The sequence below is a fragment of the Vicugna pacos genome, chromosome 31 (assembly GCF_048564905.1).
Source record: "Vicugna pacos chromosome 31, VicPac4, whole genome shotgun sequence".
Taxonomy (NCBI): domain Eukaryota; kingdom Metazoa; phylum Chordata; class Mammalia; order Artiodactyla; family Camelidae; genus Vicugna; species Vicugna pacos.
Genome location: NC_133017.1, coordinates 20,325,463 through 20,391,009, shown reverse-complemented (window position 1 = coordinate 20,391,009; position 65,547 = coordinate 20,325,463). Strand labels below are relative to the sequence as shown.

At 49.1% G+C, this 65,547-nt stretch overlaps 1 protein-coding gene across 6 annotated transcripts; it reads left to right on the top strand.

Annotated features, from left to right (window-relative positions):
• Nucleotides 1–10,412: 10,412 nt before the first annotated feature.
• Nucleotides 10,413–44,716, top strand: SLC25A37 (solute carrier family 25 member 37). 6 transcript variants are annotated; one of them, XM_072952760.1, is made up of 6 exons: nucleotides 18,594–18,687; nucleotides 20,618–20,749; nucleotides 25,134–25,249; nucleotides 39,620–39,848; nucleotides 41,827–41,883; nucleotides 43,759–44,294. In XM_072952760.1, exons 4-6 carry the CDS (start codon nucleotides 39,626–39,628, stop codon nucleotides 44,277–44,279), a joined length of 801 nt encoding a protein of 266 aa, XP_072808861.1. In that variant the 5' UTR covers nucleotides 18,594–18,687; nucleotides 20,618–20,749; nucleotides 25,134–25,249; nucleotides 39,620–39,625; the 3' UTR covers nucleotides 44,280–44,294. The 6 variants fall into 6 exon arrangements, with proteins under 6 accessions (XP_015093782.1, XP_006203285.1, XP_072808862.1 ...); XM_072952761.1 differs by lacking the exons at nucleotides 18,594–18,687; nucleotides 20,618–20,749 and adding an exon at nucleotides 10,654–10,787; XM_015238296.3 differs by lacking the exons at nucleotides 18,594–18,687; nucleotides 20,618–20,749; nucleotides 25,134–25,249 and adding an exon at nucleotides 10,413–10,787 and having other exon boundaries at nucleotides 43,899–44,716.
• Nucleotides 44,717–65,547: the final 20,831 nt, after the last annotated feature.

Sequence of the window (65,547 nt, the reverse complement as noted above, 5' to 3'; positions counted from 1 at the left end):
CCAAGAAGCAACTCCTCCTAGTATTGTGTCTTCTCAGAGGTTGATAAGTGTGCATTCCATGACTTTTTCCAGTTGTTGATTTAAAAAAAAATAGTTGACTTGAACCCGGTCAAGGACAGAGTACTGTGTCACGCCTCCCTCTTTGCTGATATTAGCTTCATTAATCAATCTCCTTGGGCAGTGCAGCTATAAATCAATCCAACCATAAGATAATACTACGTACTCCATCTTCCTCTATAATAACAGCCCTAAGGATCAAATGAAGTAAGATACGTGAACATGCTTGGAAGTTCTCCAGAGTTACCCAGGTTGCCATTTCTTAGTAAGATTTGGCCACCGAACTTCTGGGATTGGAAAGACACAGGGACTATGTGAGCAACGCTGCTGCTGTCATAGAGCAGCTGAGTAAAGCTCAGGGCAGCCTCTCTGTATTTCTACCTGTAAACATGTGCTACATTGTAATAACCCGGTGCCTGGGTGAGTGCATAGCCTTTTGAAAGCAACGTGCTGTCTGTGCACCAAGCTGATCAGTTTTGAGAGACTGCTCTTATTCTTGAAGTGACTCTCGTAGATGTGAAGCAAATGGTGAAAATTTGAATTGGTCTTTTTTACTATAATTTTGAAATGAAGTCCATGAAACATAACAAGTCGTGTTCATGCCCTGATTTTATATACTTGCATTTATCAAAAACATTTTGATAAAAATTTTATAGATGCGTTTTTGGGAAAAAAAAGAAAGAACATTTAAAAAGCAGAATTGGCTGCTGATTAAGAGACAGAAAATCTCTAGTGAACATCAGCATGCAATGAAAGATGTCCGTGACTACGGTAAGAGCTGTTACACAATTGTCAAACACTAATCGGAACGATATTTCTGAATATTTATATATGCACATACATACATACAGTGCTTTATATAACTTCTTTTTTAATCTTGTAATATAGGAATTAATGTGCGCATTTTATAGTTGAAAAACTAGTGTCAGAGATGCTAAGTACTTTTTCCAAGGACATGCAACTAGGTGTAAGTGGTAAGTCAGGACTTCGGACTTCAAAGTTCACCTTTTCTACTATGCTCTGCTTCCTCCATCGAGTGAACACATGCTTGTGTGCATGAATCTGTGCTAGGTTCTGGGCATATAAAAGAACGTAAAACTGAGATTCTGCTCTCCAGGACTTAAGATCTAGAAGGGGGATTAAGACACGTGCTGAAACAAACCACAGTACAAGGAAGTAAATGGTAAATGTCATGTAGGTGAGGCAGCACACGAATCCTAAAGAAGTTCAGTGGAGAGAGATGTGTATGGGCTATCAGGGTCAGGGAAGGCTTCCTGGAGGAGGTGACATTTTCTCATTCGTTTGCGTTTATTTAGTGGTAGCCTACTCTGTGCCAGGCGTGGCTCTAGGTATGGGGGGACACAGCTGTGAAGATGTGACACCCAGTGTCTGTTTTCTTGAAACTTACTGTGTGTGTGTTGCTGAGTGGAGGGGGTGGGTAGAGAATGCAAGAGAGGGAATAAACAAACAAACAAGATAATTTAAGAAAGTAATGGGTGCTATATATTTTTTAGAAAAGTGACTGTGGGACTGGTTTGACTTGTTCTCCCTGAGGAAGTGACATTAGGGCTGGTAACTGAAGGACCAGAATCTGTTCACGGGAAGAGCCGACACTGGATATTCCAGGCAGGGAACGAGTCCCGAGTCTCGAGGAGGGAGCAAGACAGAACATTTGCAGGAACCTCGGGGAGCCAGGTAGATACGCAGAAGTCCGACCATGCAGAGCCTTGGGGAGTGTGGCGTTGGTGTCTCGGGCACTGGGAACCCAGCGGGGCTGCGTGCTCCTGGGAGAATGTGCCGCTTGGGGATGCAGGGAGGAGCAGAGGTGCGAGATATGTGTTGGGGATGTGAGGCTGCCTCTGTTCTTAACTCAGAGACAACAATGGAAAGATAGGGGCAGCGGTCACCCTAGATTCAGTTCTAAAGTGTTAGGGGACGGGGAGTTCTTCAGTGAATTCTCCATAGCACCGGTTCCCCATGTACCTCATCCTTGTCTGCAAGGAGAAAAGAAAAAAAGAGGATAAGTAAGACTTTTTAGTTCTAGATCTATCCTCCACAAGTCTCATCAGTGTATCAAGACATATTATATGTTGCCTCCAAAATATACAAATATTTCTGTATTCATAGTTATGTATTGATTTATACACGTGAAAAAGTGTAGAAATCAGAGGGGCCCAGCTCAATACATTTCCACCAAATGAACACGCTCCTGTAACTAGTACCCAAGTGAAGAAACGGAGCACAACCAGAATCTCCCGTCTCCCTGCTGTCGCCGGCGAAGCACTGTGCTGATTTCCAACACCATTGATTAGTTCTGTCCGTTTTTGAATCTCACATAACAAGAATTTAATTTTGTCTATGATTCTGCTTCTGGCTTCTTTTGCTCAATTCCCTGTATGTGAGATTCATCCATGCGGTTGCCTCAAATTGGGTACCATTCATTCTTGTTGTTACATGACCTTCCATGGCGTGAACATACCATCATTTGTTTATCCATTCTGCCATTGATGGACATTTGGGTTGTTTCCACTTGTGGACTATTGTGAATTATGTTGCTGTGAGTGTTTATATACATGGTACACAAAGTATGAGCCTCTGCTGGGTATATATTCAGAGTAGAATTGTGGGGTCCAAGGTTATGTGTATGTTCAATGACAGTAGACATTGTCACACAGTTTTCCAAACTGGACTATAGTGCTGGTTAGTTTTAAAAACCAGTTAAAAATACTCCTTCTGAGTATGTTGACCAAATAACCCTGGTTTTTGATAACCTGTCTTGGGTAGGCAGATTTCCGGGGAAAAACTACATAGCATACTATTACACAAACAAACTTCATGAATCACCACAATTTGGTTAAATTGAGGTTGTATTTCTTATGTCAAGAGGGACTCTGGTAATTAGCAAAGCAGAATTAAGGACTTTACAGTTTGTGTGAGGTGAGATTTTCCCATAGCCCAGAGCTTTAATTTTGGGAAAAGGTACCTTCTAGGCCAGTCTAGCATAGCCGAGCTGGGAGCCTTGGATACTGGTTCTCCATCTCCCAACATGGCAGCCAAGGGATTCCATCCGGCTGTTCTCTGAGGCCACTCACAGGGTGTTGTCCCCCTACCCTCTGCTTCTGAACTGTGGAGAAGGATAGTGCAGTGGTTATCCTGCTTCACTCTCCCTCATCTGAGAGATCCCCAGCCGCTGCTTTGTTCAGTGGTGGCCATGGGCATGGTTCTGTGTCTTTTACCTGTAAATTCACAATTGCTGCGCCATATTCTTCCAAACAGCACTTGAAACTGGGGTCCGCGCTTGTGATTTAAGTTCAGGAGAGACATGCCATGCGTAGCAAGGATGCTCAGGGCAGAGAAAACAAATATGGAACCCAAATGGAAAACCCCAATGATTGGTGTTCCAATAGCAGTCAAGGAAGGGCAACTCCTGGAAGCAGTATGTCTTTATCTAATTCTGGTCTGTCTCCAAAGCATAGGCTTTTTATTTTTATGCTATATCATCTCCACTCTCCTAAAAAGCGCCTCTTCTATGCCCAGCAGTCTATTGAGACATTGGAAATATGGCAACTATGCTGCCTGGAGGATCGTGATCTATGAAATCTGCTTGATGGTGGTGGGGTGAAATCCATCTGTGGAATCTGGCAAATGAGAGCATGTGCTAATGCGCTGTGTCAGGTGAACCTGGCCAGAGTGGAGCACGGATAACTATTGATTTTCACAGGGCAGGCATCTGAGATAAGACCGATGACAGCCATAAAGGAGTCTTATCAGCATCTGGGGTTATTTCAAAGGCAGGTGAATGAAAAGTACTGAATGAAACACTTGCATTTTTATCCAATTTCTGCCACTATTCACCTCGGTCTCTGTGGACAAGTGACTTTCCCTCTTGGATCTCTTTGGTCACTGTGAGACGGGACTTTGGGACTATATCATATTGTAGGTCTCTCCAGGTCCTGGGCTTTGCAACTCCATGTTTCTAAGAAAAGTAGCACCCTCATTTAGCATTTGTGACATGCACTTTGGAAGAAAAGAAAATGTCACTTTTTTTCTCTCCCATCTTCACCAACTGCCTGTGTTCTGAGCCTTGGGAGCTCCGGTACATCATGTTTTAATTTCCTGGAGGTGATGAAGATCTGCAACATTTTAATGTTATTATGTAGGAATATGGAGCCCCTTTGAAAGAAATGCTTACTCCTTTAATAAGGAGTCCACTCCATTTACATCCTCATGGAACTTAGTGTCAGGGAGAGGTAAGACATGATGACTAGAACTGTAATATAAAGTAGAAGGTTATGAGAGCCGAAGGAGGCATGAAAGAGCCATGGGGTCCAGCTGACTTCTTGAGGGTCAGAAAAAGCTTCCTGGGACGGGAGCCACCTGAGCTAAGAAGTGAGTACTTTTGACAGCTGGAGACCTGGACAGCACTCCCTTAGAAAGGGGAGCAAGGAGGGAACAGAGACATGGGTTTAGGGAGATTTTGGGATAGGAAGAAAAGCCATAAGGCCATAGGCAGGGTGACCATGTGCCCTAGTTTTCCTAGGACAGTCTCAGTTTATGCCCTCTGTCCTGGTATAATTCTCAACAGTGCCCCTTGCCATGCTCAAAAAGCATCCCAGTTTGGATGATAAATTACACAGTCACTGTAGCTATAAGTCCTGCTCTCTCAGAAGCCGAATCCCTCCCTGGCTATAGGATTTGAGAGAAGAGAGGAATCAGAAATGACTCTAAGCTTGCCAGCTGGTTGCCTGGTAAAACAGAGGTAAAATACAGAAGAAAAAAGCATGAAAAGGAGTCGCCGATTAGGAGGAGAGATTATGAATGCAGTTTTAGATCCGAAAGATAGAGCTGCAGAGGGATCAGCATACCATTGAGTCCAACTCCTCCTCTGGAAGATGAAAAGACTGGGGCAAAGGATACAGGTCAGGCCTGGAACCCAGGCCTCCTCCCGTCTAGTCTGCAGCTCCTGCCTCCCGACCTCACTGTCCCAAGCTCACTAGTGTCCCTCCGAACTTGGTGTCTGCTCAGAGCCTGCGAACATGGCCTTATTTAGAAATATTTTTGCAAATATAATCAAGTTAAGATGACGTCATCCTGGTGGAGTGCGGGCCCCTCATCCAACATGACCAGCATCCTTATAAGAAGGGGAAATCTGGACATGGAGACACAGAGGGATGTGACAACGGAGGCAGAGACCGGAGTGATGCAGCTGAAGCCAAGGAACGGTAGGATTCTCAGGAGCTGCCAGAAGCCAGCAGGAGGCAAGGAAGGTTCTTAGAGCCTTTGGAGGGAGCACAGCTCTGCCAACGCCGTGATCTTGGAACTTCTAGCCTCCAGAACCATGAGAAAGAACATTGTTGTTGTTTCAAGCTGACCGTATGTGGTGTTTGGGGACAGTGGCCTTAGGACTGTGACCTGCCGTCTGTTACTACAGCTGACACTCCGGCTCCAGGTCGGAGCTGTCTGGGAGGCACAAGAGTGCCAGGGCTGGACTGCAGAGGGATGCTCGGATTTAAAGCAGAGCCAGGGTGGGGAATGGGACCGTGGGAATGGAAGCGAGGGCCATAGGGAAGAGAATAAAGGAGCTCTGAAGACTGGCTGCGGGGAGGAAGGAGTGACCACGAGGGAGGCAGAGGGCGCTGTCGGAAGGGCAGGATGACAGCGGAAGTGAGGGAGGAATTCCAGAGGAGGTCGGGTCGCGAGGTTGGCGTGGGGAGAAGCGGGCTGACTTGGCAGTGAGGTCACTGGTGACCTTTACAAGAGCTCCTTTAGAAAAGCGCAGGGCTTAGAGACGGCGGTGCAAAGGCTTCTGGAGTGAGTGCCCTGAAAGGGGAGATGGCCAGCGTGGATCCTTTTAGGGACTTCAGGATGGAGGAGAGAGAGAGATGGGGCTGCAGCTTAAGTGTGGAGCTGGGAAGAGAGACTTTACCAGGTGATGGAGGACTGAGTGTGTTTGCGGAAAAAGGTGAGGAGAGGGAATGATTACGATGTAAGCAGTCTTGGTGGGTGGCTAGCGGGTGGGCCAAGGTCACCCACGCAGATGCACAGATGTGGCTCACCCTCCCCCCAATTCAGCCCATGTTTTGCCTCCACTCGGGCCTCAGCGCTCCTCTTCCACCCTCTCTGGCCTTGAGACATTGGCTCTGCGATGGGCTCTTGAGTGAGAGTGGGAAGGACCACAGTGTAGAGACCTTGCTGTGAGGAGGAGGCAGCTGGCATCCCTGGGTCTCATCGGTGGAAGTGCAGGGGCAGCTGCTGGGGAGGATGACACAGGCACCCACAGAACAGGAGTCCAGGGCTGTCTCACAGCAGGGCGGCCCAGCCCACTCACATGGGACTCAAGCCTGTAGTCAGGGGCAGCACGAGTGCAGCAAGCTCTTGGGACTTAGAGCAGATCAACCATCCTCTCTCGAGCCACTGATGAAACCGCCTGCTCTGTCCCTTGCGCGTCACCATCCTTTGTGAAAGGAAGCCTGGTAAACTGAGGCAGCTGTGCGTTCTCTGCACCTGGTGGCTCTGCCCCACCACTTCCTTATTTGATGGGGGACTCTGGAGGGAGGCTAGCTTCTCCCTCCATTTCTTCTTCTGTTTCCTAGGGACACTCATCACAGATAGAGCTTTTAGGGAACAAGGTGCTGTCCTTGGGAAAGCAAGGGATTCTGGGATTGCAGGGTCAGATGTGTATGTGAGGGAGGGAGCTGGCCTGTCTCGAGGCCCTCACAGCCCTCCCCGCAGATACACTTGACTTAAAAATATTGGAAATGTGGATCAGCCCCTGTTGTGAAAAAGACAAAATACACACCTCCACCCCAGGACCAATCCCCACGACGCTCTAGGGGACATCACACCAGCTGCGCTCCCTCCATGGCAGGGGCCTCCTCTCTGGTAGAGGAAACCTGGGGCCCCGGGGGGAGGCACAGCACTGGCTAAATTCTGGGTGGGGTGTTATTACATCTGTGTGTCACGTGGCTGTGCAGGTGGGTGCCAGGGCTCGAGTAATTATTGTAAAAAAATGAGAATGATTTTGGAGAAAACCTGGACCTCTTACATCTGTACCCTTAATTCCTTTCTGTCCTTTTTCCTCTCAATGACCCCAAATTATATATACTTCACCATGAGCTTTTATTCTATTTTCTTTCCTATATTTCATTGCCCATGTGTTGTGTCAACTCCCATGGTCAACAGGTAAGGAAGCCCGCCAACCCAAAGGGCCAGAGCCACATAGCTGGTAGATGGTGGAACCAGGGCTTGGATAGGTCCGTGACTCCAGGTCAAGTGCTCTGGACACTACGCCCTCTGTGGCTTCCTGTTTCTAAGTGGAACTTGACTCCCAGTTGGGCTAAGACAGCATGACGACATCTTCAGAACTTCAATGTTCAGGAACTTTACGTAAGACTTGGGTAGAACCAGCAACTCATTCTGAGTTTCCTGTTCCAACCCACGGGGCAGGATCACTGGGTCCCTCTGCTGCTCTCTCCTTGTTGGCCGTGTGGCCAAAGCCCTGGGTTATGGCACCCCCTTCCAAGGAGGACTTCCACCGAGGTCGAGGACCAGGGCGGGCTGCTGTATTCTGATACCAGGAATGCCTCCTTCATTTTGATGCCCATTTGCTACTATATACAATATTGTTGGATGGGAGGGAGGAGCTGAAACCCAGGTTGGATCCCCAGAGATGACTCTGAGACCCACACCCACAACCTGGCTTCCCAAGGGAACCTTCACCATGCTCTCAAAGGTGAGGAAGGCCACCTATTGAAGCTATGGTGCAGGGCTCAGGAGGCTGTCACCCGCACTGCCACAGCTGCCTCTCAACATTCATGAACGAGGTGTCCAGACACTACAGTGCTGTTGCAATGAGGAAGTGACTGCCCACCTCAACTGCCCCTAACCAAGAGTCTACGACTTTGCTAAGGCAGGAGACAACATCACAGCAGCAGGAAGGTGGTCTCTCTCTGCCTTCCATCTCCTAGATCTCCCTTGTTCATCTAAGTGGCAGAATTTAAATCGCATCTAGGCTCCCAGCTGCAAAGGAGTCTGGGAAATGTGGTTTAAAATGTTCTGGCCAGTACAGTGTAAGGAGAGGCTTAAGATGGATGCTGAGGGCCAAACCACCGTATCTACCATGTATGGTGAGAAAAATATTGAATATTTATAATAAATATTCCATAGATTTTCTAAATGGCTCTGGCTTAACATTTATTTAATGATAGGATATGAACATGAATATATGTATATTCATGTATGACTGAAGAATTGTGCTGTACACCAGAAATTGACACTACATTGTAAACTGACTATATCTCAATAAAAAATTTAAACAATCATTTATTTAATGAAATTAAAAGACCCCCACAAAATTTCTGTCTCTGAAGATGATGAGCATGTTGACAATTGCCAAGAGTCCTCTTAACCATCCAAAGGCTGACTTCTCTACACCAGTATCACCACTGCAGAGGTCAGTTTCTCATCCATTGGGAGATTATACCCCCAAGAGAATGATGCACTTTCATTCTTTTCATTTTTTAAGTTACAGAAATAATAGAAGCATTATTTGCCTGAAAAATGTAGTAAAAATACCAACAGTACTACATCACTCTCACAATAACCACTTCACTCTTCTCATGTGCATATTGACATCTTTGTGAATGTCATGTTCATAAAGTTGTTGGTTTTTTCAATTAACTTGGTGTCATAATCATTTCCCATGTTGTTGCATAATATAATCACAATTTTAATGGCCCCACAATATTCCACTAATACAGGCATCATAGTTTGGTCATTCCACCCTAGTTGAACATTTTGGTTGTTTCTGATTATTTATTACTATGAATAATGCTTTGAAGAGCGTCACGCATATCCAGACTCTTGTGTCACATGCCCAGAAGTGGGATAATGGGTTAACACTGAAGGGTTTCCATTTTTGCATAAGTATCCACAAGTTTTGATCAACGTTTCTTGAAAATCACCTGTGGCAAAAGCAGGGACATTTTTCTCCAGCAACCACTACATACAGAGCTTGTTTCTACCCAGCACATCCCTAGCACTCATCTGGGGAGTAACCACAGGCAGCTACCACAGATGGGGAAATGGTGCCCTCGGCCTTGACGCCTCTATTACAGGGCTCACATCACTGCATCTCAAGTCCCTGGGAGCTGCCTAGGTTGCTATGACCTGAGTCTTGGAACCAGGGTGAGGCCAAAGAGTGGGTGCAGCACCTTCAGGGTCTTCCCCACCCTTCCATATCTCAAGGCATAGCTTTCCTGACCAGAAGCCTTCTCTGGATAAGGAGTCTGGTGCAGTGAAAGCTGATCAGCTAGAGCCAAGTCTAAAGCCCCAGAACATGCACATGTGGGTGCAGATGGCACCCTTTCAGGGAGCCTTAGATAAACAGACAGGTGACTCCCCTACTTTTTGATCCCTCCTCCTTCCCTCAGAGCAAGACAATTATTATTTAGGTTAAAATAAAGCAGCCTGGGTTACATTTTATTTAAGAAGACAGCTTAGGATGAGTTTAAGAACTAGGAGACCAGAGTGTTCAAAGACAGGCAGATGCAATACTGAAAGACTCAACTCTCTTGGCCGCTTTGCATCCTATGGTCAGACCAGGCTTCTCAAGCCCTTCCAGCCCCAGGAAAACGTCCTGAAGCTGCCTGCTCAGAAGGGCTCCATCCTGGTGATTACTTACTGTCTTCAGTCCAGGGCAGGGTGGTGGATTTAGCCCCTTTGTGAGAATAAGAGGAGGAACAAGTTTTGCTCTCTATATGTTTTCAGTGAAAGAAAAAAATTCGAATAAATGGCTGTTCAACCCAACAAAGCAGCCTGGCGCAGGACCGTGAGTTTTGACTTTGTCCCCTCCATAGTACACGCCCTTCTGTTGCACAAAAGAAGGTGCGCCACTCATATCGCGCAGTGGGTCCTCGATTTTAGAACTCCACTCCATCCCCACGTGGCCTCCTCCTCCTCCTCCAGCCACCATAACTGCTCCGTCAATGACACTCTTAGTAACTTTCCCGCTCCAGGCCAGAGGAATGCCCAAGCTTGCTGAGCAGTACTGTTTGCAAAACCCCGGGCTCTGGGGGAAGACTGTCCGCTGTTTCTGATCTCCCTCCAGCCTTGAGCATTTCCCATCTGCGGCTCGGCTGACCCTCTCCAGTGACTGCCCTCTCCTCCCCCGGCCTGCCCACAGTGAGACACCACCACCCCACCAGGAGGTAAGACAACTTCCCGGGACACCCCAACGTCTCCTCTCGCCCCCGTCCGGTTGCTTGGAAATTTGCACTGGACAGTGACATCACACTGGGAGGCGGGTCCCCACTGTCCTGTACACCAATGGCGCGGCCGCGGCCGGCCTCTTCTTTTCCAGTGATTGGTGTCTAGGGCCCCTCCGCTCCACCCCGGCCCGCCATGGCGTCAGGCGCCGCAGCACCGGGGAGGTGGTTCCCACTTTAAAGAAGTGAAGTTTTTCGCCCCCTCCCCCTCCCCGCCCGCCTCCTGCAGCCTCCCGCGCCCCGCGGAGCCGGCGGATGGAGCTACGCTGCGGCGGCGTAGGGAGCCAGGCTGGGGGGCGCAGGATGGATGGGGACAGCCGAGATGGCGGCGGCGGCTGCAAGGACGCCGGGTCGGAGGACTACGAGAACCTGCCGACCAGCGCCTCCTTATCCACCCACATGACAGCCGGAGCGATGGCCGGGATCCTGGAGCACTCGGTCATGTACCCGGTAGACTCAGTGAAGGTGAGGCGCTAGGGGACTTTGGGGACAGAGCGAACCGAGAGGAGACCCCGCGCGTGTGCGTTTGCATCCCGCGCAGGAGCAGCCGCGGGGCAGCTCCCCGAAACCGCGCTCTCCCCGGGGCCGCGGCGTCCCGGATCTCCCGGGGCGCTGGCGCACACGCAGCCGGGAAGCCGGGGAGCGCGCTGCGCAGCTCCTTCCGCTGCGCGCCCGGGCCCTGGGGGCGGCCCCCGAGCCCACGAGGGTGCCCCAGCCGGTGCCCCGCTCCGCCGCTCCCGCCGCGTTCCCGGCCGGGGTTCCTGGCGGCGCTGCGGCAGGTCAGGAGAAGCGGCGAGCGCCGCTGGCCTCGGTGGCGGCGGCAAGGTTCCCGAGGGAGGCGGCCGGTGTGGCTTTGCACAGTCTGACCGCGTCTGGCCACGCGATCGGAGGGTTTGCGGTCCCGGGTCATCGCGGTTCCTGCTGGCGAGCCCGGTGTCCCAGCCGCGGCGAGAGACAGCCGCCGGTCGGTGCGGGGTGGCCGAGGCTGCTCACACGTGTTCTGTCCCCGAGGGACTTGCTGCCGGAGCGCTCACCGCGCTCGCGCCGAGAAACGTGGCCCCGGCCCGGCCGCGCGCCCTCCGGCAGCCGGCAGCCTAGCAGCTGAGAGGCGGCGGGTGACATTTGCCTTCCCTTTTTGTTGCAGGGAGGCGGGCAGGCAGGGAGAGCGTGTGCTAAACAGCCTTTCTTACGGGTTGTGTAATAGGCGTTCAGTTGGCCCGGCACTTGCCGGGTAGTTTTAAATGAGTTTCTGTAAGGAGGCAGCTTCGGCCAGGCGGATTTTGCCTGAGCGGCTCGCTGTCAGCCTGTTCAGGACACCGAGTGTTTAGGGGACAGAGTGCTGCAGGGAAGTAAGAGCAGTATTGTCACATTGCACTTTTGTAGGCATAACTCATCCGATTCATACAGATTAACAGATGAAGAAACCGAGGCGCAGGGAGGTGAACGGGTTAGTTTCCCAGATTCATGCTCCATCTGTATCCTCTGACTGCAGCCCCAGTGCGCTTTTGGAGATTTGGAGGGGGAGCCTCTCTAGGTGTCAGTTGCTTTCAAAGGTAGGATCCACAGAGCTTCCCAGCTTGCGTCTGTATCCTGTTGCTGATGCTGGCCCCACATGAGCAGTGTAAAGGCCAGAATGTCTAACACAGAGGGTTTCCCCTGCCCTGGGCAGCCCTCAGAGATAGCAGTCAGTGGCTGGACAGACACAGGTCCAGGGAGAAGGCATGGGTGCACTTAGGTGAGGCCCAAGTCTTATACTGTGCTGCTGGGTCTTGGGCCATCACCCCTTCTGCCCCTCCGGCATCCCAGTGGAGAATTAAAGGAATGGTCCTTGCCTGCCAGGGTTACGGAGGCCACGGGGAGATCTTGTCTCTTAGGTTTCCGAAGCAGCTCCAGGAAAAATCCTGGACAGATACCAGGTGGCATTTGCATAGGAAAGAATCCCTCACGTGTAATAAAATTCCCCACATTTGAAGCTGTTGTGTCAAGTGCCTTGGACAGAGTGTGGGAAAGTTAGGAGCTGGGAGGTGTTATCTGAGCAGGCACCGGACCCACTGAGTCACGGAGATGAATGTTCCATCAGGGAGCTATTCTGTTTCTGAGGCCCGTGGCCTCTTTGCTGTGAGTTTGGCTCAGGGCATCATTTTAGCTTATCTTTAGCATTAGGACTAGTCAGTCGGGCCTTTTGAGCTCCCTGCAACACTCCAAAGAGGCACTGGTCTCACGTGTTTAAACTGTGTGATCTGTGTTTAGTTTTCTCCCCGCCCCTCCTTCTCCCCTGTGGATGTTGGTATGTTTCGATCCAGGCGTCACTGTGTACTTAGTATTACCTTCTGCAGCAGTTTTCACCTGGGGACAGGTTAATATGGTGTGTGTAGCAGAAGGAGCTGGTCTGGCTGTCCTGGACAAGTCATTCTTTGGGGCCTGGCTGTAACGTGAAGGTTTGGGTTAGCGAATCAGTAAGGTCTTCTAGGTTCTGGGATTCTAATTCTGTCCCCAAATAATGACCCTTAGGGATTCTTCCGGTTTTTAGCGTGCAGGTTTGGCTTTAAAGCACCTCTTGTTTTTTGCTATAACTTTCTGGGATTGCCCTTTGCATTTTGCAGCCAAGACAAAGGGCACAGAGAAGAGTTAAGAGGTGTGAGCCCCGCTGCATGACCCCAGCAAGGCTGTAGCAGACTGCCAGGCTACGCCAAGCAGCACAGTTGTCTGTCCAGCACGAGATATCAGGGAGCGTGCTCTACTTGGAGAACCTGTGTTCTTAAATATTTGGGATGACAGAGACTGTGAGTAACTGAGTGAAGAGCACAGGGTTGGGGTTGAAGCCCTGCCCTTAACTTGCTTCATGCCTTAGGCACTGTTCTGTACCCTCATATTGTCACTCGTAAAACAGAGGCTGTGGACCAGGTCAGTATTTCCCATTTTTAACCTGTCCCCCTTTCTATGGACACAGAACACTCAATGTTCTCTTTTATGTTCCTTGAGATTTCAAGTAATTATTACACCTGAAGCCGAATCAATGTACATCGTATCTTGAAAAAGTTTACTTTGATTTTATAAGGTACACATTTTTAAGATTGATCTTTTGAAGGTCAGTGAGTGTGTTGGATGGGCCTGTTTTTTCTAATTTTTCTCTCCTAGATAGTGTGGACCATGGGGCTCAGGACTGGTCACTTTCAACCCGCTTTTAACGAGCTGCTAGACTGGTCATAAGTGCAGAAAGCCAGCCTTGCTGATGCTTCATATTGTAATATTAAATACACTTACCCATGAAGTCCCATTCCACCCCCACCATGTCACTTTAATGACCTGTGTTTTTCAAACTGTGGGTGGTGACCCATTAGTGGGAGCAACATTTTAAAAAAGCCAGATTGGTGAGAGTACAAAATACAAGCATGTATTTTGTGGTGTGAAGTAAGGAGCAGTATTGTTCCATGAAATTCTGCTTTTGTGTGTGTGTGTGCGTGTGTGTGTGTGCGTGTGGTGGTCCTCGAGTGGCTGTGTGAAATGCACTTCTGGCTGGGGGTTATGGCCAAAAAAGTATGAAAAACTCTAAACCTAGTAATCTCGAATGCCTCTGGGGCTCCAGCAGTCAACAGCCTGTGATTATTAAGTGGGTATTTGGAAGACTTCTGGCAACTTTTCTGCTCCTTCCTGTGTCTTCCTGTCTCACTTAGCCACACGGTGGTGGCTTGTGAGTGTTTACTAATCTATCAAGGGCCAGGCTGCTGGGACCTCTGATTTTCTCCTGTCAGTTCCGACCCCCCGCGGTGGTACCAAGGGAGGGGGCGAGGGGACTCCGTGGGCCTTTCACCAAAGGGTAACCACAGCTCGTCCCTTTCCGACTGGGCCTTTGCGGCAGGTCTGCCGGGAGCCTCTTCCTGGTGCTCCGGAGTGGCCAGTGGCGTGGGCGCCTAGACCAGCACTTGGGGTGGATGTGAGAACCCCTGGTCGGGAGTGCTTAGGACTGTGGGGAGAATGCCAGGTGGGTGGAGGAGGAAATTCCAACCAGATTAGGCACACCACTCGGAGACCAGGCTGAGTCCCGCGCTGGTGGTGAAAGCAGGGCCAGAAGGAAACAGGAAAGATTTGAAGCGAGGGAACTTCCGCCGACCCTTTCACAGCCCTTCTCTTGCTCTGCTTGTCAGGGAAACGCTGCCCGTGGCTCTGCGGGGGGGAAGCCCTCCTTCCCAGCCGGGGTGCAGGCTGATCGCAGGGCGCTGACAGCCGGCGGCCGAGGGTTAAGGCCCAGCCTTCTCTCGAGGAGCTGGTGGGTGCCGAGCCAGTTGGAAGGCCTGCTTGGCTTCGGGGGTTTCTGTCGCCAGCCCTGCCGAGCTCGGAGCAGCGGCCTTGAGCCGGGCAGGTGCCAGGGCGGCTGGGCATTCTTCCACTTCAGAGCTTGCTTGTCCTGGTCCCAGCAGTGCAGCCGACTGCTGGGGTCCTCGGGGGGCAAAGGCAGCTGCCAGAGTCCCCTCCCAGCCACTCCAGTGCTTTTGAAACCACATACAGTCCAGTAGATGCCATTCCGCTTCCAAAGGGCGTGAAGTCCCTGATTGCTCTAGCTCTTGTAACAAAATTAGTGTTTTTTCTGTCTCCTTCAGATCCCACCCCTCCTTTTTTTCCCTGTCCTCCTTCAGTGGGAGGTTCTTTTCTAAAAGGTGGATTGCGGAGTGGCATGGGGTCCGAAAAGGAGGCCTCTTGGACTTCTGGCCTGTTGTCTGTTTCATGAACACCCAGGCCACATGCTGATGTCCAGGGCCTGGGTCTGCGCTGCTGGAGGAGTGGGGGTGGGGATCGCACGGGTCCCGGAGTCAGCAGTTGGTCCCCACGTGACCACTTTCCTGCCTGCCACTGGCCCCCTCTGCCCAGAATGGGGGAGGGGGAGGCTGGGCCAGAGGAGTTGGAGGGGAGCCCCTAGGATTACAGTGGGCATGGATGGTGGCCTTAGCTCTCAGTAGGGAGCGGCACTGGGATCTTATGGGGGATATCGATTACATTATTTAACCCGTGCAGGGGTGTGCACGGGGTGGGGTGTGTCCCGTGGAAGAGAGTTGCTGCTCTGTGGAGTAGGCCTCCCATATGTTTCCTGGTTTCCACCGGGCACGTCTTAGCCGCCTGGGGACCTCTCATTGATGAGGGTTTTGTCCCATTGTTCTTTGGGGTGGTGACCAATCTCAGGACTTTAGTCCCGCTTTCCTTCTTTCACAGGCTTGGGCTCTGGACCCCTTCCATCTTCAGGAGGGTTCCCTTTCCCTGACCCAGTGGAGGAACTGGCTGCTGTGTTCACGGAAGCCTTTGGCGGTCCCTCTTAGAGCCCAGAACTTTCTTTCTCTTTTCATATCTCCCCTGGTGTGCAACCTTTCCTTTTCAGAGACTTTTCCTTTTGTTTTTAATCTCGATTGTGAGTTCTGCTTCGCTCAAAGCCTGCCCTCCCCTCCCAGCCTCCACCTGGAATGTTCACTGCCACCATTTTTCCTGGGAGGCAGGTCTCCAATCACTTTCTCTTTCACTGCAAACCTGCTCCGTCTGAGCTGCGATTTCTCCCGCTCAGAGAACCATCTTGGAGCGATTCAGATCCTGGCCTTGGGTTTACCGGTCGGGTGGGACACTTTGCTTTTCAGAGTTCTAGTTTCCTTATCTGTCATGAATTTTCTTCCTGCTTTCTCTCTCCTGAGCCACCTTTCCTCCTGTCCTTATTTTCCTGTCATCCCTCGTGGAAGTTCCTTGTAACACACTCCCTCACCTCTTCCCCGAGTGTTCCTTCCTCCTCCTCTGCTGGTAGAAATCCAGCTCTTCTCCTGAGGTCCCCACTTCCCTGAGCCTCTCAGGTAAGGGTGGTGCCCTCTTACTGTTCCTCGCCCAGCCTCTCCCTCTTTGAGGCCCCTGCCGTCCACTTCCACCAGCATCCGTCCCTCATGTCTCCCGATCACTACTCACCTCAGCCTCCACCGGGGCCGGGATGGGTGGGGACAGGGGCCTTGAAGCCTGTCTGCGTGGCCTGGGTCCCACTTCCCATTTGGTGTGACCTGGGGCAAGTTTCTTCCCCTCTCTGCCCAGTCTCCCCCCTTCTCTGCCCAGTTTCCCCATCTGTAAAAAAGAGGAAAGGTGGTCCTGGTGTTGGGGTGGCTGTGAGGGTGTAAGTCCTGAGAGCGCTTAACCGAGCCTCCTGTGTGGGAGGTGTCCTCTGGGCGTGAGCTCTCTGTTTCATCACCACTGTCGTCATCCACGTGGGGTCCAGTCACTCCCCCTCAGTCTCCGGCTGTTCCTCCACCACCAATCCCATCCTCATCCTGAGAACAGCCCCTGTTGGTCACCAGCCGTCGAACACCCAGTCCCCTCCATTCTTGACGCCCTCAGGTGGATGGCCTTTACCTCCGCTGGTCTCGTCCTAACCCAGGACCTTGCTTGCTCTGAAATCGTATGTAGCCTGGCCACCGCTGTCTCATGGTCCCCCTGTGCTACGTCTTCTGCCTCCTCTCTCAGCCCATCCCTACCTTCCTTATCTCACCTGGACCCTACGGTCCACCACTGCAGCCACTCTCGGGCCTGCGGTTTCTCTGCCTTTGGTGCTTCTAACACTGGCCTGCCCACCCCTGGTCCCCACCAGCCCAGTGGTCCGTTGGGCAGCGGAGCCCTTTAGGAGAAGCCTCCACTGGTACCCTGCATGCTAGGCCTCTGGGGCCCCCAGCCTGGCTTTCCATCTTCCTCTACAGCTGCTTCAGCCCATCCTGCTCCTCAGACCCCACCCCTCCACTTTTTTCAGCCTCAGTGTGGCATCTGGCTTCCTGTTCATAGAGGAACCAGGACCCTGGTCAAACTCTTAAGGGTGACGTGTAGGAACCACCCCATATACATGGATTTGAATCCTGGCCCTACACCTGGGCCACCTTACTTGACCTTTTGAAGCTCAGTTTCCTTGTCTGCAGAGTGGGGGTATTAATCCCAGGGCCTCCAGCGTTGTCAAAAGAATTAAGTGAGGTGACGTATGGAAAGCTCTCACTGCAGTGTCTGGCGCCTAAGTTCTCAATAAAGGTCATAGTAGTGGCTATTTTGGTCATCTGTCTCATGTGTAACCCAGTTCCAGTATCATTAGCCTTCCCTCCCATTGGTTCCTTCTTAGAAGCATTCATATGTCCACGCTTGTCCCATCTTAAATCCCCAGATGGCTCACCTTGATCCCACGTGCCCTGAGAGTTTTTTCTCCTTTAAATAACAAATGTTATGAAAGGATGGTTGACACTCACTGTCTACCTCCTCTCCTTGTCCCTTCCCAGGCCTCTGGCTTTTGTGCCCACCGCTCTGCTGAGCCCCCCCCCCCATGATGCTAGTTGTCTCCTGGCTCATAAATCCCACCGTGGTCTTCCTGGCCCCTCTGATGATGGGCAGCGTCCTGGTCTTCCTTAGAACTCTGCCCTCCACTCTCTTTTCTTCGACTCCAGTCCGTCCTGGGTCCTCAGAACTTCGTAGACTGCACATCTGTGACTCCAGTCCAGTCTCCGTGGGAGCTGGGTGTCCAGTTGCCTTGAAGACGTGTCCACTTGGCTGCCTCGGTGTCCAGTGTGGACATCCTGCCCTCCCCTCTGGCCTGCCCTTTGGCCGGGCGCCCCCCTCAGAAATCTGGTGATTGTCTACAGTGTTTCTCCTGCCTCTGCCCCTCTCTCCCTCACCCCACCCCATCCGCTACCAAAACCTGTCCGCTCCTGCATCTGTAATGTCTGTTAAATTGGTCCTGCTCTCCTCCCACTGTTAATACCTAGGTTCAGGGGACTCAGCTCCTTCTGCTTTACATTGACACCTTCCCTGATCACTAGTCACAGTGGAATAAACCCTCCCCACCCCTCCCCTCCGCTCGTCCACACTTCGCTGTTGCCCGGCCTGCTTTTTCTCCAGAGCACGTGTTACCTTATGGAGCACAAGACTGTTAGCTGACACATGTTGTTTATGTTGCTTATTACTTTCTTCATATTTGTAGCATGATCTCCGTTGTGCATGGTCTGTCTCCCCTCCTTGGAATGTCAGCTCCCAGCAGGCGGGAGAGATTTTCACTCTCTTTATTCTCTGGTGTGTTCCCATTGCCAGGAACCGTACCCAGCACACAGTAGGTGCTCAGTTAAGTGTTTGTGGAATGAATGACCACAAATCCTTCATAGCTGCCCACTCCCACCTCGGCCCCCCGGCTTCCTGGCTGACTGCAGTTTTCTCTCCTTAAATGGGGAAGAGTAACAGTACTCATCCTGCTCGCCTTTCAGATCTACTTACCGCCTCTTGGAAGACAATGCAGCCAGGTTTGCAGTGAACGCAGCTTAAGTGTAAAGCTCTCTGCTGATGCCTGGCCGTGGTATTATCAAACCGGGATTGTGTTAAAGGGGTAAGCTTAGCTGATCGGAGTGGAAAATCCATCCGGTTCTCCGCGGTGGAGCAGAGCTTACAAGGGGGCAGAGGGGGCTGAGGGGCAGCCCCATGGTGTCAGTTCACACCTGGTGGTGTCTCCCCCTACCTGACCCGCCCCTAGCCATCCCCGTTGCCTTCAGAATAAAGCCTGGACTACCTTGAGTGGTGGGCAGAGACCCAGACCCTCTCCCCCTCTTACCCTCTCTGACTCTTGCTGAATGGATGAAGGCACAGTTGTTTTAAAGAGACATTGAGGGGAAAAAAGGGCTCTAAAACCTGCTATTAGTCAAACGCTAGTTTTTAGTTTGTTTTGTTTAGTGTTGTTTGGAATCCCTAATGTCTCTTGGCCACAAAGGGATTTTCTCAGCCCTTTTGTTTGTCCCTTTTTTTCGCAGTAGAACTCGCAAGGCCCGGTGTACCCCGAGGAGGCTGTTAATTCATCTGGCAGCCCACTTCATTCATTCCTCACTTCCTGACCACACTCCCTGCACCGGGCGACAGAAATAAGCCCTGGCCTCTGTGTCTAGAGCCTGTTCCTTATAATTAGATCCTGAGCTTAGGTGACAGGACGGCTCCCTTTGAAGAGAGGAATAGGCCCACTTGGTATTTACTTTATAATGGGCTGGGGTGTGTGGACTCTGGACCGCTCAGGCTGCCATCGTGAAGGTCTGGAGCCAGCTGGGGAGTGTCATTGGGGCGTCTGTGCCGGACACTCTTGAATTGGCTCCTTCCCCTGTTGGAGACAGTGGCCCTCAGTTGTACTGCCCTCCCCCACCCCCCATCCTCTTCCTCACCCCTGCGGTTGTTAGTCATTCTGGAAGCTGCAATTGGCTCACAGAAGGTGCCTTTCAGAGCCTCCCCCACCCTACCAGTAATCCCAGCCGGCGGGAAGGGCCGTTGTCTGGTCACTGAGAGGTGTTAAGGGTTCACATTCGTGTTTTCTCTCTGAAGAGAAAACAAAACATGTTGAAATAGAAATCCCAGCAGCAGCTTCGCTGAAGCAAGAGTTGCATAACAGGTTTAGGAAACGTCTGGCCACTGTGGGCTAGGTTGAGGGACGGCAGCTTCGTGTCACTGAGAGGGCGTCTTGTGGGGTCACCAGCCTCTGGCTCCATTGCTCACATCCCACCTGAGGTCTGGTGGCAAGAAAGCCCCCAGAGGATGAGGACAGCCTTTGTTCTCTGGCATGGCCATAAAGGCTCCATTTGAGATGCTGCCGTGGGCAGGGGCCGGGCGGGTGTGTGTGTGTGTGTGTGTGTGTGTAGCTTGTGCCGGTGTTGAGGCCCTAGAAAGGGCACTGAACAGGGCAGGGGGCAGGCCCCATGAACTTAAGTCCCAGTCCTGCCACTGATCAGCTTTGAACCCTTGGACGGGTTATTTCTCTGGGCTGGTGTTTCCTTGTCAAGCAGACTGTTATTGGGCCCCTAGACGAACATCATCTACTTACCTACTTGACAGGGCTGTTGAGAAGCTCGCGTGGGATCCCATTTGCAGGCAGCTTTTGTAAAACTTTGACACACCCAACTAACGAAAGATCCTATCAGAGGCAGTGTGCTCAGTGACTGAGTAGAGCTGGTCAGGTTAACAGTGCAGGCTTGGGGCCAGACTCCCTGCACTGGCACTGAAACCTCTCTGTGCCTTATTTTTCTTATCTGTGAAATGGGGATTACACAGTAGACACCTCAGGGCGCTGCTATGAGAATCATGATCCATCCAGAGTGTCACGAATCGTGTCGGGTGCGTGGTGAGCACTCACTTCATATTAGTTCCTATTGTCATTTTGGAAAATGTTATTTCTTGAATACCTGGTTATGCTTGCGTGTTGCTGTTGTAATTGTATATCACAGTATTTTTGTATTGCTTGGGCCTGTTTTCTGTCATTTGATCCTCTTTGCTCTCCTTTGAAGGTGGAAAAAGGCGTGCACAGATTCTGATTTCATCGATGAGAAAATTGAGCTTCAGAACAATAATCGCCCTGGAACTCAGGCCTCTTTCTGCTCTGCCAGAGCTGAAGGGGGAGAGTCAAGGAAAGGAATCAGGTGGGAACAGGCAAGCCTGAGGTGCAGACTCAGATGTTAATGACGGCAGAGCCCTCGAGCTAGGTTCTGAGAGGAGGTGATGGGCCCCCAGCAGCATTCTTGAGGGGGAAGAACTGGAGTAGAGGGAGCATCAACAGAAAATCAAAGCGGGGCATGGAACACAGGGCTCTAATGTATAGGTAGGAGTTCCTTGGTTGACTATTCCAGTATGCAGGGCAAGGGGATGATGACACATGGCGATTGTCATAGGATATTTTGGGCTCTGTCTGGCTTCTCTCTCTGGAGCAAATTGCAGCTGCTCTGATACGTTCTCTTTTCAGCAGTGAGTCAAAGTTGGACTAAGACAGTAATTTGAATTTGGATTGGCCTGAAGATTCCTTTCCAGATCATAGCCTAAAAATGACCTGTTGGGAAGAGCGCTGGGCTTCAGTTTTCTCATCTTAAATAGGGAAGAGTGACAGTGCCTGTCTTGCCTCCCTTTCAGGCCTATTTATCACATCTAGTTAAAAAAAAATATAGCCAGGTTTGCAGTGAACAAACCTCGATACCATTTAAAAAGAATAAAGCTCTCTGCAGGTGCCAGGTCATGGTATTTATTATCACGCTGGGATCCTGTTGAAGGGGTGAGGTTAGCTCATTGGAATGGAAAATGCAGGCTCTGGTTCCAGCTGCTACAGGACTGGCTGTAGCTTCGTGGCCCTGGGCACTTAACCTCTCTCCTTACACACGGTGTCTCCCATCTGTTGGATAAAGACCAGGGTGGCCGTCTGCTGCCGCCTCTTGAGCTGGGTAATGGGGCTGTTCTCCAGGCGTGCTCAGAAACACATTTAAAATTGATGAGGTAGGACCAGTGATGAGAGGGGCTGCATACGGCTTCTGTGATTAAAGCCGGTGATTAGGCCACCTTTAGGGGTGGCCCTGTTCCTCTCTGTGGGGTGATCATTCTGTAGGCTCACTCTCATTTTTCAAGTGAGCCCGCCCCTTCAAGTGGCAGGCAGATGAGGCTGGGGACCTGGGCAGGTGGCTAATTGTCCTGGAGCTGGTCTCTGTGTCTCTGCTGATTCCCTTTCCCACCGTGGTCCCTCCCATCTCTGTTGTCCTTGGTTGCTCACAACTGCTGACATAGAAAAGTAGTAACAGGGGCGGAGGTAGGACACAGATGCCTCTGTGTTGGGGTCCCTGGTCCTCCTTTCCTCACGCCACCTACAGGGAGGGTTTTGCTGGTGCTTAGCTTTGTCCTGGGCATGGCAGTGAGTGTGGAGGGTGGGGGGTGGGTGCTGGCAGCCTGCAGGAAGCGTGCCGGCCAAGCTTGCTGGGGCCAGGGACACGCTGGCCACTGCCTCTGATAGAGGATGTCCCATGGGTGTCCCGGGGCTGTCTCCAGCCTAGATTAAAGGAGCGAGTGGTGGGCTGATGATCAGATTGGAGAATTCAGAGCAGAGGAACGGAAGGGAAGCTTTTCTAAAGGAAAGAAGATGCGGGTGGAAGGGCAAACCCAGGGTGTGTCATTGATTGAAGATCCAAGATGGTCTCTTTCCTTAGTCACTGTCTCCACGGCTTGTTTGCTCATGGCTTGCATGAGCCTGATTCATAGAAACACCTCTACCAAGGAGGAGTTAAAAGGCATTTGCAAAAGTGCAACTTCAACCCCTGGACTTCACTAAGTGACTAATTAAGCAGTGGGAGCATCTGGGATGTGCCGGGCGCCCGGGAGCCGAGAGGCCTGACACCTCCTCGGTCTCTCCCCACAGACCTGTCTGTCAGGGAAGACAGAGGCATCAAGGAACCATTCCTGGAGAGGGTCATGAGCCTGTCCTCACGGAAACTGAACCTCCTCAGGAGAGGTCAGGAAAGGGCCCCTCAAAGAAATAACATCTTGCATCCGTATCTAGGCTGAAGGAGATGTAGATATTAAAACTGAGCTATATGACTCTCTCTCCCCTAGAATGTCATGGCCTGGCCACCATCAGGACACCTGTCCCCTCCCCTGACTCTCTGATTTTGGGGTTCTGCTCCAAGCCTTCTGACCACAGAATCAGCTGAGAAAGTTTTCGTGGTTTGCGATTACACTGGAGTCTTCAGGCGGGACCTGCCCCCTATTCTGAAATTGCTTCTTTTGCCCCCTGTCCTGAAATTTTCATTCCCTGTTTGGCCACCAAGGGGCTGCGTGGGGGCTTCTAGGGAAGCCCAGCCTCCTCCCTGGGTGGGAACTTGCCCTGCAAAGCTGAAGACCAGAGGAGGGCGAAAACAGGGAGGCAGGGAGGAGAGCTGTCCCGTCCAAGGCATGTCGGCTCATCATTGGTTCATAATTGATGGGGAACACGAGTGGCAGGTGCCAGCTGGAGCAGCAGCCAGACCAGTGGCTAAAAATTAAACACAGTCACGTGACTGGTAGAGGTTGAGGGCTTGCCTGCATGACCTTTCCTGGCCCAAGTCACAGTTTGTAGGGTGACAGGAGAGTCCTGACAAACAGTGCAGGTGACCATGTGTTTTCTAAAGGACTGAGATGGACCTGGAGCATCCCCAGGGACCTGTTCTCGACACTCAGATGCCTGTCTCCTGCCGTGTTGCTTTCTAAAGGCAGCTGAATAGCTGGACACTCCTTCCCGCTCTCTCTGTCCTTTGAGCCAGTCTTTCTCTGGTGGACCCTCCTATCAGATGCGGAGGGTTCAGTTCCTGATCTTTGTCCATCCACCTCCAGTGAGTCTGATAAAGGCCGGAAACTGGGCTGTTAAGGATTTTCCTCCTGGTGCCCATATCAGCCCAGGTGTAGACAGAAGCTCCCGGGCCTTGCAGTTGCTAAAAAGAGGGTCCTGTTTCTCCAAGGCCAGCCCTCTCTTTCTGGGTCCACTGATTCCCCCGGCACAGAAGGTCTCTGTTGCTAAATCTGTTTGCTAGGTGTTTTGAAGGAGGATGTGTGTGAGCGGTGTCCTTAGAAACAAGGCTGAGCTATTACCCAGAAGAAATAGAAGCAGGTCAGGATAGAAGCAAGGATTGGATCTGGTTGTCATTATGCCATAAATACTCCTTTGGGATCGAGGTGGTCAGTAAAGGGGTTAAAAACCTAAAGAATGAAAGAGAGACCTGAGCGTTCTCTTTTCATGCCATTGTGTTTAAAAATGGTTTCTCCTTGAAGCTTGGCTTCTCAGACAATGACTGAATTAATGCATATGTATTTATGCTGGCCAGGAAGCGTGAAGCGTTAAATGAACTTACTTGGAAAATGACTGAAGATTTATAGTTAGCCCTTAGAGCCTTGAGGATGTCAGTTACGCAAATGACTTTTCATTGTAAAAACTGTAAAATAACCATAAGGAATACACTGGCAAGCTGGAGGGACTCCTAGCTCCTTGGCCTCCAAAAACGTCAAGTTTCAGAGGGAGGGAGAGGAGTTGGCACTGCAGGGTGTGACGATGTGGTCTGAATCGGCCCCGTTTTAGGTAGTTCATTTATCCTTGGAATTAGCGCTGTTCCCTCCAGAGACTTCTGAGGGTGGGCTGGCTGGGAATGTTTCCTCTGACTTGGGGTAAGAGTTCTCGTTTCAACCTTTCTTTGAATGTCTCTTTCAAGGGTCTTTCATATTTTCTGATCATCTAGTCATAGGGAAGTTTCTGAACTTCTCTTTCAGACCCTAAGAAATGAAAGGGAGCTGCAAAGCCGGGCTTTTACTAGAAGTTGCTTTAAAAATTGGAACTAGATTTCTGATCCTCCCTGGGCGACCAGCGTTTAAAGGACAGGGAGAACCTTTGTCAACCCAGAACTTGAGCATGGAGGGCAGGGACTGAGACAGGGAGAAACAAGGCAAAAATGGATTCTTTCTCTGGATACACACATGTACCTTTTACATTTGCATTTTGGGGTGAGTTGTAATTAGCTTGAGATGCCAGAGGCCCCACCCACTGAGTAACCCTGGGAAAACACTTCACTTGTCTGAGTCTCAGTTTCTTCATCTGTAAGATGGCAAGATGGCACTAAAACCATATGGTCTCTTAGGAAGCCTCCAGTCCTAAAATTTCCACTCTTTGTTTGCATGGGCAGGATAACCTGGGGCCCTGTCTTTTGACTTGAAATGTTAAGCATAGACTTACAAGCATTTCAGCTTTAAGAAGGAAGCTGAGAAGACCACCCCCCACCTTCTTGTCCTGAAATTCTCCCAGGGGGCTAAGGAGGAGAGGAGCTAGATGCCCAAATACCATTTGGGGCCCCTGTATCCCAGAGGACCTGCTGAGAAATTATAGTTTCTTTAATTTACTGGAAACCTCCAACTCCAACACATACTGTAGACCACTCTTCCAGACCATTTAGAAATGCTGAATGGCCACAGCCCCAGCCTGGACTCAAGGAGAGCCATGTAGCTGATGCTTCTGGAATGCTCTGTTTATAGCTGTCTGACTCCTTCCTGCCGAGGACCTTTTACGAGCTCACTACCAGGAAGCTGAGTCATCGAGGGGTCAGCTGGCATGGCCACGGTCACCCAGTGTTGCCAGCAGCAGAGATGGGGTGAGCCCAGACGTCCCGGGCATTTTGGGGGAGTGTTGGTGGGAGCGGCTGGGTTGAGGGGGTGGCGCTCCTCACCTTGGGAGGTTTCTTGCAGCTGCTCCCCTCCTGGTGACGGGAACCCCATCCCTTTCAGATTTGGCTGTGAGAAAGCTTCTCCTGTTTCCTTCACCCCATGTCTTCCTCCCCTTCTGTCTTCTCCATTCACCAATCCAAGGCAGGAGATCAGGACCGAATGGAACGAAACATCGCGTGGAGGGTAAAATGATCAGCCTCTGCCACCGTCTCCTGGGGTCAGCACGGGCTCTGTGCTGTGCTCCTGGTACTGAGCAGGCTACAGTCACACCACGTTCCTCAGGCCTCTGTTCACATCCCACCTGCCACTACCTGGGCCCCCAGGTGGCCCGTCTCCTGTGCATCCCCAGCCTGACTCCCCTGGGCTTCTGGTCTCTGCCGCAGAGTCACTTCCAGGACCCCTCCCCACCCCAAATCTAAATGAGGTCCCCTGCCTTGGCTGTCAGAGCATCTTCCCTTTCTCCTTTGCTTCAGGATATTTATAATTTTTTAAATTTTTTGCAGGGAGGAGATAATTAGGTTTATTTATTTATTTGATTTTTCAGTGGAGGTGCTGGGGACTGAACCTGGGACCTCAGGCATGCTAGGCATGTGCTCCACCACTTGAGCTATACCCTCCCCTCTGCTTCAGGACATTTAGAGTTGGTAATTTTTTTATTTGTATGACTTTTGGTTTATTCCTCCCCTCCCCTCCTAGACCATGAACTCCTTGAAGGCAGGGACCCTCCTGGCTTCGTCCATTCCCAGCAGTGCCCTGTTTATGTAGTGGGGGAGAATTTTTTTGTAGAATGAGACTCCTGCGGTCTGGCCACTCACTCTCATCACCAGCACTAGTCTCCTCTCCCTTCTGGAAACCCTTCTCGTTCAGCCGGCTTCCGTGTAAATCATACACCTGAGCTCTTTGTTTCTGGGATGAGGGTTTAGTCGGCATGAAGTCTCACCCACGATGGAAGGTTCCTGCCATTCCCTTCGGCACCCGGTGAAACTTAAAGATAGCTCTCCCCAAACTTAGGAAATAACGCGTACGTGTCAAAAGCTGTCCGTGCACGTGGATTCTGGAGTCTTCAGGATGTTTCCTGTGGTGTCTTTCCCCGATACTCTTAGAACATCAAGCCCGGCGTTTCTGGTCTTTTGTCATTTGTCTGTGATTATCTGGTGTCAAGGGCGCGTGAAGACAGTAGAAGACCCCCTCCAGCTGTGACCTGGCCCCGCCTACACGGAAACCACCCAACCTTATGGAGATGATTTGACAGCCGCGTCTGTGGGAAAGCTGGCTTTGCTAACGTCTGGGAAATTTACCTGGGACACCTACTTTAACACCTACGTTGACCGCTAGTGTTCCCGGAACTCTGGAGCCCAGCTCCCCTGGGGGTTATGTCCTGGGCCCTTACGCTGTGTGTTAGACCCCAGAAGATGTGAGACGCATCTCACTGAGGACACATGCTCAGCCTGCAGACAGCCGTTTGGGGAGGAGAGTGCACCCGGGACTTAAAGTGTCTGCTTTGTGTCTGCTTGTGGGTGCAGTGTAGTGTGCCTCTGACTCCCTGGTGATCGCTTATCGAGTGTCTGTCCTGTGAAGGCACAGTGCTGGGCCACTGGGCTCGCAGTGGACCAGGCTGCCCCTTCCTTGGCGTTTCTCTCAGACTTTAATGAGAGACAGATGCACGCAGACACGTTACCTGATGTAATTATTAGCAGAGGAATGAGCAAGAGAAAGCTGGCGACAGGACAGCTTTGAAAAGGCTCTTCTTCCCGTGGATAATAGGCTGTTAGTGGGGCACGCTCGGGAAGGTGTGGCCTCTGTGGAGGGTGTGGAAGCCGGGCTTGCAGAAGCTGGCAGGACCACACTTGACTTGGGAACCGTGCACGGGGTTTGCGAGGTGCCTGGCTCCCTGAGCCTGTCCAGGGTGGATTCCAAGAGAGCTGTCACCCACAGCACCTGGGGGCCCCCTCCACTCCCTGGCTCTGAGGGGAGGCAGGGCCTCGGAACCACTGGCACCATCACCCAGTCTCACAAGTACAAATGTTTGGCTGGGTTTCGGCAGCTACCGCCACACCTGAACGAGTGCAGTACTGATTCCCGGGGTCATATCTTAGGGGCTGGCACAGGCTGAGTGAGGCGCACTGGACAGGGAAGCCCCGCCAGGGACCGGCACGTGGAAAGGATGCCATCCCAACTCTGCATCTTAAGCCTTTCTGCCTTCCGTCCAAGGGCCCCTCGGCTGGCCTTCCAGGTGTTTCCTTCCAAGGCAAGCTCTGGAGCCAGAAAGGTTGCTGGGTCCAGGCGATTATGCTGTGCCCTTGAGACCCCTGGGTGCCTTCATCCAAACAAACAAACAAACTACAAAGCAAAACCTGCTCTCCCGGGTGCTCAAGGAAACCTCAGGGAATCATTTGATTATGACTGGGTTTTATTTTATTTTAAATTTTTATTTATTTATTTGTTTGTTTATTTATTTTAACTTTTTTTTAAAATTGAGTTATAGTCATTTTACAATATTGTGTCAATTTCCAGTGCAGAGCACAATTTTTCAGTTATACATGAACATGCATGTATTCGTTGTCGCATTCTTTATCGCTGTGAGCTACCACCAGATCTTGTATACATTTCCCTGTGCTATACAGTATAATCTTGTTTATCTATTCTGCATATGCCTGTCAGTATCTACAAATTTCAAACTCCTAGTCTGTCCCTTCCCACCCTCCCCCCTTGGCAACCACAAGTTTGTGTTCTATGTCTATGAGCCTGCTTCTTTTGTATTTATGTTTGATTATGACTGGATTTTAGACTATGATTTCAGAAATGCATGTGGAATTAGCTGTTGATTGGATTTAGGTTTTTTTTTTTAAATTGTGGTTAAAATACACATAACATAAAACTTGCCACCTTAACCTTTTTTCAGTGCACAGTTCAGTAGTGTGACGTACATTCACTTTGTTGTACATTTATACATCCACCACCACTATCCATCTCCAGAATGTTTCTCATCTTCTCAAATGGAAACTTTGTACCCATCAAGCAATAACTCCCCATTCCCCCTAGCCCCTGGCATTCTACTTTCTGTTTCTATGAGATACTTTCTGTTTCTACGAGATAGTTCATGTTAAGTGGAAGCATGTAGCATTTGTCTTTTTGTGGCTGGGTTATTTCACTGAGCATAATGTCTTCAAGGTTCATCCATGTTTTAGCATGGGTCAAAATTTCTTTCCTTTTTGAGACTGAATTATATTCCATTGTATGGATTATACCACATTTTGTTTATTCATTCATCCATGGATGGACACTTGAGTTGCTTCCACCTTTTGGCTGTTGTGAATAATGCTGCTATGAATGCGAGTGTGCAGATACCCCTGCTCTCAGTTTTTTTGGATACATACCCAGCAGTGGGATTGCTGGATCATGTGATAATTCTATTTTTAGCTTTAAAAGAACTTCCATACTGTTTTCTTTAGGGGCTGCACCATTTTACATTCCCACCAGCAATACACAGGGGTTCTAATCTCTGCTGGAATTCTTTTTTTTTTTTTTAAATATAGGTGTCTTTAAACTGCAAGTAGTCCCGATGTTTGTTTAGTAGTGTAGATTTCCCTTCCCCTAAATAAAACACGCCCCTAAACATTTGTATTTCAAAGGACTCTTTACTGGTTTTAAAGATTTAAAGTGTTAGAGGCCAAAAAGCGCCTCCTTGGAGACAATTCACTTCATTTATTCATTAGGCAGATATTTGCAATTGTAATTGATGGGTGAACAGAGCAGAAGAGATCTCCCAAGTCTCGAGTCTCGGGTTTACCTGCTGGTAGAAGCTTGTGTTCATGCCCATCTGGGTGAAGTGATTGCTAGGAGTTCCTTGGGGACTTGGTGGGGAAGCTGGGGATGGGAGTTGAGGTCTTGTGACTTCCTGGAACAGGGCTCTCACTGGTCTGTCATGCTCGCATTTAGGTGCACATTTTGGGAGGTTCGCCCCTGTTTGGGAAAGTGAGACACACTCCTGGTGGAAATATCTGTGCCCTGTAGCACCATGTGGATTTACCCCCGGAATCCAAGGGCCCTGAGAGACTGTCCACACCCACAGGTGGAGGCGCAGGTCCTGCAGGGTGACTGGGGGACACTGGAGAGGGACAGGACCCAGGAAGGGCGCCCCCTGTCAGGTCCTGAGGCTCAGCTTGGCCCCATCTGGCTGCTGCCCTGCAGTTCAGAGGGTGGCGAGTCCCTGGGCATTGGGGAGGGCCTTTTCAACCGTGGTGACCTTGCAGAAATGGGTGCCAATCACCAGTGCCAAGGAACTTTGGCACTTAAGGGCCCGGCCCCGGACTTCAGCCCCAGTCAAAGGTCTCTAGCACTGCGCTGGGCTCTGAGCGAACTTCCTGTAGCACTCTCATCTTGGACCCTTTGCACCGGTGTAAACTGACACCAGTGATTCCCCTCCCACCTCTCTAGCCGTCCAAGGTCCTTTGTTACATAATCCGGATTAATGGCAGCAGCCAGGCCCATCTTTAGCAGTGGGGAGCGAAGAAGGGTGATTGTGGAAGTGGGGTGGTAGGAGGGACGGAGCCCCTTGGAGGCTGTTGTTTTGCAAGTCCCCTCACTTTTCTGGGCCTGCTTCTCTTCTGTTAGGAGGAACAGTGAACTGCAGGGCCGTGGGGGCCGTCCTGATGGTGACTCAGGCCGTCTAGTCTAAATAGGCAGCGACTGGGGGAGGCTTGCTCCCGAGCCGGGGCGGGCCCTGGAGGCATCATCCTGAAGGGAGTGAGACTCTTAGGAGGGAATTAGAGGCAAAATGACATCTGCCTAGAAATTTGCTATTTATCAAAAAAAAAAAAGCATAAATAGAAGCACCAGACCCCGGGCAGAGGGCTCTTCACTATTTCCTTTAATCCTCACAGAGACCAGGAGGTGAGTGCCCTGTTTACAAATAAGGAGACAGGCCGGGAGAGATGGAGAAACCTGTGCAAGGTGCAAAGGTGCGAGGAGGAAGGAGCAGGCGGGGGGCCCAGAGCCTGCCCTGCGGGCCGGGGTGGGTTTGGACTCCAGTGGAAACTGGCTGCCTCCCATCTGGCGAGCCTCCTTCTGGTCAGAGGGGTTGGGGTGGGGGCTCCATTCCTGTCCCTTCCTTGTGAGGTGGTTAAGAACTGTGGCCTGGAGTCCCCAGTGCCCCGAGGCTGGTGGCTTCCTTTTGGGACCCTGGGGTCCTATTCTGTAGTCTGATGATTCAGTTCAAACCTGTAATGAGGTCCTTCCGTGCCAAACACCTACTCATGAGCGAGCCGGAAAAAATACCCATGCGTTCTCGGCAGGATTCAGCTGGTTTTGGTGGTAGCTCTTAATGATGTTTCAAAGCCGTGTGCATTAACACGGGTGGTGGTCCAGGAGGTGCTCTTGCTGGGGCCCTTCTAACAAAATTCCAGGGATGCTAATTCTACTGAGCACCTCCTATCCTGCACTTGACCTGCTTACGTTTTCTCATTTATTCACTGCAGGAAGCATGTGAGGGCAGGGAACAGCAGTGCAGAGAATTTTAGTAACTTCCCCAACTGTGCACAGCTCAAAAAGGAGATCGTTGAGGATGGGGACGTCTTTGTGTCCCTAGGTCCTAATAATGGCGTCTGGCATGGAGTCGGAGCTGAGAATGTGATGGCTGAGTGAAGGGATGAACGTCAAACCTCAGGGACTGTCTGAGCATCGGGTTGGGGGTTGATTGAATGAGGTTTATTTGAGATTCCGTGATGGGGATTCTCAGCAAAATGCGGTTGAAGGATGGGGAGATGGGTGGGGTCTGGGCATTGGAGCGCTGGCCGGTCCTGGTGCAGTGGTGACCAGCTCTGGGAGCTTGGGCAAGTCACGCAGCTGTTTCCCCAGCAGCCGAGGAGAATTGAGGGTGAGCTGGGTGGGTGGCAGAACTCTGAAAGCAAACAGAAGCCCAGAGGGAGCCCCCCACCATGCAAAACGGGTGGTGGGGGAGCCCCCGGGGCTGAAGGAGGGAGCGGGGGCTTTGGACTCTGCCTCTCCTGCACGCACCCCTGTGCTTCCGTGGCGCTTCCACAGGGACCCGTGTATTAAACGTGCTCATCAGTGTGGCCCTGTGATGCTTCAGCGAGTTTGCCTATATGCCAGGAACAGAAGCACTCTGGAGAATCAGGTATTTCTCCCGCTCTGCCTCTGACATCTTGGCCTTACTTGTAGGTGGGGTGGTTTTAAGCCAATGACATAGACAAGGTGGCTGAGTCAGGGGAGGCCAAGCGAGTTAAATTCTTTCTCGCAGCCGGGCCGTTGGAGCAATCAGTCTTAGCCTTTGAATGTGGTTGGAGTGCCAGGCTTCCGTCAGTCACGGTGCCCTTCCTGCCCACAACCTGGGTGGGCGAATGGTTCAAAGGCTTTTTGAGGAGAGAGATGGGTTTGTATTGAACCAGCAATTCTTAGCCAGTTCTGTTCGAGACCAGCGGCCAGGCTGATGGTCAGGGTTGGGAACCAGTGATGCTGTGTGATCTCCAGGGGTCGGGGCTCTGACTGCCTGTAAGTATCGGGCTAGGCACAGACCCCCGACACCCCTCCCGCACCCCGACCCCCTGCCCAGGAGCTGCATGGACTTAACCAGTGAGGATTTAGGTGACTTTGACATCAGGCCTACTCCCTCTTTAAGAGGTTGGGCACGGGAGGTGGTGTGCCCGTGACTCAGAGTAGTCATCAGAGACGAGAGAAAAGCGGGAGGTCTTTGGTGACCCAGCCCACCTTTTCACGAGAGGTTTGGTAGCCTGGTGGTTAAAGGTGTGGCTCTGGAGCCAGACTGCCTGGCTTCCGGTGACCTTGGGGCAAGTCCCTTATCCCCTGGTGCCTCAATTTCCTTGTTTATAAAATGGGGGATAGTTAGCTGCTAATGTTACTGTTTAATTATCATAATTATTGTGTGAATAGAGGCATTGGGGCTCAGAAAAGTAAGCCGATTTGCCTACGGCCATGCAGTCCTGAGTGCCAGCCGTGGGACTGGGACACAGCGCAGTAGCCCTGGCTGGTCTTACTGGAGCCCTGCAAGGTGGGGAGGAGGGACCAGTGGCTCAGGCGTCCCCTCCAGCCCACTGCTCTCCCCGCCCTCCCGTCTCCCAGTGAGGTCTCCAGTCCCACCCATGAAATTCCAGTGTTGTTACCTGGAATCTTGGGAATTTGCCCACCTGTAGAGTGGAGATAATTTAATCCTTTGGAAGGGCCACAGTCTAGTCTCTGAGTGTGTCCTGGGTCCCTGGGCCTGAGCCAGGTACGGATTCTTTCATTCCTCCTTCCTCCTGCTGTGGAATTCTCTAGAGAAGGGGAGGAGTGACCAGGTTTGGCTCCCAGGATAAAGGAATGTGGGAATGGCATCCTTGGAGCCACAGGCAAGGCTGTGAGCTGCTGCTGTGGGTGGGGTGGGAGACCCTCGTGGCATGTGGTGTTATGGTGGCCTCGCAGCCGCGGAGAGAGCTCCCGCCTGTAATGAGACCCCATGGGCTTCTGTCGCCCAGGCCTGACCCCTTCTCCCAGATGTGGGCGATCCCAGGCGCCCTGCTTACCGTGTGGCTCTTCGTAGCTTGCTTCGTCATGTGCAGTAGGTAACCACGAACAACACTTGACTGTAAAGTAAATTCCTGACACTTTAGCAAACTGTTCAGGCAGGGCCTCCCATGGTCCAGCCCCGACCTGCCTTTTCTCCCAGCAAACACTTATCGATCATACAAAGTTCGGCCACCCTCCTGAGTCTGGGGCTGCCTCTCCGTCGCACCTTCCCGCTGCGGCCCCTGCAGACCCGCCTCCGTCCCCCAGGCCCACCAGCACGTTCGCGTCCTCCTCAGTCCGAACGTTCTCTTCCTCTCCCTGCTCTGTTGGCTTTTTTTTTCTCCCCAGTAGAAGTCACACACGCACCTAGCAAAAAGGCAAACAGCATGGAAGGGCCTGTAAGACGGCTCCGTTTCTTGCTTGAAATACTGTCCCTCTTTCCAAGGGCAGCTCAGTTGACCCCTCTTCTGGCCCCCTTTCCCGAGTCAATGTGCTGCTGGCTCTGTGGCCTGTTCCTGGGAGCCGTGGTGTTTGCTGCTGTGGCTGCTTCTTTGTGGGGCGGAGGAGCTTGGTTTTGGATGTCTGGTTGGAATTTGTTTTCTGCTGAATAATTTGTGGAAGCTCTTAACTTAGTCTTTTTTTTTTTTCCAACTGAAATGTAGTTGATTTACACTATTGTGTTAGTTTCAGCTGGACAGCAGTGATTCAATTGTAAGATATGTTTTTTTCAGATTCCTTTCCATTATAGGCTATTATAACATACTGAATATAGTTCCCTGTGCTACACAGTAAAACCCTGTGATTCATCTATTTTATATATAGTAGTGTGGATCTGTTAATCCCATACTCCTCCCCCACCATCCCCCTTTGGTAACCAGAAGTTTGGTTTTTGTGTCTACGAGTCTCTTCTGTTTTGTAAATGAATTCATTTGTATTATTTTTTCGACTCCTTATGTAGGTGATATCATCCCTTTGTCCTTAGCAGTGTCCCCTGTGCACACCCCCAAGGGGCCCGAAGCTTTCAGGAATGTGTCTGGAGAGCATGAATGACAAATGGCAGGGACCCTTGGCAGTCCAGGCCCCGCACTGCGGAGGTGGCAGGTAACCAGGAATGCCTGAGGGTGGCTGGTCCGATGGGCAGGGCAGGTGTGACTTTGTGAACATTGAGCCCCATGGGAGATGAGTGAAAAGGCGGAGCAGGCTTGAAGGTTTGCTCTCCTGTGTGTGAACCCATTTCCTCCCACCCTCCTCCGACACTGGGGCCTCCTGAAAGCAGGGGCACTTACTCAGGCCTGATGTAGTGCGAGGTGTGTTCCCACCACCTCCTCTCTTTCCTGTTCAGCTTTGCTGCCTGGTTTTCCAAGGAACTGGTCCTCTTGCTGCCGTCATATAGAGGTGTCGGGGGGCTTCAGAGTGCACCACCCCACCACATGCTCCCGATATGCAGTCATTCTCCCCAACGCCCCCCTCTTTTGAGGGGGAGGCCAGGACTGCCTTTGAGGAGTCCTTTTTCTCTTGCTGGTTCTTAATATGTAAACGGATGGAGTTTTCCTTTCGATTAGAAAGACAGAGACAAAGTATATTCTCCTAGGGTTACACTTTTGCCCTTTAGGAGATGTAAAAAGACGTGATTCAGAATTTTGAACTTGGGAATAAACTTTGATGTGCCTTGGAGTGCCGAAAACAGCGCAGTTCCCATTAAAGGATTTTCTGCCTTGCTCCGTTCCTGGTTAATGGGAGGAGAGTGATGCTGGATGATGTCCCATGCCTTGTTTTTTTATTATTCCTGCATGCATTTTCAAAGGGCCAGGACATGATTGTTGGAAGCACCATCGGGAGTCCAGCCCCTGTAATGATCGTGTGATGAGGGTGCAGGGTCCGTCCGAGTCAGGACGCTGGCTATTTTAAACTCCAAGTGCTGAAAGTTTTACTGTGTGTGCTTCCCTTGATGTGGTTTGGGTTTCTTCATCTATTGTGCGTGCCTCCTAAGGAATCTGGAAGGTGAGAGAGGGCTTTCCAAGCCCTGGATGAGGTCTGTGGCTTTGCTCCGGAAGACAATCCTTTGCCCACAAAGCACTGTGCCAGAAAAAAAAAAAAAAGCCTCTCCCCTGTGGCCTGCGTGGGAAGCGGCTCCTGGCCTGCCGTCTCTGCCCTGGGTGGCTGTTTGTGAAGCTGGAGTGTCATAAGCAGGCAGACCCCAGTGTAGCTGCACACAGTGCGTTGGATGGGCTGTGGGTTGAAATGGGCCAAAGGGGGAGGCCTTACATCCATGGGTGGGTGGTTGTGGGACTTGGAAAATAGAGAGGGGGCTGGGGTCTGGCCCTGCAGCCTGGCTTAGGCATTTTATCATAGTTCAACTTAGTGATGTCAGTGCTACTTGGAAACACTTGGCAGAAGGAGAGAACTGACCTCACCAATTTGGTTTTTAATTCTGAAGCAGGCGCTGGTAGGCAGATCCTAATAACATTGTTTGGCGTTTTCCTAGCACTTTCTCGGTGCTTGAACCTTATTTCCGTTCTCTGGGAGGAAGTCTGGAGCAGAGATTCCTGGGCGGCCTTCTGGAGCGCAGCCCTGGTCCCTCTGTGGGAGGGGTGCCCGCCCATTGTGTTGTGCTGTTTGTTTGTTCACACCGTGAACTGGGAGCCCCGTGCGCGCCCATCCCTGCCCTGTCTCCCCATCACCCCTGCCTCCAAGTAAGAGCACAGCAGATGCATTTGAATGGGTGAATGGGTAGATTTTGCACCATCTTCTCCTAGGCCTGGAAGTGCCCCAAGTCATGGAAGTTTTTTATAGTATTACTTGGTTTTTATTTTTGAGACATTCAGCAAGAAAGGGTGGGAATCTCCAGCCGTGTCCCGGTCAGGAGGGAGGACAGTGGCCGAGTGGTGCTGCAGGTGCGGGGCCAGGCTGGGCTGCCCTCTGCAGGACCCTCAGGAAGGTCCGAGGTCTCCCTGCCAGGCTCCGCTTGTCCCCTTTTTTTCTGGTCCTGGACCAGATCTGTGACTCATTATCCACGTGATCTTGGGCAAGGCCCTTTCCCGTCCTGGGCCCCCGTTTCCCATCAGAAAAGGTGGGTGCTGAGCTAGACTTGCTCTCTGCCCAGGCCCTTGCTGCTCCTGTTATATGATCCTGTGAGCTCACCTGGGGCAGAACACCCTTTTTCCACTCACTCCCCCCTCTTCCTGTCAATAAGAGACCAGTCCTACAAGGCAGGCTTGTCCTGTTTGTGTCTTCTTAGGGCAGAATTTGAGTAAAGGGCTTGACCTGGCTGTTCTAGCCTTGTTGGGAGTTGATGGAGCCAGTTCAGCACAAATACGGTGTTTGTACCATTGGCGTGGAGCCCTGTGGAATCGCTGGTCTAGGGCTGGGGGGCGGGGAAGGGGGGACTTGCTCAGTGAGTGGCAGAACCAGGCCAGAGACCCAGGTCTCCCGATCTCGGGGCCCTAGCACCTTCCTCCATCCTGGCCCTCTGAGAGCAGCAGCAGTTATGCAGTAGACGTGGAGTAAGTCTCCATCACTCGCAGCACCGGGCTCAGGGCTCCTCCTGCTTACTTGCAGCCCTGCCCCCTTCTCAGGCCTCATCTTTCAGGCTGTTCCCTGGGGCCCGCTCTCTGCAGGCGCTGCCCGAGGGGTCCTTCTCACACCTGGAGCCAGTCTCTGCACTTCCTGCTTCCAGGCTGTGTGCGGTCGGTCAGCTGCAGCTGTGTTTCCTCAAGTGTGTTCTGCAAGGTGTGACTGGTTATGCAGTGAGACGAGGCTTCCTTTTGCCACAAACAAACCTTGAAGAAGTGCCTGCATACGAAGGGCAACAGCCTGCTTTCCTGAAGGGCTTCCTGGCATCTTCAATATGCTAATGGGCATTGTGAATTTCCAAGAGGGGAGAATGAAAATGCAGAGAACGGGAACTGACTATGAGGCAACAGGAGAGCCACGCAGCTTGGCGGGAAGCAGAAACTGAAACCCAGGACAGGAAAGGCTGTTGGTGAAATTCTCTTGTCTCCGTTTTCTTGTTTGCTTTTTAATCTTTGCCCTCTCTCTGGGCATCCTGATTTCATTTTCTTTTGCCTTCTCTCCACCCTCACACCCTGACTTTTTTTTTTAATTGCAGTAAAATACACTTAACATCAAACGTACTGTCTTAACCATTTTTAAGTCTCCTGTTCAGTGGCGTTAAGTACATTTATATTGTTTTGCTACCATCATCACCATCCTTCCACAGACCCCTACGTCTTGCAGACCCCAAGTCCTACTCATTAAACAATAACTCCCCATACCCCCTCCCCTGCAGCCCCTGGCAACCACCATTCTGCCCGAGGGGTCTCCAGGACCTCTTACAGGTGGAATCATATACTATTTGTCTTTTCACTTAGCTTAATGTCCTCGGGTTCACCCGTGTGGTAGCATGCATCGGAATTTCCTTTTTTGAGGTGAATGATATTCCACTGGGTGGATGGACCACATTCTGCTTATCTATTCATCCATCAGTGGACACTTGGGTTGTTCCCAGTCACCCCTAACTTTTTCTCCTCCTTTGATCCACAGATAGCTAGAAAATGCCCAGCCCTCAGTTGTATATTTTACCGGCAGAGTCACAGAAAAAGAGAAAAAGGCACTACATTGATTATCTCCTCTCCAGCCCTGGCCCCTGCTGCCCGACCCTTTTCCTCAGCTCTTTCTGACAGGTCCTCCCCATTCCTCCCTTATCTTTCCTTGTTTACTTTCTGTCTCCTGGCGCCCGGCCCCCAGTGGTGCCCCCTGCAGGCAGGTTGGAGAAATGAAGGTGCCCCAGGACTAAGGAGGCGCTGGCCCCAAGCCTGGCCGCGGGGGCGTCACTGGGTCCTCCGCGCTCATGGGCCCCTTGCCTCTGTCCCACTGAGTATGGCCTGCCCTTGAGTAGCCCAGCCCCCGAGGACAGAGAAGTCCACTGAGTGCACGTACCCAGCTGTCCTTTTCTTTTCCACAGGAGGATGGTGCCTTTTGGTTCAGTATTTACTCCGCTGCCTCACCCCTTATTTTAAGAAGGGGAGTTGAGAAATCAGTCCCAAATTCCCCTTGTAAGTGTGCTTGCGCTGGCTGATGTCAGTGAGCAGCCTTGGAGAGGAACCCCCCTGGTTCCTTCCGGGGTGGGGAGGGAGGGGACAGTCATTGTTGACTGCCACCCCTAGCCAGGGGATTCCTCAGTTACCTCTCTCTCTGCCAGCAGCTCTCTGGGGGTTTATTCCACACCCCAAGTTTAAGGAACCTTCTTGGGGTTCTGGAGCTAGAATTCAGACCGACGTCGGCTTGGCTGGCTCTCGGCCTTGGCACCATGTGCCCACTGCTTCCTGACCCTGCTCTCCCCCGACCCCGGCCTCCCAGCCACCCCTCCCCACCTCCTCACATAACCAGAGGTGAATCCATTACTACCAAGGCTGGGTGAAGACGTTACTAGAAAATGCTGGGCCTGGAAGGGGCCTTTATTTAAAAGTTCTTCAAACTGAAGGATGACCAGAATTGTCTGGGGAATTAAAAAAATATTTTTGAATCCATGCATGTTGGGCGGTGCCCCGATTAGGTATTTTTAGACATTTCCCAGGTGATTTTGATGATCAGCTGCTGTGCTGATCCTCCAGTTGAGGACACCGGGGACCAGAGAGATGAGATGCCACAGCCGAAGCCATGTGGCCCTGATGGAGCCAGTCAGGTCCTGAATCTGGTCTCCCGGCTCCTCTCTCTGGTCTCGTGTGTTTCTCGCACGGCCATCCCCCTCTGCTTGCAAGGGGCTGCTGGGACCCAAGGGAGGCCACCCTCCAGAGGCTGGTCTTGCCACCCTAGGCCAGAACCCAGGAGGAGGAGGCACAGGAAGTTGCTTCAGACCTTTGCCAAGGCGGGCCTCTCCCCTGGGAAGGGGGCTGGCAGGAGCCACCTCCTGTCGACAGGCCAAGGTCGGCCCCCGGGGCAGGCTGCCTCTGTTCCACCTGTCGCTCAGCAGCTCACACTCTGGGGTTGAGAAATGAAGCCAGATGTGGACTTTTCATCAGTAAGGAAAGCTCTAGATGTAAATAGTGATGGGAGGGACAGGTAACTCCAGGAAAGCATGCTCGTGATGGGGGTGACATGTGGGGAAAGCTGGTCTCTGCTCAGGGAGGCAAGTCTCTACACAGGAAGAAATGAAGAACAAGACCATACATTTCAGTGCTAACTTGTAAAGACGAAGCATAAAAAGTGTTTAGGGGAGATGAGGAGGTGAGGGATGGAGGATTCTGGGGAGATTTCACTGTTGGGGCTGAATGGAACTTTCACAACATAGGTCTTAGATAAATGAGGACACAGGAGACTTTAGAACCAGAATGGGAACCTTTGAATAATAATAATACTTCTGTTTGACTTGGTCTCTGAGTTTACTAAGGGTTTTCACACACATTGTTTCATTTGATGCTTGCAACAACCCTATTTTTTAAATTGAGGATCCTGAAGCCCAGAGAGGTTAAGGGACTCATTAGATGTCACACAGCTTGCCAGTGGCTGGGCAGATCAGCTTGCTCCAAATCCTGCCCCTCATCTTGTCCCCCCCCTTTTCTAGGCATGATGAAATTCATGCGAATGTGTGTATGTGTGTATTGCTTGTGGGGTGGAATTACTCCAGAAAGGAGAAGAATCAAATTTTCCTTCACCCAGAGGTCCTGTGAAATTATGAAAATGGCCTGTTTTCTCTCACTCTCTCCCTGGGTACATCCTTTCCCTCTTTAGCATCCTTGTTAATCCCACTCTTTTCTTATTTTCTTGCCCTCCCCCAGACACGAATGCAGAGTTTGAATCCAGATCCCAAAGCCCATTACACAAGTGTCTACGAAGCCCTCAAGAAAATCATACGGACTGAAGGCTTCTGGAGGCCCTTGCGAGGCCTCAACGTGATGATGATGGGTGCGGGGCCCGCCCACGCCATGTATTTTGCCTGCTACGAAAACATGAAAAGGACTTTAAATGCCGTTTTCCACCATCAAGGGAACAGCCACCTAGCCAACGGTATTTGCAAGCGTTTGTCTGGAGTTAGAAAGGTCTCTCCTTCAACAGACCCTTCCCCAGGGTTCTCCTCCCTGTGACCCAGCAGCCTGACGCCTCATCTCCGCCACGCTTGCTTATGAACCAAGGACTCCAGCTAGAGGAGTGTGTGCACACACACCCTGACACACGCACACATACACACACACGCACGCGCACTTTTTTCCATTCCCCTCCTTCGCTTTCTGAAGCCTGGGGAAAATCGGTGACAGAGAGTTTCAGTTTTCATTGTTGAGTGGTTTTGCCATTTTGTTTTTGCTTTTTAAAAAAAAAAAAATTCCAAAGCAATTAATGATCAGATCTAGGAAAAAAAAAACCAAAACCCTGAATAGAAACAAAACTTTTGAATGCTGGATTCCAAAAAAAAAAAAAAAAGCTATCTGGACAGCTTCTTTGAGACTATTTAAAACTGGCCCAACAGGTCTCAGCAACGTCAAGATCTAACTAAGCTTTAAAAGGTCAAGAAGTTTTATGGCTGATGAAGGATTTGCTCCGGCGCAGAGGACCTTCCCCACCTAAGCTTCTGGGAATTTGGGAATTTCACCTCTATTCTCTTCCGTTTGTCTGAGTTGCATCTGTCTGCAAGCAAGGGCTGAAAGCATTTTCTTTGGTTGTTCCGAGGGGGCCAGGCGGGCGGGGGGCCTGAGTTGGCCGCTGGCCGGTCCGCCGGCTTGTCTGACTGGGCCCGGCTGAGCGGCTGTTTTAGCCTCCTGTGGGTTTGGCCTTTGTTTGGGTTTGGAATGGGACAGTGGAGAAGCGGGCTTAGGAGTCCTTTAACAAAACTCTTTTTCAGCAGCCGGGAGGTAGATGGAACTGGCAACAACCTTTTACCCCCTTCTCTGTTTTGCTCAAAACCAAAGAGCTTCTCTCCCATCAGCAAACCCCGGTGGTAGTAACGCTACCTGGCTGGTTTGCAGATATTCGCTCTGCTTTTTAAAAATCAGCCTCTAGTTGCATCTGTTGAAATGGCCACTAAGATCCTCTCTCTGATACTGTCCCCGAGTCCTTTTGCCTTTTTAACTCCTTGGTCACTGAACCCCTTGAAAGCGGTTTGTTGGAGCCCAGTTTATGTTAAGTTCGGCCCGGCGCTGTTACTGCTTCACAGCGGTGCGTGCTGTGGTTGTGCCTTTCTGGGGATAATCCGAAGTGCGTGTGGAGGAGGGAAGGGGTGATATATGCACTTCATGCATGTCTGAAGCCTTAGCCAGTATCCTGGCTCCTCCCACCTTCCAGCCATAATCTTAATTACAGGGCCTTGTCACTCAAGAGGGAGGAACCCCAGAGCCAAAAGCAAAATTCCAGGCCTCAGTCAGGCTTTTGAAGTTCCTGCTTCTGGAAGCCAGGCCAGATGAGACCCTCAGATGGGGTCAGTGGTCTCGGAGACGTGTCATCACTTTGCAAACTGACCCTGGAAATCCCCCATATGCAGATGTTCCTGATGGTCTTTTTATCTTGGCCATTAAAAACAAAAGCCTGAATTTTATTAATGAATGTTCTTAGAGATTTCTCTTCTTTTTCCCCCCTCTCTGCTCTGTACATGATAATTGGCCCTTTCAGTGGCCCCAGTTTAAGGGCAGAGGGAGTTAACATGTAGACAGAGGCAAAGGACGAGAGAGAATGAAAATCTCGGTGCTGGAAAAATCTGCTGAGTGTGGTTTCTGGTCCCAAATCCAGTGTTAGGAGGTCTAACCTTTTCCTTGAGAAAATGGGGTTCCTGCAGGATTGAAATGTGGGTAACGGTGCCTGTGTTCCCTTCCCCATTTTTATCCAGTATTTCCGTGATCACTTTAGCGTTTTAAGAGTCAGTGCTCACCTGGGTGGAGTTGGTAGTGAATTTTGTTTCTTAGAAAGCTAGGTCCAGGGTCCTGTCTGATTCTAGGTTCCAGGAACTGCCTCAGAACCCCTGGTCCCAGAGGGTAATTTTCTGGAGTTTGTTTTGCAGGGATAGCTGGGAGTATGGCCACCCTGCTCCACGATGCGGTAATGAATCCAGCAGAAGGTAATGTTTCATGGTCCCAGGGAGTGGCAGTAGGGGATGTGCAGCGGGGCTGGAGAGGTAGGGGGTGGGGACAGAAGGTCCGGCAAGGAGACTCCTGGCCCCCAGTCAGAATAAGCAGGATTCTTTACCATGTTGTCAAAGGTCTCAAGAAGGGACGTGAGTGGTTGAGCTCCGGTATTCCTGTTCTCTTAAACGGAGCGACTCCGGATGTGATCCCCGGACCACAGCATCGGTATCTCCCGGGAGCACGTTGAAAATACTGATTCTTACGTTCCCACCCCTGGCCTCCTAAATCAGAATCTCTGGGGGTACGGACAGGATATCTGCTTTCACAAGCTCTCCTGGGGACTCTTTTGCATGCTTTTGCATTACTCTGAAACCTGTGTGTGCATGCGTGAGTGGGAGCGCACACACACACACACACACCTGCTGGCCCTTGTTAACCATTATCAACCCTAGACAAATTTAGAAGGAACCTGTCAGAGGCCATTCATGAGGGCTTATGTTTAATTTGCTTTTTGAAAAGAAATGTGAAATTATTATGGAAAATTTCAAACAGAGGCAAATGTAGGGAGAGGAGTATTATGAACCCGCATGTACGCATCAGCCAACTGCATAAATTAACGTTTGCCCATTTGGTTGTAGCTCTCTCCTCCCATGTTACCTTTTTCCCTCCTTTTGAGTTTTGGGAGCGTATAAAGCAATTCTTAGCTGTGCAGACGAGCTCTGTCGGCTTTGTCTGTATCTTCGGGTCCTTAGCCGACTGGGGTCTGGTCCTGGGCGGTCTTTTAGGTGGGTTCGTCTGTGTGAGGAGGTGTGGGACCCTTTCCACTTTTCTCCCCTGTCTGAAATTGATCCCTTACCAGAAGGGAGAACTGGAGGTAAAAGGTTCAATGTTTTAAGTCCTGTGTTATAAGTTCGTCTGTTTTTGTCTTTTAAGGTTAAATGTTATTTGCTCTCAGCTGCCTCCCGTGTCCCAGCAGATAGAAAACTTGCTCTGACCTTCAGGGGCGTGATGGGTCAGACTGGGAGGTGGACTTTTTTGTGTGTGTCTAAAGCGATTCAGATCGGGACCTGGCCAGTGACCAGTTAGTTAGGCCATGTTAACCAGGCAAGAATTTTAGTTTTTTTTTTAAAGGAAAAAAAAGTGAGATTCAACTACCCCCCCTTCTGCCTGATGCTATACTGACTTAAGAATTTTATTTCTTTAAAAGTAAAGAAAAGCACACTGTATGTGTCCATCTTACAATGCGTGGGGACAGTTAAAACTCTAAGCCTAAGGGACCACAGTTGGCTCTCATTTGCCCCATGTCCTTTGAACCACCAGTTAGTTTTGTGTTAACCAAGACCAGGGTCTTCCCTGGAGTTTGTCACTGAACTTGAGTGGACAAGATTCTATTGTCTCTCCCAAGAGCCTTGAGACACAGAAGCTAAAAACACTATCAGAGGGACAGACCACTGAGGATAAAAAATGGAACATGTGTCCAGTGGACAAATTGAGACAGGAGGACGGAGGGGCCAGGAGCAGGGTTTAGATTGGCGACGTGTGTGATGCCCGAGGCAGCTAGGACCTGGGGAGATCAGTGCATCTATCTAGTCTGAAGTGGCTGCCTGGTTCAGGGGCCACCCTAACCAAAATTCAGGCAGGAGAAACTTCAGGAGACAGCCCCCTCCTGGCAGCGGGTCCCGGAGGCAGGTTTTTAAACGGGACAGCCTGGAGGTGGCCCTCGGCGGTTTCTCAGGCTGGGGCTGGGTGTGCGCTGGCCCCCGTGCACCAGTGTGTCTAAACTTGCTTGTTTCTCTTTACGGCTTGGCTTCCCATCTCACTCCGACACGGGGTGGGGCCAAACCCGACCACCCGCGGCCCGGCCACAGTCGTGAAGCAGCGTTTGCAGATGTACAACTCGCCGCACCGGTCGGCCCTCAGCTGCATCCGGACAGTCTGGGGGACGGAGGGCGTGGGGGCCTTCTACCGGAGTTACACCACGCAGCTGACCATGAACATTCCCTTCCAGTCCATCCACTTCATCACCTACGAGTTCCTGCAGGAGCAGATCAACCCTTACCGGGACTACAACCCCCAGTCCCACATCATCTCAGGCGGGCTGGCCGGGGCCCTCGCCGCCGCCGCCACCACCCCGCTGGACGTCTGCAAGACCCTCCTCAACACTCAGGAGAACATGGCCCTCAACCTGGCCAACATCAGCGGCCGGCTGTCGGGCATGGCCAACGCCTTCCGGACGGTCTACCAGCTCAACGGCCTGCCCGGCTACTTCAAGGGCGTGCAGGCGCGTGTCATCTACCAGATGCCCTCCACGGCCATCTCCTGGTCCGTCTACGAGTTCTTCAAGTACTTCCTCACCAAGCACAAGCTGGAGAACCGAACTCTATACTAAAGGAACGGGGCCGCGGCAAGTGATTCCAGAATCTTCTGTTGGGCAAAGGCTCCCCCTGCCTGCTTCCATTCCCGTGCCCTCACACCAGGATTTCTTTCGGCAGGGTGTTGGCAGGGTGGGGCTTCCGCTCCCTGATGCCTTAGAGAGAGGAGGGGATGGGACAGCCGCTGACCCGCCGGCCATCCGCAGGGACATCCCAGCTGGCAGAAGGAGGGGAAAGACTTGGGAAGCGGAGGGAGAAGTTGCTTTTTCTCTCTCTCCCCCGAGAGTGATGCAGCTTTTCTGCTTCACTGTAGCATCTCCTCCCCTAAAATCATAGATCACACAGGAGGGAAGAAAATGTGCAGTGACTGAAAACATTAAAGAGGAAAACAAAAATGATGTATATAGAAGTTCCAGTACACAGTATCAAATAGATGGATAATGTTTATCCTTTATTTTTCTATGGAGACATTTTTGGGTTTGTGTGTGTGCCTGTGTGTGTGTACAGACAAGTGTTAGAGCTGGGACTAGAGCTGGGGGTTTTTTTGTTTGTTTTTTGTTTTTTTAAACAGAGGGCTGAATTCTTCCATCGGGTTAAGCAAAAAAGGCACCAAAGTCATAAATTGCTCCACGTGGCCTAAAACTGTTGAGCCCCTCAGATGGAAGTTCCACTTGAATGTAAAATAATAAATACAAGGTTTATATTTTGAATTTCTCTTTTCGTGGGGGAAAAGGTACGTTGAAAAAAAAAAGTCAAAATAATGATATATTACTTCTAACTACTTTTTTTTCCCCCTTTTATTCAATCAGTTGCCTTCATGTGCTTTCTCCCTTTGTCTTTACTAGAAATTCCAGGACCAAAGATCTGGCCCTGGGGCTTTTCCTCTTGCTGTGTGCACCCCTCCCCCACCCGACTGGCTGGCAGCATGGCCCACATTGGGAGGACAGTGGGCCCCAGTGGAATTAGGGTGGCGGGCCTTGGACTTATTGAGACCTTTTCCTTTCCTTGTGAGTGATGTGAATGTATGCCTTGCGGGGCCAGCACTTAGAAGCCCTTGAAATGCCAGCATTTAGCTACTTACAGGGCAGCAAGCGAGATAAGTCCTACCTTGATCCTCCGGCTTTAATGCTCCACCAACCTTTTACTCAGGCACTTCGGATATTCTTGTCTGTGTGGGTTTTGACGAAATCTCCCGATCTGTCTTATGTTTCCCTGTGCAGTTTTAGCGCTTTTAAAAACCACAACAAGTGTGTCTATGGCGTTTGCCTGCCCCCCTGCCCACCATGAGTTTCCCCGTCAGGCCGGGCCCCCCAAGTCCAGCTACTGAAGGCATCTGGGCCCCGGTGTCCAGTCAGGGTACCTCTGAGCCTTCTCCATCCTTGCTCGGTCCGTGCCCTCTGAGACCACGAACTGCCTTGTTTTCTGAAATGGTGCATCTGAGCCAGATGATCACTAAGAGCAAACGCAAGCCTGTTTCCTCTGGCCACACCCTTCCATGGGCTGCCAGGCCTCTCTCCAAGGGAAGACCCCTGGCTTCAGTTTCCTTTCCGATCCTGTCTTTCAGAATGAGCAGGAAGCGTGTGTGTGTGTTTCCATTCTCCCTGGCTTGGTCCTGACCTTCACCCTTCGCCCTTCTCCCTTCACCCTTGGCCTTAGGCAGGGTGAGTGTCATGCATTCTCATCAGACTCAGACCTGGGCTCCGCTGGATGCCGTGACTCCTGGGAAGAGCTCAGGTGGCGCTGGGACAGCCGGCCTCCTGGGACCCTGTGCTTCCGGGGGTAGTTTTCAGGTCTGGGGCAGGAGCGAGCCACGTCAGGCAGCTCCCACACGTGCCTGCTGTGCGGGGTCTTCTGGGCTGAGGGGCCTGGCTGCTGACCTGTCCCCCTCAGAGTCAGCCCACCCCCACCCCCAGTGGAAATCAGTTGCAGCAAGCTCCTGTCCCACTCAGGGATGCAGAACACCCAGGGACGCCAGGCTGCTGCAGGAACTGTTTACATCTCTCTAAACATGCCTCCCCGCCGCCCTTAGAGTTATGTTCTGCAAACGGAAGAAAAACTAGATCAAATTCTAAGATAATTACCACCCACCCCTTTCCGTCCACTTAAGAGACGCCGCACTGCTGCAGAATATTCCTTATTTCTGATGGGATTTTGTTTCCAGTGGTATTCTGGGAAAGCTCCTTTGGGTAGGGAGATGTGAGGAGAGGTGGTGTCTCAGGATTTCAGAGTCTGCAGGCTCAGAGTCCGGGGGTCTGATCCTGGCTTTCCTTTCGCAGTGCACAGGGATGGGCTGGGAAGTGGGGCTGATGCCACCTGTCCTGCCTTACCCGCTGGGTCTTCCTGAGGCTGAATGAGCGATGTATCTGCAAAAGCTTTGAAAGTTGTGAAGCACTAGACAAATGTAAGTGGTCATTAATTTCATAGGAATTAGCCACCTCCCTGCCTCGCCCTGAGCTCCAAAGCTTGTGTGACTGCCCCATGCGGACTGCAGCCCCATTGTTGCTTGTGACTTCGACTTTGCAAAGAACTAAATAGGAATGTGTTCTCCCCACACCCCGCCCCCGGTGGTGTCTTGGTCATTAGTGTCTTTGGCCTTTGGGGTGACGTCTGCCACCAGGCAATGCTACTTGAGTACAATACTCATCGTGTGTGTGACTCTTCTGCTCAGACCATGATTTGAGATCCAACCACTTGATCTGAACTTTACTTTTATTTTTGAATTAAAAAATTGATTTTTTTTTTCAAAAGGGGTAAATCTTCAACCCGTGACTATTTTTTCTTCATTTTGGATTCAATCTATTTCCTGGCTTACATCCTTTTGTGTGGGTTCTTTTTCTTTTTCTTTTTAAAAAAATGCTGATGTTTTATTCCAAGTGCTGTCCTCCAAAGCCCCGTGAAGGCTGTATCTGCCACACATTGTTACGCCAAGAAGGTTTTATTTAACTTTTTATTTAAGGAAACCGAAGTGTACTGCTGCTGCCCGCCTGCCGGGGCGATGTGTGTGATCCCGGCGAGCAAGTGTTTCTGAAACGCCTGTAGTAAAAATCATGCTTTCTGCCTCTGGATTGTTGCCAGCTCTTTGAAGAAGGGGAGAAATGTGTGTTTACACGTGGGGATGTTTCCGACATGCTGCTACAGTTGTGACACTGGAGCTAGAGAAAATAAAGCCTTGATCTTTGAAGTGTTGTGGGCTCTGTGGTGGGGATGTGGAAATAAGGGGGAAGTGGATGCAGAGAAGGGACCGAATTCACGGGGCTTGTCCCTCCTCCAGTCTCGCACATTAAGGGCCGGGAACTATGGCTTCAATAGAATGTGGTTCTTGAGCACTCTTATAAAAATGGAAGCAGGTCACTGCCTTAGCCAGCCCCAGGATGGTCACGTGATGCTGGGGCAGGGCCAGGAGCCTCCTCTGACTTGGTTCACTCTGTGAGGAGGCAGCTCCTTCCCTGCGTGGGACCACAAGAGCGAAAGGCAGCAGATGCATGGGATGCACAGTGCTGGTGCCTGTTCTCTCTCTCTCTGTCTCACGCACACACACACACACTAAACCGTTCATGGAGCTTCAATCAATGGGAGACCCCGAGGGTGACCAGAGTCCACACGTACTTCGTGAAGGTCACAGCTTAAGCCAGGGAACTAGACCTATTCTGGTGTCGGGAGTTGGGATGAGGGAGGGGGAGTCTCAGACCCCTTTGAGAGAACAGAGACAACTCTGGACTCATCTCCCTGTTTTGGAGCTCAGAGCACCTGCTTTCTGCATAACCACCGAAGGCTTTAGTCAGGGTGGAGAGTCAGAACTGAGGGCAGGCCGGAGCACCCGCCATGGGCAAGGGTGCCAGGAGGCGGGCCGGGTTGCCGATCAGAGAGTGGAGGAGGCTGGAGATAGATACGCTTCCTGCTTTGCAGTTTTACTAAAGGTCGATGCTGTGCTTCCCCAAGTGACTTGTGGCTTGTGATTGCGTCCACTCCGGGTGGGGTGGCAAGCATGGGAGGACCTGCCTTCAACGCATACATATCCATTCAGCAGCGAGTTCTCCTCTCCCTGCCCCACAAAAATCCATCGGCCAGGAGATCCAGGGTGCCTTCCAGGAGCAGAGCATCATGCCTGGTGCTGTGGGGACAGGAGCCAAGTATAAATGTGGTTCCCGCCCTTTCAGGCCGTACAGCCTAATAGAAGACTAAGGGAAGATGTCAAATCTAGACCCAACAAGATGATAGTGGAGGCTGCCGTGGACTGAAAACAGTAACGTGATTCCATTTGACGAAGCTCTGTGAGACACTTGTCCCCACCAATGGTATGCTGGGGTGTCCCGCACCTGCTCCTGGAGCCGACTGCACTTCCCAGCTTCGCATTCAGTAATGTCACGCTGGTTGCTTGAAATCAGCAATGGGAGGAATATTTACACGACAGAAACAGGCAAGGGCTGTAAATCAGGGCTCCTTCTTTTTGAAGAGCCAGCTTACCAGCTCACCACTGCTGGCACGTGGCACAGGGCTTGGTAGCTGGTACATGTTCGGTGCGGTTTTGCCAAGAGAAAGAGATGCTGGACACGCTTCTCATCTTCAACCCGGGTCCCCTCCAGTGCTGGTTCCTCCTGTATCAGAGACCGTCTTCATCACTCCAGCACAGCCACGCTCTTCAGATTCCAGCCCAGAAAAGTCATGAAAGGAAGGGCTTTCCTTTCCTCCTGAGCCAGGGTCTCCTCCTGTCTGAGTTCCCACGGCCTCTAGCTGACCGGCTACCTCTTCCGGGAGAGACTCCACTCCTCCCCGCAAGAGTGACCTTAAGGCCACATCTCAGAGAAGAATAAAAGCCCAGGGTTGGAGGAGAGACAGACACAACCGCTGGAGCCACGGGGAGGGGTGGAGATGGGCTAGTGCTGTTTACAGGGAAATAAAGCCCTGACTAGTCTGAGGCAGAAGGCGTGGGTGGCCTCAGAGTCATGATTACAATTTGGGACAACAGCTCAGTCTGCAGCCGCAGCAGCCGTCAGGGCGTCGTGGGAGAAGCCCTGGTGCGGAGCTGCAAATCCGAGCTCTGACGGTCACCCTGAGGAGAGTGACCTTTAATCGCTAGGTGATGGGGAGGCATGAAAGTCCTCTGGGCGGAGGACACCTCAGGGTGCTCCAGCGAGCTCCGGTTGCCAAGAGCACTCATTCACGAGTGTTCCTAGATCCTTCCCGTCATGCTTCATTTCATCCAGCTTCCTCTTTTGAAGAGATTATATTTTTGCTGAGTTGACTTAGGTCAGAAATCTTTGTTTACTAATGCTATCTTCTATTTCCACCCTGTAATTCTTTTGTTTTTAAGAGCAGCAAGTTTCTAAAAGCCAGATTTGAAAAGCAGACAATTACCTTATAGTGAATGCTAATACAAGAATATCTTTTTAATTTGCTGGTATCATGAAGTCATTTATTTGCTCTGGTCTGTCTTAACCACTGAACCATCGCAGACGGGTACAGTCCGAAGGCCTAGACAGCAGTCCTGGTGGTCACTAAGTAGTTGGGCTATCTTGAGTGACCTTGGACATCTCATTTCATCCCTCTGTCCTAGATTCCTCATCTGCAAAAAGTATGGGTTGGGTCAGATGGCCTAAAATAGTTCCCGCAGCTGCAATAACGTATGTTTTTTTTTTTTAATTGAGGTGTAGTTGATTTACAATGTTGTGTTAATTTCTGGTGTATACAGCATAGTGATACAGTTGTATATATATGTTCGTTTTCATATTCTTTTTTATTATAGGTTATTACAAGGTATTGAATATAGTTCCTTGTGCTATAGAGTAGAACCTTGTTGTTTATCTACTTTATACATAATGGTTAGTGCCTGTGTTCTTTTGACATAGGCACTTATCCAGTCTCCAAGCCCGTTATTAAAGTATATGACATATTTTTATGAGATAAGGAGAATCATCACAGACCTTTTAGCCTGCCTTCCACAGAGAATCAGTCATTATCATTTTGCTTTACTGATAACTCACTTCTCACTCCCTAAACTACGCTGCAAATAAAATACAAAACCCCAGGAATCTGGTATCGGAAAGTGATGGCTATAAATGTATTTCACATCAATGTCTTTAATTGTTGCTTCTCCGTGCAGCAGTAATTAAATAATTTGCCTACGTCATTTTAAATTCTGAGTGAGAACTGTTGTCTGTGTTGAACTCCAGGCTGAGTGCTTGAAACAAAATTGGTTCTACTGAGTGCCTGCTGCTTAAGGAAAGTGATGGCAGCCTTGCCCTGATTTTCACGTTGTACATAACTCTAGGAAGAAACAATGAGGCTTTTCTGTGGCATTTTTTTATTGCAAAGTCTGTATGTCTAAACTTGAAAAAAATACATGCTTTAGTACAGAGATTTCCCGTATACCTCCTGACCCTACACACCACACACAGCCTCCCCCATTAACAACATCCCCCACCAGAGTGGTGCCTGTGTTACAGCTGATGAACCTACACTGACTCATTAACCAAAGACCATAGTTTACTTTAGGGTTCACTGTTGGTGGTGTACATTTGATGAGTTTGAGCAAATATAGAATGTCGTGTGTCCACCATTATAGTATCAGGCAGGGCAGTTTCACTGCCCTAGAAATTTCATGCGCTTGACTACGCACCCCTCCCTCCCCTGTCACCCCCGGCAACCATCCATCAATCTGCTCTCTCCATAGTTCTGACTTTTCCAGGATGTCACATAGTTGGAATCAGAGCATGTAGCCTTTTCAGATTTGCTTCTCTTACCTAGTAACATGCATTTAAAGTTCCGCCATGTCTTTTCATGGCTTGATAGCTCATTTCTTTTTAGTTCTGAATATTATTACTCCATTGTCTGGTTGTACCACAGTTTGTTTATCCATTCACCCTCTAAAGGAAATCTGGGTTGCTTCCAAGTTTTGGCAATTATGAATAAAGCTGTTATAACACCTGTGCACAGGTTTTTGTGTGCACATGGTTTTCAACTCCTTTGGGCTGAAAGGAGTGTGATTACTGGATTACATGGTAAGAATGTTAGTTTTGTAGGAAACTGCCAAACTGCCTTCCAAAGTGACTTTTATTTGTTCATGAAAAGAAATTGTGTATCATGTAACACCCTTGAACATATCTGTGATGTCACCTCCACTCTTCAGAGGTCAAAATCTCCCTGAGAGATTTTCAGGGTTAATCAACACTGAATTTAGGGTGAGGTGACAACCAGCCCTATGGATTGGAGTGAAGGAGGATGGTGTCCTGGATGCTTGTAAATGCATGTGTGTGAATTAAGGATTATGTCTGTAAGGATGTCATAGATTAGAGCAAAGACGTGTTTTGAGGATTAATGTGGGAGTCCACTGTCGTCACTTGAGTGGTCTGTGTCACCGGTGGTTGCATTTCTATAGTGTTTGAATCCCAGAGCAACCCGTTTTTTACCCCCGGCCCCAGTTAAATCCCTGAATTTCTACTTCTGGCCACAAGGTGGCATCTGATTTTCATTAATACCCGAGACACACCATCTCTCACCCTTCAAACTGGAAACCCACATCTGTCTCAGCTTCTGGACTCTATTGTACTAGAATGCTTTTTCAGATAGCAGCATTTCTAAACGAAATTATATTAACTTGTGTTTCTCTAGGAAATGAATGAAACTTTTTGTATCTGCAAATCAGATCTGCACCAAGGCATGCTCGCGAATCTTCAGGTTTTAAAATTGATCGTTGTGCTGAACCTCCTTCATAGTTTGGGAACTTTTCCCCCGTGTGTTTCTTTGCCTTACAGCTGAGACTGGAGGCACGAACTATTCTGACAATTGCTCATTATATGCCACGTGCTACTTTGCTTGGGAATGAGAGAGAGTGTACCGAGAAGCCTTTGCTCAAAGATCTAGCTCTCACCCTGGGTCTACACAAGAGACATGCAGGAGATAACCCTAAAGGAAAAACTCTCAAGGCAAATTGTCCAAGTTGGAGGCCCTTATTATGAGTAGGAGAATGTTTGGAAACCCAAAAGGAGTGTATTGACTTCAAAATATGAAAAGAAAACTGAGAAATCAAAATGAACGAACATTGAATTAAATGTCTATAAAACATTGGATCAGCTATTGGATAGCTGCTAGCTCTCCCAGGGCCATGTAGAAATTATGCTGAATGGGGGATGTGTGTAAATTAAAGATTTTTCTTTTGATGTGGGATGAGGACTTAGAGACTCAGGTTTAGAAAGTTCTTTAAACAGTTCTGCTCCCGTGGCTGGTATAGTCACGGAATCCCCAAGGATGAGCCGGCCTTGGCATGCCAGACGAGCCAGGGTCCGGGGGTGTTTACCAGTCCTCCTTACTGTTCCTTTCCTCCAACAGCTGGATCAGCTGGTGTAGGGCGAGCCTGGCAGAGAACGAAGAATAGATTGGAAAAAGGGTTCTGTGAATTCTTTCTTTTAGTGGATACTCTTTGGCTTCTCGATAATAAAGCAATTAATTCATTAATTTATTTAAAAATTATTATTATTAGTTGTTTGTGGGGAGAGGTAATTAGGTTTGTTTATTCATTATTTTTTAATGGAGGTACTGGGGATTGAACCCAGGACTTGTGCATGCTAAGCACACACTCTACCACTGAGCTATTCCCTCCCTTCCAAGGCAATTAATTTCAGTTTGACTTAACTTTGTTTAAAAAAATTTAGCATTGCCACTGATTCCTTCCAGATCCCCCCAAAAAAGAAAATAAACTCTAGGTGTATTTTGGCTACATGAGAGGACATTCGTATTCTACTCTAATGATGTCCTCTTATGAAATGCATGCTTTATTTAAGAATATCCTCCCCCTCGTGTTGAATTCTGGCACTCCCTTCTCCTTCTGTGCAAGTGGGGAGTGCTAGATGGAGCTGGGAGGGAGGCAGAAGCATCTGTGTGCTTTAGGAAGAAGAGGAAATGCATCCACCAGGAGCTTGGAGCTCCCAAGAGTGTTTTTGATATCCAGCAATAAAGTTCAAGCTGATGCCTCCCAGAATCACTGCAAAGCATAGGTAATTTTAGGAACCCAGGACTGTCACCAGACCAAAACACTCTGCTTTATGCCAATAAGGATTTAGTAGCCAGAGAAACTGGTGCGCACACACATGCGCGCGTGTGTGTGATGTGTGTGTGTGTTTCACAAGAGAGGTGTGTTAGCTACTTTGCAAAAGGAGATTTCAATTTGTAGAAGAAGCCACACGGGTTGGCTTTAGAGAGGACTCCAGTACTCCTAGACATTTATTATGCTCTGTGATTGATAACAATGAGATTTGCATCCGCTGTTTTTTCAGGAAGTTATTGAGCAAGGCGAGGAACACCTTCCTGGGAGGAGCAAAGGCAGAGTTGTCTGTGATTTTGTTGAAAGACTGCTGAACCTGAAACTCAGCCTGTGACCAGGATGTGCAAACCGACGGGCAGAGCACCTGAGCTAACTGTGGGCAGCCAAACAAGGTGCACAAAGTTTACCTGGTTTGTTGAACAGGTGTCATCTCTGACATACGTCATTAAGCTCCAGGCTGAGACAAAGGCGACTTCCGGCTTCTCCTGGTGTTGCTGTTTGCACTTGACATGGGGGCGTTCTGAGGCTGGCAGGGAGAGAGGAAGGATGTGGCTGGGAGCCAGCTCAGCGGGGCTCAGTCCCCAGTGACCTTTAGCTGTGAGTCCAGTCTAAGGAAAGACAAGTCCTGGTGCAGCCAGGTGCCTGAACTCAGCCTCCCAGTGTCCTCTTCGCTAAGTCAGAGAATGTAGGTTTCTCCAGTGGCTGATCCTGGGGGCACTTGAACAGCCTAGGAGTGCTCTACTTTTTTTTCTTTGGAAAAGTTGTGAGAATAACTTACCCATCCCGCTCTTGGAAACTGCGGGGGAAAAAAAAAGAATGTCCTGAAAAATCATCGGAGTTGCAGATTCACCTCACTTTAAGCAGCTGATGAAATTCTGATCTCTGGTTTACACAGAGAATAGTGAATATCAGGTGCACTATGTTTATTTCACAAAAGAATGCACACTAAGATTCTTTTTAAAAGCAAGCTCCTTTGGTAAATTTTTAAATATTTAAATGTACCAAAGTCCCACTTGCGCTCAGCTTTCAGAAATATGTATGTTGACTTAAGGGAGGGATATGTGAATTGAAGGAGTGAACAGATTGCTGAATTTTTAAACATTATTTATAGATTTACACAGGGAATAATGAACTTGTTTGGTGTTTGGTTGTGAGTTTTGAGAAACGCACAGAGTCTTTAATCAGCGCCAGAGTCAAGGTACAGAATAGTTCTCTCACTTCCCCAAATTCCCTCGTTTTGAGTCAACTTTTTCCTCCATCCTTAACCCTTGACAGACTGTTTTCCATCTCTATAGTTTTGCCCTTTGCAGATCATATAAACTGTAGACTCTTTGTTGTATGGATGTACCTCAGTTTGTTTGTCCATTCACCAGCTGATGGACATTTGGATTGCATCTAGCTTGGTGGTGATGAATAAAACTGCTCTGAAGATCTGCATGCAAGGTTTTTGTAGAAACACAACTTTTCATTTCTCTGCGGTAAATATTTAGGAATGGGATTGCTGAGTTGTACGGTAGGTGTATTTTATCTTTATAAGAAACTGCCAAATAGCTTTCTAAAATGGCTGTGTCGTTTGCATTCCCACCAGCAATGTATGGGAATTCCAGTGGCACTGAACAGAACAAAATAACTGCTGCTCTCAGTGATCACACATATTTTCAAGAACTAGAGAAAAACAGCCTATTATTTTGTCTTATATATGTAAAGTGTCATTTTTCTCTGGCTGTTTTCAAGATTTCTTTTCTTCCTACGTGCTTTTCATCAATTTGGTTACGATTTGTTGGATTTCACTGAGCATGTCTTGCTGGGGGTGGTTCACTATTTTTGAATTTGTAAATCTGGATCTTTCACGAAATGTGGAAAGTGTTCACCATTATTTTTTCAAATATTGTTTCTGGACCAGTATCTCTCTTCTCATTTTGGGACTCCAGTGACTTGAATGTTGAACTTTCGATATCATCTCATTAGTCCCTAAAGTTCAATTTATATTGTTTGTAAAAACCATTTTTTTTCTCTTTTTTCAGATTGGAAAATCATTACTGCTCTATCTTCAGAGTCACTCACATTTTCCTTTGTCGTCTTCATTCTGCTGTTGAGCCCATCCAATGAATTCTTTACTTCAGATATATTTTTTAGTTCTACACTTTCAAGCTTTAAAAAAAATAGTTTCTTTTTGTCTGATGAGAATGTCTATCTTTCTATTCTTGTCAAAAGTACACATCTGTATCTCATGGAGTATGGTTATAATAAAATAATATACAATATGGTTTAAAGGCTTTGACTGATCATTCCAACATTTAGGTGTTCCCAGGGTTGGCATCTGCTAATTGTCTTGTCTTGAAAATTGGCCACATTTTCCTGGTTGTTGGCATGCTGAGTAATTTGAGAGTGTATCCTGAACACTTTGAATATTACGTTGTGAGAGTCTGAGTCCTATTAAAATCTTCTGGAACATGTTTATTTTCTGTTCCGGCAGGCAAGCAACCTGACTATGTTCAGACTGTAAGTTCAGTTTTACCTGCTACGGGTGGTGGGTCCAACGTCAGTTTGGGGTCCAAACCCTTTGCTGTGCTGTGTGCGTCTCTCCAAGCATGTGCCGCTCAGAGTTGGAACAATCTGGGACTTTGTCAGTCTTGTATCGTAGTTCAGCTCTCAAAGTCTTTACTGTGCCCTTTTGGGTCTGTCCCGCACACGGGCAGCTCCAGGTGAGCTTAGCGTTTGCGTTGACCCCTACACACGGTTATGCTGGCTGCTTCTCCAGCTCTCTTTTCTATGGAATCAGACCCCCTCCCCTCGCAGCTCCAACTTGATGGGCTTCTCGTCTCGGTTCCTCTGGCAAGATATGTAGGTTTCTCGAAGAGTTTCGGGACCCACCCTCTCCAGGCTGTCATACAGTTCAGTGTCATGGGGATACAACTGGGGCAAAGTGGCAAGATGAAAAAGACAAAAAATAGTGGGAATTGTCCCCCCCCCCTTTATTTGTCCTGACTGTAGGATCATTGGAGCATCTTTCTCTAGTTGTCTGGGTCCGTACTATTGCTGTCTCTGCAACGGTGCTAGAAAAGAGAGAGGAAAAAGAGAAAAAACAATGGGGTTTCTTCCACTTCTTCCGGCTCAAAAGGACCTTTTACGTGGTTACAGTCAGAAAAAGTGAATTTCACCCACAGATTTTGCTAACTGTACCTGCTGGTAGGTAAACGATGGTAGATTCATACAATGGAATACCATCCAACCATTTAAGTAACAAGAAAACTTCTGATATGGAAGGGTGTCAAAGACCCTTAAGTAAAAAAATTGTAAGTTAAAAACAAAGCAGAAAGGGGGAGGGTATAGCTCAAGTGGTAGACTGCGTGCTTAGTAGGCACGAAGTCCTGGGTTCAATCCCCAGTACCTCCACCAAAAATAAATAAATTATCTCCCCTCCAAAACACACAAAACAAAGCAAAGCAAAGCAAAACAAAACACAGAAAAATAAAACAAAAAATCAAACAAACAAAAGCCCCAAAAGAAAATAAAGCAAAGTTTTATAATATGTTACTTTTGGACGAAAAGAGGAGGTGAGAATATCTATTTATACTGATCATCTGTGCAAAAATAAACTCTAGAAGGGTACACAGAACACTAACCTCACGGTGGCACCAGGATACGGGGAGCAAATGGATGACAGAGGACAGAACCAGGAGGGTGACATTTCATGTATAAAACTAAACTAAAAAGTTATGTTTTTAATGTCTGCATCATGTGGATGCAGTATCTATTTTAGAAGTAAAACTTAAAAATAAGATCAAGTGTATCTGGAAACAACCCTCCATCCAGAAAAACACTCCAAAATGCCACCAGCAAGCATAAAGACCAACCTAGAAGGGCAGGTTCTCGGACATCTGTCAGGGGTATGCACGGAAGAGATGCTTCTAAGTCCGGAACTTTCCATTTGCACCCAGAAGCTCAGGCCCCATCAACACCCACTTACTCTGCCTTCCTGAAGGTTCTACGTTCCCTTCTGCGTGAGGCTAGTTATTCCAGAAGCCATCAGGACCAGAAACCCCAAGATGGGAAAATCAATGAAATTCTCTCCAGGCTTTGCTGACGAGCCGTCCCGCAACGAGCCAGCCATCTACTGCCCTCTGCACTGCCGAAGAAGCCACTCAGATGTGAGCAGTCATCTGGGATTTCCAGCTGCCCAGATGTGAATGTGTCCTCCTTGTGAACTTAGTAAATCCAGTCATGTACACACACCTGTGTTTCCCAAGAACCACCATCTGGTGTTGGGTGTGTACAGTCGAGTCATCATATTTGCAACAAAGCAGTGTTTTTTTGGCTTAATCTCCTCCTGGAAACTTTGGGTATTCCAACCTCTTACAACTTCCTTTGGTCCTTTGGAGTTTCTGGGGTCTCATAGGGGCTCAAGAAATGTCCATCTGGATTTGCCCACCTTGTCCTCATCCTTGGTGATCCTGACCTCATCAAGCAGTTTTTATCATCTCTGTGATAATAAGACAGTCCCCAGAATCCTGTGATGTCACTGGGTTCCTGGATCACAAGGAGCCACCTGTGGCCTCGGCATTTTTGTGTTTCACCTTCATTCTGTGCTCCAGCAGGTGAAGACAAAGTGTGAAAACTGGCTTTTACCTTTACAGCCCTGAACGGAGGGGCCTGCAAAGCTCTGTGCTCCAGGTGAGCATCAAGACTCTGAGCAACCCCAAGCCCCCAGCATCAACCACTAGAGACCAGTCAAGAGAACAGTCCCAAGGCGTATCTTGCTGTACTTAAAATTACCCCTGCCCCATTGTCAGCCATTTCCCCCAGGCAGTGCTGTGATCCCCACCTCAACGTGCCCCTGCCCTGACGATTTCCATTGTAATCCATTTGCCTACCAGGTGAGTCAAAGGGGGTCTTTTATTATTGAAGATTTAAGGGTCTTGGTTCTGAGGGGTGGGAGCCAGGCTCAGGGGTCATTGACCAGTTTCCCAGGGGTGTCTCAATGTCACTGGATTTACAGTGACAGCCTCCCTTCTGTGTCCCCAGTGCACACACACACACACACACACACACACACACAAGAATGCAACAGTTGTACACTAACAGAATTTGCAAAAAGGTGAATAACTTCTGATAGCATTTAGACACATGATGGAAGGCATCACAAACATCTGGAATGTCTTTCTTGTTTTTCCCTCCTTATTGCTTATCTCCAGATTTAGGCCTGAACAGTGACACTTGGGGGCCCAGAGCAGGCCCATTAATTGATATCCCCTTACAGCATTATTCTTTAAATGTTCATTTAACATTTGTTTCTGGAAGTGGCCGAGGACTGCACGGGGAAGATCAGCAAAGATGACCAGTGGTAGCTCCCAGCCTCCTTTAACATCTTTAACATCAGCAGTGCATCCCTCACCCCAGACCTGGGCTCACCCACCCCCGCCTCCTCAGAAGGCAGTCAGGTGGCCATGTGTTGTTTGTGCATGCGCCTTTGGGGTTTCCGCCTCCTAACTCATCAGAGTTTTACTTCCAATCACATCTAATACCACCCTGGAGAAAAGTATGGCCATGTGCAATCGACGGTTACCCAGATGGTTATATTTCTGGTGAGACTGCAGTGGCCCTTATAATCGGCAATCTAGCAGCTGCCAAGATTTTCTTCTTCTTAATTGGGTCTTGATTCTGTGTGGCCTCTCTCCTGTGCACTTGTCTGTGTTTCACAGTCTTTCTCATGTATGATAATCGTATCATTCACTTGCCATCCAGCCATCTGTCTGCCATTCAGCAAAGGGCTACTGGAGCCATGATTGCTGCTGGCATTAGATATATTCGAACCAACAGACACTGTGTCTACCTTCCAGAGTGTTACAATCTACAGTCTGTCTTAAACTGTCATTCTTTATGTCCGTGGGTATATTTAACCTTTTGGCTATATTATGTCCTGAAATCATGGATCTTGTCTTTGGCTTGCTTGACCAGTGTTGTATGCTGGGTTCCTTGGAGGCAGACACTGAAATGGTTAGTGTGCAGGGGATTGATCAGGCAAGGGCTTGGGGGAGAAGGAAGCACAATTAGGCAGGGGGAAGCGTCCAGCCCTGGTGTCGCCAATGCTGTGGGGAGTTCTGAAGCCGGGATGACCTTTCAGAGCTATTCCAAGTTGGAAATAACTGGTTTGGGGACATTTCAGGCATAACTTTTCAAACAGTCATACCAAATGGACATCTGGTCCAGTGATGCTCACTTCCTGATGGATTTAGTGTGGGATTAAAGTAGTCTGGAAGTTCATAGCCTCCGATTCACCCTGAGTCTACCGAGCTTTACAGGCACACTGTTGGGTAAATGCGCATGCAGACCACTGAGCCTTCCCTTTGGGGATGCTCTGCTCTTGAGGACCGGCTGCAGCCACAGCCTTGTATTCACGTTTGAAAACCTCCTGTGTTTCCTGTGTTCAACAGAACAGGAAATCCACCTGTCAAATCTAGGATGGAACTTGGAATTAACTAATATTTTCTGCAGTGAAATGTCTTAGTATTATTCCTAACATCACTACAATAATCTTAAAAATGTCTCTCTACTCTCTGCCTTTTCCAATCATACTTATCCTTTGAAGCGCAACTAAAATACACTTTAAATAAATAATACTGAGCCTCTACTATGTATTAAGCACTGGCCAGGCCCTGGAAAAGGTGACTTTGAGAGAAGTGCCACCCCACACCTCAGACCTAGAGACAGGGAGGGTGGGACATGAACAGGTACATAAGTAATTTGAACGCAAGATATTAGAATACAAGAATTATACCCATGGAATGACCATATAATTTATTGCCCCAATCTGGACATTTTTTGAGAGTGAAAGGAGGGGATCATTAATGAATAAGCAGGAACATCAGGAGCTTTTGTTCAGAGACAGAAAGTGACAAACAGCCCAGCTGCCCCCATGGGGTTTGCACAGGGGCCCTGCTGGGAGCCACCCTCTGTCGATGTGCTGAGGGAGTGCAGTGCAGCCCAGTCCCGGGGCTTTGAAGTCACCCTGCAGACCAGAGGCCTGAGGATGAGCAGGACCATCAGGAGAAGAGGCCTCAGGGCCGGGAGCAGCGGCCACCCCCTGGGCACTGCACACGGGAGAATGGGAGGACCACTGTGATGGGGCCACAGCTGACAGGGCTCCATGAAAAACCGCCAACAGGAGCTGCTGGGGAAATACTCTCCACCCACCCTGCTCTGGGCCCCGTGTCACCATGGCAGAGCCACCAAGGACATCCTTGTCAAGGGTAGAAATGGTTGGGTTTTCCTCATGCTTCATGCTGAGGGGCAAGTAAATCTAGTGCATTAGAGGTCAAGGTACTGTGGGGGCCCGAGCCAGGCCTGATGGCCCGGCGATGCCCTCACTCTCTCCAGCTGCTCTAAAGTGATTGAAGGTGAGGTTGTGGCTTTTGTATTTCTGAGTTTCCAAGGGCAGACCGGAGGCCTTGATATGTATTGTTTGGACTGGCTGCCACTGAGTTAGTCCAAGGGCTATCAGGCAGACCAGAGTAACATACCTACTGGGTGCTGGAGCCAAGGGCACAGCCCAGAGTTGACACAATGGATGCTTTGTTGTCTAAGATGATGAAGAGTGGGCCAGTTCCTGTCCTTCTGAGTGAGGCAGGACACCTCTAGGCTCTTGGCTCCAGACACTGATGTCTCCTTCATGACCATCTAAGAAGAAATTATGGCTACTGGCAAACTACCAATTAAGAACCCAAACTTGGTTTGGAGACCTTCTGTCTTAGTCAGCTCAGGTTGCTATAACAAAGTACCATAGATTGGTTGACTTAAACAGAAAGCATCTATTTTCTCCCAGTTCTGGAGGCTGGGAAGTCCAAGATCAAGGCAGATTTGGTTCCTGGTGAGGGCCCACTTCATGGCTTGCCAAGGATCACCTTCTTGTACAGAGAGAGAAAGAAGGTTGGTGAGGAGCCAGAGCACTGTTCTCTCCTCCTCTTCTTATAAGGGTACTAATCACATCATGGGGGCCCCACCCTCACAACCTCATTTAAACCTAATCACCTCCCCAAAGCCCCACCTCTAGACAGCATTGCATTGGAGGTTTGGGCTTCAATATATGAATCTCTGGAGGATACAAACTTTCAGTCCCTAGCACCCTGGAGCTCCTTTTAGCCTTGTGCTGTTCCTTGCTGGAAGGAGCAAGGTAGCAGGGGTGGTGGTGCTGGGGAGCATTATGGTTTCCTCTGTGTACTCTCTTTAAAAGAGAACTCTCAACAGTATAATCAAGAGTAATCCCTATCTTAAGTGTGTCTCTCAATTGCACCAGAACACACTTTAAAATGGGCAAGTCTTATCCTTGGAATGTACGTTTCGGATTAGGATCAATTTTAGACATGTCGTTTCTTTAGCTAAAGTGAAAGGAAAACAAATTTTATTTGATCTTCCATAAGATCTTTCCTCAGTGTCTTTTACTTCTTCTTCCATCAAATCATTACCTTGACTGAAAAGCCACATTAAGTGTATAGAGATTAGCAATCTCTGGGTGACAGAAGACTCAAGTCGTAGTGCTGCCAATACTAAGTGTGTGACCTTGCAAAAGTTGCTGTCCTTCCTGGGGCTCAGTCCTTCATTTCTACAATTATAGGTCATCTTTGTTATTGAAAATCATGGGTACAAAATCTACTTGAAATTGGGAAAAATATATCCAAATGAAAAAGAATCAAACTAAGAATCTTAAAAATAAGTTGATCTTATTTTGTATATAAAATATGTGTTTAAATTAAAACTGTGTTTTTTTTCTTTTAGAATGAAAAAAAGAATGTCTTAAATAGTCATTCTCTTTTGGAGTGTGTGATTTTTCTGGCAAAAGCATATGCTGGCATAATATAATGGCCTCCATTTCTTGTTTGAGTCTCATGCTACAATTACAAAGAGGATCATTTTTGGAAAAACATTCAAGAACTTCATTAATTTTTTCAAGGGCTTCTCTTAATTCATGAATACCCAGACCACTGTTTTTTGAAGTAACTTTTGTGTCACCATCTTTGCGATTTTCTCTTCTTCCATTAGCCATTGTATTTCTAGTGGCTCTTCATTTAGCAGTGGTTTTGCATGTGATTGACACATAGTTCCTCAGCATCATTTTGATTGACTTTATCAGTTCTTTCAGTAAGATTTTTGATTTTATTTTGCAAACAATTGGCATTGTATTGGTGTCTATAATGATCAGGGAAAGACTGGACAACGAAGATGTTGACCCAAAGAGTGAAACTAAACACCATCGCTGAGTGAGGAGAGATGTTTGAGAGGGCACTAATTTTTTTTTTTATTGAAGTGTAGTCAGTTTACAATGTTGTGTTAACTTCTGATGTATAGCATAGGGATTCAGTTATATATAGGTATATATATTCCTTTTCATATTCTTTTCCATTAGACGCTATTACAAAGTGTTGATTTTAGTTCCCTGTGCTGTACAGTAGGACTGTTTATCTGTTTTATAGACAGGAGTGTGTATCTGCAGATCCCAAACTCCCAATTTATCCTTCTACCCCTTTCCTTCTGGTAATCATATGCTTGTTTTCTATGTCTGTGAGTCTATTTCTGTTTCATAAATAAGTTCATTTGTGTCATTTTTTTATATTCCACTTATAAGTGGTATCATATGGCATTTGTCTTTCTCTTTCTGACCTACTTCACTTAGTATGACAATCTCCAGGTCCATCCATGTTGCTGCACATGACATTGTTTCATTTTGTTTTATGGCTGAATAGTATTCCATTGTCTCTATGTACCACAACGTCTTTATCCAATCATCTGTCAATGGACATTTAGGTTGCTTCCATGTCTTGGGTATTGTAAATAGGAGAGGGCACTAATTTTTCAGTGGGAACTCATTTAGTGAACATTTTCTGATTAAAACCACTGTTACTTCCTTACACAGCCTACAGCTTAGATCCCTGCATGATGCATATTGGGATAATGAGGACCTACTTTAGACCTTAGGCTCCAAAGCACATTATGGCCAGACTTCTTCAGTTGACATGGCTGAGACAAAGTGGGAGTTGTATGGATAGTAGATAGTATTTTTTTAACCAAAAAAAGTATTAATAAATATTTAACATTTTTCTAAGATCTAACTATGAACAACCTGGACCTACTTGAATGTAAACTCCTTGGGAAGGTTTCCCATCTTGGTAAAGCTAGAGGCAAGAACATACAAGTTCTTGACACAGGCAAGACATCCAACGAATGTTGTGAATGTTCACTTAGGTGGAAGCGTGGGCCAGGATTCTTCCACTAATTAGCTGTGTTATCTTGATAATCTCTTAATCTCCCAAAATCTCAATGGTAAAATGAAGAAGAAGGACTGAAAAATCTTCAAAGCTCATGCACAGTTCTAAAACTCTGTGATTCCATTTCACTCTAAGTATTTAGAGAAAATCGGATTTCACTGAATTTTCTAGAATCCCAGGGTAAGTCATAATATTTGTGATTTGGAAAAAATCTTAGCGATATTAGTAAGCCAGCGAAGTAGGAAAACTTAGAGTGGAAATTTGTTAACTTGTTTCTTCATTTTTAAAACTGGACTTGAGTGGTGAAAATAATTTTTAAGCTGCGTGGAATTTGAGTTCCAAAACCAGAACTGCAGGTGTAAATTGGCAGAGCCTGACCCATTGCAAATTCTTGTGCCTGGGGTGAAGAACAGCCCCTACGCCACTTCACCAAAAAAAGAGGAAGCCACCTGGCATGGAGGCGGAGGCGCTTTTCATTGAGTCGGGGAGACTTAGTGCGTATCCTGCTCAGATAAAGTGTACATTTTAAGAACTTCCCAGCACAAATATGCATGACTGCTTGCTTTTCTCAGGCTGTCGTTTGTTCTGGGAGAACGGCGAGGACTTAACATCCTCAAGGCTGGGGTGTGTTTTAGGATCTGCCCAAATGTTCAGGCCTAATTGAGAGTTTGTTTTGGCCATGACTCTACAGAGGTGTCAAGCCATTGCTAAGCGGGGGATCAATGGGAAGAAAGCTTTGCAAAACCTCTCATAAGCCAACTTGTTTGAAGGTTTGGTTGCATCACAGTTGACGGACTAAGAATCCTGGTCTTCCACCTGGGTCAGTGGGTGTTACCGGAACCGGGGGGACTGTATCCTCAAAGCTTGCCGTTCAGCCAGGAGGTTGCTGCAACATGGAGTTTCATTTTTGGGACGTTTTCTCATACTTTGGAAGTCTCCTGAAGCATGTCAGGCTCTATTTTCCCTCATTTATAAATGCTCCATTTAGCACCTGTTACACATGGTTTCACCTAGTGTTGTAACTGCTTCAACTAGGTCTCTCTTGTCTCCTCCCATCAAGATTTATAACTCCTCCAGGGCAGGGGCTGGGTTTTCTACATTGGTGCTCTACCCAAAGAGTATTTCTAAAGTATATAGAAAGAGTCTTGTTAGAATGGTGGAAACATGGTTCATTTAAAGTTCCTTTAATTTTTCAGGATTAAAGATGTGTTTTATTATTACATTTCTACAAAGACAAATTAAGTATATTAAATACTCTTGTTGACTCGTACTGTTGCATTCTATCCCTTTGCACTCCCTCTACTTCCTTAGCCCCATATTAACTCTCTAAGAAGTACACAACAGACTTGTTGAATTACCCCCAGTTTTACAGAAGAGTCAGTCACAAATTAATTCTTCTCTTTTTCCACTCTAAAATGCTTTGTTGCTGGAGAGCATCCAATGAAAATATTTTGGGGGAACTGCTTGAATCCTTAACTCCCTAATTTGTATTTCTTAAGGTATTTTTAAGCACCCAATTGCCTACGGGAAACTGTAAAAAAAATTATTACAAAGATATGTTCTATCAAGGCAGTAAAAACATGGAATCCAAGACAACCATGAGATATGAACGTAAAAGGAGAAAAGAGAAAATAAAATACAAGTATTGAACCCAATCTGCAAACTCTTCACGTCAAGTACGAATCAGAGATGAGAGGAAAGTTTAGCACAGGGGGTGAGAGTGTTTGGATCAGAGCATCAGGGCAAAGGCCATGGGAGTCTGCAGCTCTTCATGGGATGGAGGAAGAGCCATCAGACTTTTTTTGGAAAATCTTTGGGAATGTGTGGGATTTCAGAGATTATTTTAATTGTGTAGGGAGGAGGATTAGTAAGTTTATTTGGAGAAAAGGATGATGGCTCAAGCAAATAACGAAGCTTTGAAGTCGACACAGTGATCCCTAAAATCAATATTCAAGTGCTTCTTCAATGGCGCCAAACACCAACATCATT

Coding starts and splice junctions, on each gene's coding strand:
- SLC25A37 (XM_006203223.4), top strand. CDS start 10,578: ATGGAGCTACGCTGCGGCGGCGTAGGGAGCCAGGCTGGGGGGCGCAGG. Junction 10,788..39,619: donor ACCCGGTAGACTCAGTGAAG/GTGAGGCGCTAG, acceptor GCCCTCCCCCAG/ACACGAATGCAGAGTTTGAA. Junction 39,849..41,826: donor GAACAGCCACCTAGCCAACG/GTATTTGCAAGC, acceptor TTTGTTTTGCAG/GGATAGCTGGGAGTATGGCC.